The 72089-nt window shown below is 34.1% G+C and overlaps 1 protein-coding gene across 1 annotated transcript; it reads right to left on the minus strand.

The window, feature by feature from the left end:
* Nucleotides 1-9175: 9175 nt before the first annotated feature.
* C5H14orf39 (chromosome 5 C14orf39 homolog) lies at nt 9176-51632 on the minus strand. The gene is made up of 18 exons (XM_031453807.2): nt 51552-51632; nt 50694-50755; nt 50539-50595; nt 49385-49511; nt 45606-45695; nt 36281-36468; nt 36146-36188; nt 34358-34478; nt 33425-33516; nt 31854-31999; nt 31045-31121; nt 25980-26065; nt 25831-25889; nt 23166-23227; nt 21914-22086; nt 20167-20305; nt 16253-16310; nt 9176-9601 (listed from the first exon to the last, which is right to left on the minus strand). Exons 2-18 carry the CDS (start codon nt 50740-50742, stop codon nt 9402-9404), a joined length of 1767 nt encoding a protein of 588 aa, XP_031309667.2. The 5' UTR covers nt 50743-50755; nt 51552-51632; the 3' UTR covers nt 9176-9401.
* Between the last annotated feature and the right edge of the window lie 20457 nt (nt 51633-72089).

The raw sequence follows: 72089 nt of genomic DNA on the forward strand, positions 1-72089 counted from the left end.
TGAGACACAAATTACCACAACCTTTCATGAAGAAATAGATAACCTGAATATTCCTCTGTTAAAGAAATTCATTGTTTAAAATGATGTAACATAGAAAACTCCAGGCCAAACTCACTGGTAAGTTTTCTTAAACATTTAATTAAAAAATTCTACACAGTCTTCCAGAAAATAAGAGAACAGAACACTTCCCAACTCATTTTATGAGGCCATTATTACCCTAATACCAAAACCAGATAAAGATAATAGAAAAAAGCAAAACTACAGATGAAAATTTCTCATGAACATTCCAAGAATCCTCAATAGAATATTATCAACTTGAAATCAGTATATAAGAAGGAAAATACATCAGAATTTATCCCAGGAATGTATGGTTGGTTCAACATTTAAAAAGCAATCAGGGTAATCTATCATATTAATAAGCCAAAAGAAAAAACAATATGATCATATCAATTGATGCAGAAAAATAATTTGACAAAATTCAACAGCCATTCATATCAAAAATTAACAGCAAACTAGGAATAGAAGGGAACATTCTCAATCAGATAAAGGCATGTATATAGTAATAAATAGATCCAAAAATATATATGGGAAGGCAAAAAACTAGGAGAGCTAAAGTAAGTTTCAAAAAGAATAAAGTTGTACAGTAATCAAAACAGTATGGTACTGGCACAAAAACAGACACATCAATGTTACAAAATAGAGAGCGCAGAAACACAAAGGATCATTAAATCTTAGAGAATTCCAAGCAGGCTAAATACCCAACAAATAAACAAACAAGCAAAACTCCTAGGTATATCATATTCCAACTGCTGAAAATAAATATGAAAGAGAAAATCTTAGAGGCACCCAAAGAGAAAAAAAAGACATTATACACAGAGAACAAAGATAAACTCAAGAAAAGGCAGAGGAAATAAGAAACGAAGAACACATGGAACAAGTAAAAAAACAGCCAGTCTTTTCAGTAAGTGGTGCTGAGAAAACTGGACAGATACATGTAAAAGAATGAAATTACAATATTTTTAACACCGTATACTAAAATAAGTTCAAAATGGAGTAAAGACCTAAATGTAAGACCAGAAACCATAACGCTTCTAGAAGAAAACACAGGCAGAAAACTCTTTGACATAAATTGTAGCAATATTTTTTTAGATCTGTCTCCTAAGGCAAAGAAAACAAAAGCAAAAATAAACAAATGGGACCTAATTAAATTTAAAAGCTTTTGGACAGAAAAGGAAACCATCAACAAAATCAAAAGACAACCTACTGAATTGGAGAAAATATTTGCAAATGATATGACTGATAGGGGATTAATGTTCAACATATATAAACAGCCCAAACAACTCTATATCAGAAAAACAAACAACCCAGTCAAAAAAATGGGCAGAGGGAGAAGCAAGATGGTGGAGTAGGATGCTTGTAGCTCACCCTCTCCCATAAATACACCAAAACTCACATCTACGGACCCACTCAGCCTACCAGAGCACCTGCCGAACTCCGACAGAACATCACCCTCTTTGAAAGACGAAGACGCCAAAAATCTGGTAGGAAAAAAGAAAGAAGAAAAAGCAAAACAGTAAGGGACCGATCCCACAGGGAGGGAGCAGCAAAGGAGGACTGGCACTCGTTCACTGGGTCTCCCCTCTCCAACGAAGAGGCCAGTGGGATGGAGGGGGAATCTCTGAGGCTCAGATTTGCCCCGAGCACCTTGTGACCGACAGAACTGAGTTAAACGGGCACAAAGGGTCCCCATGACATCCAGCCTGAGATGCAGGCCGGCAGCTGGGGCTGGGGCAGGCGGCCTGAGCCGGGCAGAGAACTGGGGCGGCTGCACTAAGGCAGCCCTGGGAGACTGCAGGGTGCTGCACACCATGGCTGGGAGGGGATATGGAGCAGAACAACCTCGGTCCCCCATAAATTGCAAAAAAAGCAAAGCAACACGGCTGGTGTGCCCTGGGGGGAGGGGCGCCATAGCCCTTGTCTCCTCGGACCTGCATCACCATTACTGGCTCTTCCCCCGAGAAGAGAGGTGGGGCTCAGCCACAGCCGCCATATTCTCCTGTGCACAGCGCCCGGGCCGGGGTGGGGCCGAGCCCTGAATCCGCACCCGAGGGGCTCCGCAACCTCCTAGGCAGGACTGAGACTTGTTTACAGCTGGAGGCAGATAGGATCTTTCTGCCCTGGCACCTCAGAGAACTTGTGCCACCAAGACAAACAAGGAGCTGAGATTTGGCATGGAGCAGAGGCAGGGCCGTTCCACGGTCTTCCCTGAGCCCGCCTTCGGAACGTGGACCCGAGGCACAGCGGGCAGTTGCACAGAGCAGCGGAGCAACCAGCGCCAGGAGAGGGCGGGCGGCAACCCGCTTTCCTGGCAGGAATGCAGCACCTGACCACGGTGCTGGGAGGGGGCGCGATCCGCCCAGCTGCCTCCCCCGAGTGCAGCATCTGACTGCAGCACCGGGAGGGGGAGTGACCTGCCAGCCTACCAGATAAGAGCTCAGCACCTGACCCAGTGTTGGGAGGGGCGCGATCTGCTAGCTGACTGCCACTGGGAGCAGCACAGAAGAAGGTGCCAACAGAGGGCCTCTGGAAACAGCAAGCTGAATTCGTGAAACAGGGCAAAGACACAAATGCCTCTGCATAAAATCATTAAGAGCACAGCGTCTCCAGGAGAACTAGATAACTGATACTCCTTAAGCCACAGTGCCAGAGAGATATGAGCAATATGAAGAAGCAGAGGAACCACTCCCAATTAAAAGATCAAGAGAAATCCCCTGAAAGCACGATCAAGGAAATAGACATTGATGGCCTACTAGATCAAGATTTCAAAAAAGGAGTGATCAAAGTACTGTAGGAACTAAAAGAAATAGTGTTTAGAGATATAAAATATGTCAAAAATGAAATAGAAGCTATAAAAAAGAAGCAAGTAGAATTAGTAAACTCATTTGCTGAGATGAGATCTGACCTAAAGCCTGTACAAAGCAGGCTAGATAATACTGAGGAATGAATAAGTGACCTAGAAGACAGGACAACAGAAAGCACCCAATCAGAACAGCTGAAAGAAAAACAAATAAAAAACAATGAAAACAATATAAGGGACCTATGGGATAATATAAAGAGCGCCAATGTACGCATAATAGGGATTCCAGAAGGGGAAGAAAGAACAAAGGGGATTGAAAAGGTATTTGAAGAAATCATGACTGAAAACTTCCCAAACCTAAAGGAATCAGGTATCCAAGTACAGGAGGCTCAGAGGGTCCCAAACCAGAAGAACCCAAACAGACCCACACCAAGACATATTATAATCAAGATGGCCAGAGTCAAGGATAAAGAAATGATCTTAAAGGCAGCAAGAGAAAAACAAAGAGTGAGATTCAAGGGAACCCCCCCCCCCCCATTAAGGCTCTCAGCTGATTTCCCTACACAAACACTACAGGCCAAAAGGGAGTGGCAAGATATATTCAAAGTCCTGAATGAAAAAAAGATGAAGCCTAGGATACTCTATCCAGCAAGGATATCCTTTAGAATAGAAGGAGAGATAAAGAACTTCACAGACAAGCAAAACCTAAAAGAGTTTAGCAACACTAAACCCATGCTAAAAGAAATATTGACAGGTCTGCTCTAAGTAGAAAAGAAGCAGGATGCTACAAAAATGAGAAACTCAAAACTGGAAAGGAGATAACTGCCATGAATTACAAAAAGAATAAACACAAAATTGTAAAAGAAGACATCTAAATCATTAGGAGTGGGAGAGGGAAGCAAGGAAAGCCATTGTAGAAAACAGTATGGAGATTCCTCAAAAGACTAGGAATAGACTTACTATATGACCCAGGAATCTTGCTCCTGGGCATAAATCCACGAGGAACCCTACTTCAAAATGACACCTGCACCCCAATGTTCATAGCAGCACTATTTACAATAGCCAAGACATGGAAACAGCTTAAATATCCATCAACAGATGACTGAGTAAAGAAGAGGTGGTATATTTATACGATGGAATACTATTCAGCCATAAAAACTGACAACATAACGCCACTTGCAGCAACATGGATGTTCCTGGAGAATGTCATTCTAAGTGAAGTAAGCCAGAAAGGGAAAGAAAAATACCATATGAGATCACTCATGAGGAATCTAAAAACAAAACAAAACATAAATACAAAACAGAAACAGACTCATAGACATAGAATACAAACTTATGGTTGCCAAGGGGGTGGTGGGTGGGAAGGGACAGACTGGGATTTTAAAATGCAGAATACATAAACATGATTATACTGTATAGCACAGGGAAATATAAACAAGATCTTGTGGTAGCTCATAGCGAAAAAAAATGTGACAGTGAATATATGTATGTTCATATATAACTGAAAAATTATGCTCTACACTAGAATTTGATACAACATTGTAAAATGACTATTACTCAATAAAAAATTTAAAACAAAACAAAAACAAAAACAAAACAACAACAACAAAAAATGGGCAGAAGAATTGAATAGTTTTCCAAAGAAGAAATGCAGGTGGCTAACAGGCACATGAAAATATGCTCAATGTCACCAATCATCAGAGAAATGTAAATCAAACCCACAAAGAGATACCACATCACATCTGTCAGAATGTCTATCATCAAAAAGAACACAAATAACAAATGTTGGCGAGGATGTGGAGAAAAGGGAACCCTCATACACTGTTGGTGGGAATGTATATTGGTGCAGCCACTGTGGAAAACAGTATGGAGGTTTCTCAAAAAGCTAAAAAACAGAACTACCATATGATCCAGCAGTTCTACTCCTGAGTATATACCCAAAAAACCAAAAACACTAATTTGAAAAGATCATACACCCCAATGTTCATAACAGAATTATTTACAGTTGCCAAGATATGAAGCAACCTAAGTGTATACACACAGACACACACATACACACACACAAGGGAATACTACTCAGCCATAAAAAAGAATAAACTTTTGCCATTTGCAAAACAACACAGATGGACTTGGAGGGTACTACACTTAGTGAAATAAGTCAGACAGAGAAAGACAAATACTGTATGATGTAACTTATATGTGTAATATAAAAAATACAACAAACTAGTGAATATAACAAGAAGATACAGATCTACAGATAAAGAGAACACCAGTGGTTATCTGTAAGAAGAGGCAAGAAGGGAGGGACAAAATAGAGGTAGAGGATTAAGAGGTACACACTACTATATACAAAATAATCTACAAGGATATATTGTACAGCACAGGGAATATAGCTAATATTTTATAATAGCTATAAATGGAACATAGGCTTTAAAATTTTAAATCACTATCTTGTACACCTGAAACATATAATATTGTATGTATATCAACTATACCTCAATTTGAAAAATAAAGAAAAAAAGAGAATTTTAGAAAATAAAATAAATAAAAAGAGCAAAGTTTGAGTACTTGCATGACCGAATTTCAAGATTCATTATAAATCTTCAGTAATCAAAACAATACAGTATTGGTGAAAGGATAGACATATAAATCAATGGAAAAGAATAGAGAGCCTGAAAATAGACACATACAAACATGGTCAGTCGATTATTGCCAAAAGTACAAATGCAGTTCAATAAGAAAGGGTAGTCTTGTCAACAAATGATGCAAAGAAATGTACCTTGATACATACCTCACATCTTATATAAAAATTAACTTAAAATTGACCACAGACATAAATGTAAATGCAAAATTCTAAAACTTAAAACAAAAAAATAGGAGAAAAATTTATGACCTTGGGTTTGGCAAAGAGCTTTTAGATGTGACACCTAAAGTATGATCCAATTATAGACTGGAATTTATCAAAATTTTAAATGTTTTCTCTATGAAAGACACTGTTAAGAAAATGAAAAGATAAGGCACAGATGGGGAGAAAAATAGCTGTAAATCAGGTATCTAATAAAGAACTAGTGCCTAGAATACATAAAGCACTTGCATAATTCAACAATAAGAAAACAACCCAATTTTTAAATGAAAACAGACATTCAGATGGAAAATAAGCATATGAAAAGATTTTCAACATCATCAGACATTAGGGAAATACAAATTAAAACTACAATGATATACCACTTTATACTGATTAGAATGGCTAAAATCTTAAAAACTGATAATACCAAGTATTGACAAAAAGATGAAGCAACTGGAACCTTCAAGCATTGCTGGTAGAGATGAAAATGGTACAGTCACTTTGGAAAAAAGTTTGGCAGTTTCTTATAAAGTTAAACAAGTGAAATAAAATTTATATTCACATAAAATCCCATACATAAATGTTTATAGCAACTTTATTCATAATCACTAAAACTACCCAACTGCCTGTCAACAGGTAAACAAACAAATTGTACTATATCCATACAATATTAATAATTAGCAATAAAAAGGAACAAACTATTGATTCATGCAACGACATGGATGAAGCTTAAATAACTTTGCTAAGTGAAACCAAAGGCTATATATAGTATGTTTCCATTTATATGACATTTTGGTAAAGACAAAACTATAAGGGCAGAAAACGGATCCACTGTTTCCAGGCTTTGGAAGCAGAGGGAGAGGTTGACTACCAAATGTCAACACTAGGGAATTTTAGGTGTGGTGGAACTGTTCTGTACGTACTGCAGTGGTGATACATGACTATTTGTTAAAACAGATAGAGCTGCACATCACAAAGACAGAGTTTTACTATGTACTAAGGGATCAACCAGGAATTCAGATAAACTCAAGATGAAATGCAGATGGCCACAAATAAATCTAACTGTATTATGAATAAGTGACATGATCATAATCTAGGCGGTAGGGAAGAGAGGAGCTAGCCTAAGTAACTTTGGAAAACGGTGTTTTGACTGAATAATGCTAAAGACTAAAAGAAAGTATACAACACTATTGCCTATATAATAAGCTAGAAAAATCTCTCCCCAAAGATATCCATGTCCTACTCCCTGGAACCAGTGAATGTTACTTTGTATGACAAGAAAAAGAGGGGAGGGTCTTTGCAGATGTCATTAAGTTAATGATCTCAAAATGAGAAGATTATCTGAATTATCCAGGGGGGCCCCCAATGCAACCACATGTTCTTATAAAAGGAAGGCAGAGGGAGATTTCATGCACAGTTATTATCATCTGGAACTTACCACTGCATAACTGGACCAATGCAATTGCCTCCTCATTGTTTCAAATCTAATTTCTCCCAACTCTTAACTATATTGCCAGTTAGTCTTTCTTAGCCATTTCTTTTCTCATGCAACTCTGGCATTTATTGGCCTCAGAAATCAAGTCAAAACACTTGAAGATCCTCCACAAATCAGTCCTACCATATCTATTAAATTCAATTTCCTACTATTATCGTCCACTCCAATTCGGCCTACTCTTTAATTTCCTGCACACATATTATATTTGTGATTACATTTTTCTTTTGCTCATATGGTTTCCCTTGCCTAGAAGGTCCTCCCTACTTCCTTCACCAGTTCAGCTCAACTCTATTAATTCAACAAGCATTTAATGAAATCTCACTAAACACTAGCCACTAGAGTTAGGCAGTAAAAAATGCAAAGATAAAAAAAAAGGCATCAAATATTACACTCAAAAATTTTACAATCTACATACTTTTAAAGTTCCAATGCAAATCATACCTTTTCAATGAATCCTTCCCAGGCTTTCCAATCCATGATGACCTTTCTTTATCTAATTCTTAAAGTATTCAGTCTCTTCTCTAGCACAGACCAAATTATAAACTATAGAATAAAATTGTCAATTATTTTATTCTAATGTGTTTTTGTTGTTTCCTAAGTTTTGTATTCTCAACTAAATTATAAGTTTTTTGAGTATAAAACTGTATCTTTTAGCTCTTTTACATGCTCTCAAGATGTCAAACACATTGTAGATACTTTAGAAACACTTATTTTATTTTACCTCTTAAATTGATACATGATAAATCTAACCATACTGGTATGCTATACATTTTTCTATTTAAAGTAAAACTAAGCCATGAAATCAGTGGGCCTTTCAAAGCTGAAGCCAGTTTTGAACCTCTTAATTAGTAACAAATCAACTGCAACATTTTTATCCTTTCTCATATACAGTCCATGTCTTTATTACACCAAAACTATCAATTAATTAAATCACAAGGTCAGTAAAATTAAAAATTGATACAAAAAGAAAAATCCCAACTTTTTAACTAAAATTTTTATCTTTCAACCAGCTGTTAAAGATTTTTAAAAACATAGTCCAATGTTTCCTTAAATCCTTTCTATCATTAGTCATATCATGCTTTTGACTTCCAAAAAGTTTGAGAACGCTTAATTTAATACAATTGTAATATGTTGTAGACACCCTGAAGAAGCAAGATTGATTCCCACCCCAAATTTGGTTTGGATATTGAGATTGATGACATCACACACTCCAGTAGGATATGAAAAGGTTTACTACTCCATAATAACATTTTCTGGGGAGAGAAGACCAGGCCTCCCAAGCTGGTCTGAAAATGGCTTGACAGAGTAGAGAAAGGAGATTGGCTTTGGCTTTTTAAGGTCGTTAGGGGCCAGGGCAAAAGTTCCTATACATGGTTTGAACTAGTGCCAAAAGAGCAAATATCTGGGCTCTCTTTTTAGCTTGGCTAGATGTGGGGCAGAAGGGGAAGAAAACAGGGTGAGGCTTAACACCTGTCAGCAGTCACACACAAAAATACGGAGTCAGACTCCTTATAACTTGATAACTCAATACAACTAATGTTTAAAAGCACAAGATACAAAGCTATTGAGCAATACGTTCATATAATTTAACCAAATTTTAATTATCTTCATTTAAGTTATATAATTGATTGACAAGCAAGTACTGCATATAAAATATAAAGATGAATTTTTTTGTTGAAGACAGGAAACAGAATTTTAAATGTTTTTCAAAGAGTTAAGCAAAAATATATATTAACAGTATCACCATTAATGCAACCATCCAATTTTCAAAAATTACTCTAGACCTTCACATTTAATTTCCTCCTATTAAAGATATTAGAGTAACTGATACTATTTGAATTTTTATTATATTAGAAGAAAATAATACATTTTATTCACTATAAAAAACATAAATTCTCTGAGATTATTATTAAAGTACCACTCTATACTACAGTAGTGAAGCATAGGTTCTGTCTGAATATGGCTTGCAAAATCAAAACCAAAATAAATAATGATAGCTAATGTTGCAAATAAAAGTGAAAGTAGATGGCATAGGCTTAATTTCCTTCAATATTTAAATAAATACAATCAAGTAATGTAACTGTGGTAACCCATTATTGCTTTAATCAACAAAAGAAAGCTACTATCATATTTAAGTAATAATGTAAATTTGTGCCCTAGATGATTACAAAGCAGTAAAATAATTCAATAAATTAGTAGCTAGTTCAGAAAAAAGTAAATTGAGTTGTATTTTGTGAGGAGGATGAAAAACCTTTTACAGAAGAAGGTGTTGAGTTTTGATCCTGTTCAAATGAAAACGGAAAACTAAAATCATCTCTTCCAGCTCCAAATGTATGAGTTGAAGAGTCTGATGGAAAAGAAAAAGTAAAGGCATCTTCTCCTTCTGGTTTCCCAAATAAGTTTCCTAAAGAAGACAATTGTTACAATATCATGCTATTTAAGTTACATAATTTGCATAACATACCAAATTACAGTATACTGCATATAATAAATAGAGCAATATTGAGTCATGTATCTATTACCATGTACTTAACTATTTTCCTCTTATGTACAAAAAGCATTGTCCTTTGTACTCTGGAAGGTTAAACGGGTTCAAATTTAAACCTCACCTTGAAGTAATTTGAACCCAAGCATATAAAGAATTAGTATATAAGGTAGAAAGAGGGTAAAACACCTCAAATGGAGAGAATAGCTCAGAGGCACAGAAATAGGTGCGCAAAGGAAACATAAGGGCAACAGAAGTCAATTCAGGTTATCAGAAGCCCTGAGAAATAACAAAGAGTTATTAAGGAATTATTCAGGATGAGCTTGGAAATACTGATGAATTTCCAGCTATAGAATCTGGACTTTATTTTGTAGTAACACGAGGCCATTAAAATTTTTCAAGCAGAGGTAAGACAGAATTTGAACTGCTTTATAAGGATTAAACAAGAGAGAATGTGTAGAAAGGCTGGAACAGGAAAATGTTTAGAAATAGAGCTAACAGGAAAGAGATGGTGAAAGTTTAGCCTTATCCAAAATCATAGCAAAGGGAATAGAGAAAGAAATGCTGGATCTGAGAGATAGTGCATAAGTCAAATTTATTCAACTATTATTTATTGAGTAACTACTATATACTGCTCGTGGAATTGTTCAAGGAAATTGACAGAACAGTGAAAAAGTTTCTATAGTTTTAAAAGGAATTTTTGAAATCAACTTTACATATAGAATTATTTGGTTGATGATTCCAAAAACTGCCATTAAAAAAAGTATTCATTCATTATATTATTTAAGACTATAACTATAAAAATATGTTTCAATATCTTAATTGTAAGTTTAATTATTATTAAATAATTTTAAATGTACAGTAATCCAAACATTTACTTGAAATAAGTCCTTTAAAGTATCTATATTTTTTCCATAGAGAACCAATTCAATGAGTACATTAAGCAAAACAATTTACTTTGTGCCACTTTAAAATCTCATACATTTTTAAACATCTCAGTTATTTTGCTTGAAATAAAGCTAAGCAAATCAGCAGTAGGGTAGGTAAGTGAGTGGGTAGATGGATAGAGGGATGGACAGGACAGACAGATGGACAGATTGATCCTTGAGTTCTTTCGCTTTCCCTTTCTCACTTCATTTTTTGATTGACTTCAGTACATATTCATAATACTTAAACAAAGGAAAATAACTATAATACAACTGTAGATCTGGAAAGAACTAAAAATCTTTAATCTCCCTTTGACATTATTTTAATTTCAGAAGAAAAGAAATGCATATGAAGTCTTCATAAAACTCTTATGATTATTGTAAATAAAATAATATATTACTGTGAAATATTACTGTGTAGTCTAGGTGCTGTGGAGAATTCAAAGATAAAAAAAATCAGAGTCCCTGCTCCCAAAGAATCTGTGATTAGAAGAGATTATATATATATTCTTAAATAATGACACATGGCAGAATTTTTTTTAAAAGAGAGGGATTCTTTTTTCAAAACAGAAAATAAATTTTATTTCTATATAACAATGACTAAAAATTTCATAAAAAAAATCTTTAAAATTTATAATTTGTAATAGTATATGTAGAAGTCTCAACCTAGAAATAATCTAATTAAATATGGATACTCTACTTTTACTTTATTTAAAAATGACTAATGGAAAGTCCATTCCAATTGCTGGCAGTCTGGTGTTGATCTGGGAAGTTTTCATAGACTAAGTTTCATTTACTAGTCAAATAATATACTCTTTACTTTCTTTTAGGCAACCAGAGTCCCAAGTTTTATAGTTTTGAGAATGTCCTTCATACGGTCCCTTTCAAGGACAGACCTTTTTGGAACAGAATGTTCAAGGGGAAAATAAAAGGTTTTATCGAAGAAAACTTAGTCTTGAAAAGACAGAAAGAGATGGAAGTCAAGGATTTCAGGAAGAAAAAGTGGATAAGAAAGCGTGGGCAGGGGAGGTATTGCTCAAAGTGCTAGAGTGCATGCTTAGCATGGATGAGGTCCTGGGTTCAATCTCCAGTACCTCAAATAAACCTAGTTAATTCCCTCCCTATCTCAAAAAACAAAACAAAACAAAACAAAACAAAAAAAAAGTGTGGGCAAATTTGGGATGCAGAAAGTTCCTCAATCTGGTCAAAGCACACACAGCTTATTCTTACAAGAGAAAAGGCTTAGGAGCTAGGTTAGAAAACTAGGAGCATAATTTGCTACTCCATGGGGGTGTCAGTAAAGGGATTTAACTAGAGCAATGAAAAAGCCAACATTATGCATAAAGAAGATTAATTGGGCTATAATGTATTAGTAAGCTGAAAGGATGAAAAGACCAATTATGCTGTTACTGCAATAGCCCATGTGAATGGTAATAAGAGTTTGAAATATAATTATTTCAATATAATGAAAATAGAAAAGGAAATAAATATTTCAGAAAGAGAACTGATAAAACTTAATGACTAGCTGAATGAATAGGCACAGAAATAAGTTAAAATTATGTCTGATGTTCTGAGTCCTGGCAACTAGAATAATGGAAATACCATTAGGTACCTCAGAAGAAGAACAAGTTTGATTTTGATACAGAGTTTTTAATGTTGACAGACATCTAAATACAAAGAGATGTCAATTATACAATAAGAAATACAGTCCTACCAGATGGCTTCACTGGTGAATTTTACCAAACATTTAAAGAAGAATTAATGTTTATCTTTTTCAGCCTCCTCTAAAAAATTGAAAAGGAGGGACCATTCCCAAACTCATTTTATAAGCCCAGCATTACCTTCATACTAAAGCCATAAAAGGACACGACCAGAAAAGTATACTACAGACCAATATCTCTGATAAATATGGATGCAAAAATTCTCAATAAAATACTAGCAAACCAAATTAAGCAGCACATTAAAAGGATCATTCATCATGATCAAGCAGGATTTATACCTGGGATGCAAGGATGGTTCAATGCAATCAATAAATGTAATACATCACATTAATAGATTGAAAGAAAAAAAACATACTATCATCTCAACTGTTGCAGAAAAAACATGTGACAAATTTTAACCCATTCATAATAAAAAAAAAAAACCTCTTAAAAATTAGGTGTAGAAGAAACTAACCTCAACATACTAAACATAACAAAAGCCACACATGATAAGCCGTCAGCTAACATCATACACAACAGTAGAAGTTTGAAAGCTTTTCCTTTAAGATCAGGAACAAGACAAGAATGTCCACTCTTATACCACTCCCATTCAACATAGAATTGGGAGTCCTTGTCAGAGCATTCAGACAAGAATAAGAAATAAAAGGAACCATAATTGGAAAGGGAGAGGTAAAACTGTCTCTATTTGCAAATGACACAATTTTCTATACAGAAAATCCTAAAGACTCCACAGAAAAAAAAACTGTTACATCTAATCAACAAATTCAGTAAAGTTGCAAGATACATAATAAACATAAAAATCAATAGTGTTTTGATACACTAATAACAAATTATCTGAAAAAAAAAGAAAGAAAATGATCCCATTTACACCAAGTCAATTAAATATTTAGGAATAAACTGAACCAAGGATGTGAGAGACCTCTACTCTGAAAACTACAAGACATCAGTGAAAAAACTGAAGACAGAAATAAACAGAAAGGTATCCCATGGCCATGGATTAGAAGTATTAATATTGTTAAAATGTCAATACTACTAAAAGCCATCTATATATAGACTCTTTTCTTTTACAAAAGTAGAAAAAACAATCCAAAAATTTATATGGAACCAGAAGAGAAAAGCCAAAGCAATCCTGAGAAAGAACAAGGAGAGAGGAATTACACTTCCTGACTTCAAGCTATACTGTAGAGCTATAGTACGGTACTGCCATTAAAAACAAACAGATCAATGGAACAGAATTGAGAACCAAGAAATAAACCCAAGCATATTTAGTTAACTAATATTTGACAAAGGATCCAAGAATACTCATTGGAGAAAAGAGTCTCTTCAATAAACAATGCTAGGAAAATAGGATATTCATATATAAAAGAATGAAACTAGACCCCTATCTTACACCACTCACAAGAATTAAAATAATACAGGTGGGACATGTAAAGCTGCTAAAACAAAATAAAGACTTAAATGTAAGACCTGACACCATGAAACTCCTAGAAGAAATACAAGAAAAAGGCTCCCTGATATGGGTCTTGGCAACAACTTTTTGGATATGACACCTAAAGCACAAGGAACAAAATAAAAAATAAATGGGATTACGTCAAACTAAAAAGCTTTTGCACAACAGAAGAAACAATCAACAATGTGAAAAGATAACCTATAGAATGGAGAAAACATTTGGAAACCATATATCCAATAAGGGGTTAATATCTAAAATATATAAAGAACTCATACAACTCAACAGCATAATAATAATAATAATAATAATAATAATAATAATAATAATAATAATAATAATAATAATAATAATTCAATTTAAAAATAGGTAAACCACCTGAATGGACATTTTTCCAAAGAAATATACAAATGGCCAAAAGGTACATGAAAAGAAAAGATGCTCAATATCACTAGCCACTAGGGAAATGCAAATCAAAACCACAACGAGATATCATCTCATGTCTATTAGAATGGCCATCATCAGAAAGACAAGAGGTAAACAAATGCTGGCAAGGGATTATAATCTGATAAAGCCACTACAAAAAACAGTAGGGAGTTTCCTCAAAAAATTAAAAATAGAACTACCATATGATCCAACAATTCCACTTCTGGAAATACAGCCAAAGGAAACAAAAACACTAACTGGAAAAGATAACTGCACCTCCATGTTCATAGCAGCATTATTTATAATAGCCAAGACATGGAAGCAGCCTAAGTGTGCATTGATAAATGAATGGATAAAGAAGTTGTGAGATAAACACACACACACACACACACGAATATTTTTAGTGATAAAAAATCTCTTAACGCCTTTTGCAGCAACATGGATGTTCCTGGAGAATGTCATTCTAAGTGAAATAAGCCAGAAAGAGAAAAATCCTGTCATTTACAACATGGATGGACCTTAAGGGCATTTTACTAAGTGAAATAAGTCAGATACTGTATGGTCTCACCTACAAATGATACCTCTAAAAAAAAAAAATAAAAGAAGAAGAGAAAACCAAACTCACAGAAAAAGAGATCAGATTTGTGATTACCAGAGGCAGGAGTAGGGAGAAGGAAAACTGGGGGAAGGTGGTCAAAAGGTACAAACTTTCAGTTACAAGATAAGTAAGTACTAGGGATGTAACGTACACTACGATGACAATAGTTAACACTGTTGTGTCATATACATAAAAATTGTTAAGGGATTAAATCCTAAAAGTTCTCATTACAAAGAAAGATTTTTTTCTTTTCTTTCTTTTTCTTTTTATTGTATCTATGTGGGATGATGGATGCTAACTAAATTTAGTGTGGTAATCATTTCACAATATGTATAAATCAAACAATTTTGTTACACATCTTAAATTTATACAGTGATGTATGACAATTTTATCTCAATAAAACTGGAGCAGGGGGAAGGCAAAAAAAAAAAAATAAGGTCCTGGAGTTTAGGAGAAGTCAAGGAGGAAAGATATAAATTTGGTCATCACCTGTATCATAATATTTGAAAGTGCTGAAGTTAATGAGTGTCAAGTGAATGAGAATGTCAAAGGGGAGAATAGAAATAGATTTAATATTTTAGATGGTGGGCATTTAAAGAATGTCTACAATTGGTAGATTTGTTTTGGTCTCATTTAATACCATTTATGATAATTCCAAAATTTATATCTCTACCCCACTGAATTCTAGATCCAAATATAAAATTTTCTACTTACTGTCACTTAGTTATCTAACATCGGCTTTTCAATGGTAACACTTGTAAAATTAATCTGTCAATCTCAAATTACCTTCTATAGCCTTCCATATTTCAATAAATGTTAGTTCCATTCTTAATAGTTATTAATGTCAACATCTTGGCATCATCCTTGTTTCTTTCTCTTAATCCTTATATCCAGTCAGTCTATAAGCAAATCCTTACAGCTGTACCTTCAGAAAACTTAATAACCAAAATGTGACCTCTTCTCAACGCTTCCACTGAGAGCATCCTATTCTATCATCAGAGCCAAAAGCAATACTTGATATAAAATATACTATATATACACACAAATATATTTATATTTATATGCTGGATAAATGAATTAATCAAGGGATAAAAGAGGAAAGAAGATCCAATAAAAAGAAAGCACCAGATAAATAAGAAAAAAATCCAAAAACTCCAGAAAGAAGATAGGAGTAGTCAACTCTATCAAATGCTGAATAAATGCAAAATACTTATGATGTTTCATAACTGCTAAGTCATTAGTAATACTGAAAAAAGGAAAAAGCAAGTTTTCGTAGAACAATGAAAGAAGCAGATAAATTGCTAAAAAATAATAATAATAATTAGTGAGTGGTATAGAAGTGACAGTAATCTTTAAAAAATAAACTGAGTGCCTAACAAAATCAGCTAGAGACTAAATACAAAGGGCGAAAGTTAACATGATTTTATATATAACAAACTTCAAATCACTTACCAATTTCTTGTTGTGATGAGAGAGGATTTAAATTTCCCACAGAATAATGTTCATTAAACTGAAAAATAATTTCCATTAAATATTACTCATGAAATCAGTGGAACGGTATATATAGCATATGTATTTGACTCTAAAACCTAGTTCTTCTAATAAGCATAATTAGAGAAGACAAAAATGGCAACATTCTACACAGCACACTTAAAAAGGGATCTAGCTTCCAAACTATCATTGGCTTACTAAAATAAGGCTTACTGACTTGATTCTGGCAATAGATAAAATATTAATAGGCAACATATATTGTACTAAGAAGTTTGGAATATAAATGTAACCTAAAATTCTAATTAACTTGTTTTATTCTGAAGGCCTTTTATAAATCAGACTGTTGGTATTGCTTTCATGACTATAAAAATAATAGAAAGTATGACAGCTTTATATCAGTTCAGATCAAGTTTTGCTGCCAAAAGAGTCTATCTTCTCTGTAAAACAGGCTTTTTAAAAAATGGGACCATGACAACATAGTTTTCTGTCTTTTTTTCCCTCTTTACATTGTATTATGAGCATTTTTCCATGTCACTATTTTTCCAAAACCTGATTCTGTTTATGGCATTTTAATATTCCTCCATATGAACATACCATGTAGTTTCAATCCTTTTGTTTTAAACATTTAGGTTGTTTCTATTACCTTTTCTAATATAAATCACACTTGAATAAATACTTCTATGCAGATTCCTATTTCTTTGACAATTAGTAAGGAAAGCTGTTTTACCCAGAGATTTTGTAAGTCACTTGAATTTCTTTTTCAGTGAATAATCTACTCACCAAACAGACTCTGTCCATGCTTCTGCTGAGGTAGGAATTTTTCTTACTAGTACATGTAGGCTCTTTACATATTAAAAAATCTTATTTCTTTTTTAATTGAGGTGTACAATGTTGTGCTAATTGCTGGTATATAGCATGGTGATTCTATAGTGATATCTGAATCACTATATATATTTATACATATATATATATATATGTTCCTTTTCATTATAGGCTATTATAAGATATTGAATATAGTTCCCCATGTTATACAGTAGAACCTGGTTGTTTACCTATTTTATATATGGTAGTCAGTATCTGCAAATCCCAAACTCCCAATTTATCCCTCCACCCTTCCCTTCCCCCTGTGGTAACTTTAAGTTTGTTTTCTATGTCTGTGAGTCTCTCTGTTTTGTGAATAAATTCATTTGTGTCATTTTTTAGATTCCACATAGAAGTGATACCATATGGTATTTTCCTTTCTGTTTTTGGCTTACTTCACTTAGTATTACAATCTCCAGGTCAATCCATGTTGCTCCAAATGGCATTATTTTATTCCTTTTTATGGCTGAGTAATATTCCTATATATATATATATATATATATATACCACAACTTCTTCATCCAATCATCTGTCAATGGACATTTAGGTTACTTCCATGTCTTAGCTATCATAAATACTGCTGCTATGAACACTGGGGTGCATGTATCTTTTCAAATTAGAGTTCTATGCCCAGGAGTGGGATTGCTGGATCATAGGGTGTCTATTTTCAGTTTTTTAAGGAATCTTCATACTGTTTTCCATAATGGCTGCACCAAATTACATTCTCAAAAACAGTGTAGGAGGGTTCCCTTTTCTCCACACCCTCTCCAGCATTTATTGTTTGTGGACTTTTTAATGATGGCCATCACAATGAGGGATGCCTCACTGCAGTTCTGATTTGCATTTCTCTAATAATTAGCGATACTGAGCATTTTATCATGTGCCATTTGTATGTCTTCATTGGAGAAATGTTTGTTTAGGTCTTCTGTTCATTTTGGATTGGATTGTTTGCTTTTTTGTTATTGGGTTGTATGAGCTGTTTTTATATTCTGGAAATTAAGCCCTTGTCAGATGCATCATTTGCAAATATTTTCTCCCATTCTGTAAGTTGTCTTTTTGTTTTATTTATGGTTTCCTTTAGTGTGCAAAAGCTTGTAAGTTTAAGCTATCTGTTTATTTTTGCTTTTATTTCTATTGCCTTGGTAGACTGAACTAGGATAATATTGCTACCATTCATATCAGAGAATGTTTTGCCTATGTCCTCTTCTAGGAGGTTTATGGTGTCTTTGTCTTATGTTTAAATCTTTAAGCCATTTGGAGTTTATTTTTCTGTATGGTGTGAGGCAGTGTTCTAATTTCATTGATTTACATGTAGCTGTCCAGCTTTCCCAACACCACTTACTGAAGATACTGTCTTTTCTCCATCATATATTCTTACCTCCTTTGATGAATTAATTGACCATAAGTGTGTGGGTTTACTTCTGGGCCCTCTTTTCTGAAAAATCTTAATTCTTTATCATTTATTACAAATATTTTATATCACATTATTATTTCACCTTTAAAATTTTTTAACATATAAAACTTTTATATATAACCAAACCCAAACTCTTTTTATTGTCTTTGGCTCTTCTTCCACTGTTTCCATGCTTGGAGAATCCTTCCTCTTCTTATGATCTGCTAAATATTCATCTACATTTTCTCTGCAATATTTTATGGTTAATATTTTAAAATTTAATGCACCTATAATGTCTGTTGGTGCATGTTGTAAGAAAAGTGCCTAATTTGTGGTGCTACCTATATCATATTCTAAACTCTTTTGTTTCAAGATATGCTCTCCCATGCCATTGATCAATCTATCAATCCCTGTACTATTATCACACTATTTTGATTGATAGGTTTACAGAATGTTTTAGTATGTAGTAAGTGACGTTTCCCCTTACCAGCCTTCTATTTCATAATATTCCCTTATTATTAATGTCTGTAGGACCTGTAAGGATATCCTCTCTTTCACTCCTAATATAGTTGTCTTATGTTTTTCCTTGTCAAAGTAGTGAGTTTATAAATTTTGTCAATTTTTTCAAAGAACCAACTTTGGCTTTACTGTGTTCTTTTTTTAGCTTTTCAATGTGGAACTTGAAGTCACTGATCACAGACCTTTCTTTTTTTTTCTATTAATTTAATTGTTTAAATGGTTAATTAAATTATTTAAAGCTATCATTTTGCTCTGGTTTTGGCAGCAACCCACAATTTTTGATATGCTGAATTTTCATGATCATTCATTTCAAAATATTTTCTAATTTTTCTCATGACTACTTCTTTGATCCACAGCCTAAATATTTAGGATTCTCCTAATATCTTATTGATTTCTAATATAATTCCACTGTGATCAGAGCACATACTTGTATGATTCTATCCTTTTAAATTTATTAAGACTCATTGACTGCCCCAGAATATGGACTATCTTGGTGAATGTACCATCAGCACTTGAATATATATGCTGCAGTTGCTGGATGTGGTGTTCTCTAAACATCAGTTAGTCAAGGGGGTTGATGGTGTTGTTCAGATTTTATATAAGGTCTTTATTGATTGTGTTGTCTAATTCTATCAATTACTAAGAAAGGGGAGTTTAAAATCTCCAACTAAGTTTGTGTTTTTGTTTATTTCTCCTTTTTATTCTGTCAATTTTGCTTCTGTGTTTTGAAGCTGTTATTAGTCACATATACATGTAGATGAAAATACCAACTAACAAACTGGAAAAATTTTCACACTGAGTATATGTGAAGTTTGTTTAAAACTATAAAGCCAAATTAATTTTTAAACTGCCTTTAACTGCAATTTAAATCATTGCTATCCTAAGATTCTGTTTTTATAAACAGATGTCAACTGGGGGTACCTGCAGTTGAAAACAAAAAGATAATGGGGGAACTTTGTTATACTATCAATACTCAGATTCTTTTAAAAAATTGCCTCTGTCCTGTACTCCATTTCAAAACAGTTTGGTATTAAAGAACTAAAATTACTTGAGGTTCCAGTATATAATTTTTTAGAAATAAAACTTTGGCTTCTCATATTACCTGCTGTGATGAGATTTCAGAATCAAATATAGAAGAATCAAATAAATTCAATCCAGGCGATCTAGAAGTATAACTCATAAGGAAAGAAAATCCAGGGGACTCCTTTTGTGTTTGACCTTCAGTTGTTGTATTTCTATTTCTGTTACAGAGACATAAGAAATCATCAAAATGTTAAATATATATTATTAAATATTACAGACTGGTAAGCACCATAGGTGATGCCATAGGGGTGAGAACTAGCACAGCAGGAAAAGGGAAGAAGTAGTTATTGAAATGAAAAACCTGTGGAGAAAAAACCAAACCTATGATTTTGGGTGGGGAATAATATTAAATAAAGTAGAATAACAAATTATAGAATGACAATAATGAATTCCTACTGCAAACATACTGTAAGGCACTATTCTATATATTCCCAACAGCATTAATTTACTTATTCTTCACAACAATCCTATGAGACAAGTACTATTAGTATCACCTCCATTTTATGGAAGAAGATTTTGAAGTGTAGAAAGATTAAATGATTTGCTCAAAGAATGTTAAGTGCCAGAGTTGCGATCTGAATGTAACAAAACAGATTCAATGTCCAGTCTCTTAACCCTGATGTCATACTGTCCTCAAGATCTTGAAAGCAATTACAAAATTAATCTTGATGAGAAGCCAGTCATGACAGACAGTTTTATAAGGGAGTTAAATTATAAAATGATTAGGGAAAAATAATTAGATAAGAAAATATACAATACAATGGTTAAAAGCATGGATTCTGGAGGCAGAACTGCTGGGGTTTACATCTCAACTCTATCACTGACAAGTTGTATCACTTATGATTCTGTTCTCTCATCTAAAATAAGGATAATAATGTACTTACATCTCATAAAGTTGTAAATATTAAAGGAACAATATTTATAAATGCTTACACAGAGTTAATGCTATTGTTTGTTAAAACTAAAAGAAGTCAGAAGATACTTTCATAACTATCTCCATGACCATTAATGAGTTACTTTATAGTTTGGTTTTCTCATCCATAAAGGTTTTAGTATATGACTACCATATCCTGTAACAGTTTTCAGATTTGATGTTGAGTTCCACATTCATATATAAAATTTTTACTAGAAATTTAAAATACAGAGTAGAACACAGGTGAGAGATTCCTGATGAAATGAAATCTATTTGGCATATATTTTAGAAGAATATCAGGGTTCAGCATTAAGGAAAAAGATTGAACTAAACAAAAAGGTTAAATACAGCACTACTGTCATTGACTCTAAACTACAAATTTGTAGTTTTCAAAGTTAAATAACAGTGTTACTTAAAAGAATGGAAATTCTTGGCTTTAAAACATTAAGGAAAAATGTCTATTGGAACGTTATTCAGTGATGTCCACAATATACCAAATGTGACAATAACTCTTTAGCTTGACCTTTACATTTTTCCATACTTTTTTTATCCTTTGGAAAATCTTTATGTATTATTGAACTTGATAAATATTCAGGGTCTGTGAGAGCTTCAGCTAAATGTTTCAGGAAAAATGCAGAAGAGGATCTATGAAACAAGATGGTGGAATGTTAATAATTGTTCAAACTGGTAAGTATATAAGAGTTCATTATACTAGTCTCTTTCCTTTGTATGTTTAAAATATTCCATAACAAAAACTTTTTAAAGTTACAGGTACTAGGCATTTTTCTATTCCTATTACTTATATAACTTAATATGCAGGTTCCTTAATTATTATTATTAATTAAAGTCTTACATTTCAAATGAGGGGGTTTTAGGTAATTTCTCCACAGATTCAGGTGTTTTCACAGCTTCAGGAGTCCTTAAAAATAAAGGAATTTCAGGAGTTTGTGGAAAAATCTCAGGCCTTTCTTCTACTTCATCACTGTTACTTTCTATTGGGTTCCCAAAATGTTCTGCATATATAACCTGCAAATTCAAAGTAACAGAAAACTATAAAAACAAATTTTATTAATAAATAACATAAACTCATATATATATATATATATAAATATAAATAAACATATATATAAGCATGTGAGGTTAAAAACATCATATTAATCTATGATGGTATCTTTTCATAGACAAAGTAAGAAAATAAAAATAATTGGTAAAACTGAGACCAAAATATATCTGTCCAAAAAATAGAAAAATAATTCTTTTTAATTTTCTAATTTTTCTTTCCTTCCCAACTCTACCTCACCTACCACTACCTGAAAAAGTAACTGATAACCAGAACATACTCAGACTGATGAATAAAAAGCATTGGGAATGATTTTTCTTTTAAAATTTCCACATCATGCTCTGGGTCAAGTTTGTATATGATAACCCCTTGAAAAAGAAAAGCAATCTTGCTCTCACTGGTTATGTTCTTTGCATATTTTTGCCCTTATAAATTCATACTACTTTTTCTGCAAAGATTGAGAACTTGAATACTAATTTTCCTTTATATCATTTTGTAGGCTAGTAATATGATTTCTCAAATATGTTTGTTACCAAAGCCCATTATGGAAACAATTTGAGACCCTCCACCAAAAAAAAAATTATAATGTGCTTTTTACCTGTATTTCTTTACAGAAGAAAACTACTGTTGTTTCTCTTGTTTTAACTTTTAGTAGCTGTGGTACACCTATCACTAAAGCTTCCCACTATTAAAAAATATTTTGAAGGTATTTTTGCAGCAGCTGGGGTAAATCATTCAATCTCACCAAACAAAATTGTTTTCTTCAGTCATAAATTAGTTGTGGTGGTGTCATTATATATAGTCAATTGTTAGTGACAATTTTTTGAATATTTTCATGTAAACATTTTGTGGCTTCATTTTTTTAATCTATGACTCTTCTAAGGGATAGAATCTGTAACATCACAACAACTTGATTACCAAGCTAATAATATCTAGATCTCACATAAATAAACTTCATTATAATAAATCTGAAATTTAAATGGAAACAGAATATTTTAAATTAGAATATTTTCCTTAGAAATTAGAAACCAAACATTTGACTTACTTGTGAAGTATATTTTGATTCTCTCAATTGTTTTACTGTCCCTTTATCTCCGCACTCAGCGTCTGTTTGTTAAATGAGAACAAACTATTTTTTTCTTTTTGCAGTTTAATTGTAAATAAAACATATTAGTCAAACCATATGAAATTGCCAATATTTAACTGTTCTTGGTCTGCAAAAATGGAAATTTTATATAGTTCAACCCAATACATAAAGATAAGAAAAGAAAACCTACATGAATAGTTTAACAAACAAAATTATAAAGAGGACACCCATTTAACCACCACTGAGGTAAAGAAATAGAACATTCTCCAAAAGGCCCCATACTCTTTCCTACTTTAAAATGTTATGTGATGAAATAATAATATATGTGCTCTTTGTCATGCTTTTTTTGTTTAGCAAATGCTTATGAGGTTCATCTGTATTGTTGCGTGGAGACACAGCTTGCTTACTTTTACTTATGTAAAGCATTCCATTGTACAAACATAGCACAATATATCTATCTATCCATTCTACTGCAAATGGATATTTGGAGGTGTTTCTGGTTTGAGGCTATTATAATGATGTTAACATAATTTTTCATGTATATTTGTATATGTGTACTTGTATTTCTCTAGGTACATACCTAGGAGTGGAATTACGAAATATAGAGTATGTGAATCTTCCATTTTATCAATGTTAAACTATATTCCAAAGTTTAGTTTCAAAACTATTCACTAATTATTGTTGTGGCAAATAGCCATCCTGAGCTACCCTAGGAAATTACTCAGTTTCACCAGGAAAATTTATTAGTTCCAACTAAAATTTAGTCATGGTGTCAATATATAGTCATTTATAAATGACAGTCCCTACCAATAGTTATGAGAGTTCTTACTGTCCTACATTCTCATTAGCACTTAGTACTGTCAGACTTTCTGAATTTTGCTAATCTGGTGGATGTGTAATCATATCCCATTGTGGTTTTATTTTTCAGTTTCCTGATTTGCTGAGCATTTTCTCCCACGTTTATCTGCCACAAAAGCTTCTCTATCTGAAGTGCCTATTTGTTTATTTTGAATATATTTCTAATTGAGTTTGTCTGTCTTTTTCTCCTTGGTTTGTAGAAGTTTTCTATAAATTTTTGGAAACTAGCCTTTTGACAGTTTTATGTATTGAAAAATAAATCCTCTTGCCTCCCATTTTTTAATAGTGTCTTTTGATGAAGAGAAATTCTTTATTTTAATAGAGCCAAATTTACCAATCTTTATGATTGGGCTTTTAAATTCTTTTTAAAAAATTCTTTTTAAAAATTCTTTAAAAAAATTCTTTCCTAGCTTACATAGATGTTTTTCTATTTGGTCATCTGAAAGCTTTACAATTTTGCCTCTTGCATTTAAGTCACAGCTATGATTTTCACCACATATTAACTTCTTCAAAAAATAAGTTTGGAGATTATTGAAAGGGCCTTTTCTTCTTCCAAGATAATTATATGCCTTCTTGGGTATGAAGTCTGCCCATACATGCTCAATGTCAGCTAAGACTATGCCAGATATATGCATTTCCTCACATATGTGTATTAGGAATGTATTGTTCCTCCCTGTCTAATACTCTGTTAGATTAGCATATATGGAAGATTATAAACAGGTGGAAGAGATCAGCTGGGCAGGTAAGATATAAATCTTCCTTTCAGAAGTAAGAATAGCCATCTGCATGAAATAAGCATATTGTCTTGGCTGAGTCCTACACTGAGAGTGAGAGGAATAGACTCATGGTATATTACATGACCATTCTGGACATGCATAACACAAAATTTTTATACTGCCAGAGAGAACCATTTTTTAAATTTCAAAATAAGTCTGTAATCCACATGCTATAGATAAGAAGAGATAATAGCCTAATGAATGAAATAATTATTATTCATTACTGGGTTATCAAAATATGTATGTGTCCACATGATACATATTTTATATATACATATATGTACATGTATACATATACATGCATGCACACACATACATGTATACATAGAGAATGAGTTAGTAATTTCAAGGCTGCATCAAAGTTCCAATAGCTAGTTGATTCTAGGATAATAAACATATATATAGATGTATAGTGTGTGACCTTTTTACAATTTTATTCAAAGAAAATAATCCAAGACAGTAAAGTATTTATATAAAAGAACATAGTAGCATTAGTTATAAAAGCAAAAAAAAAAACCCTGAAAATAACAAAATATTCAATGTGAGAGAATGGCTAAATAACTTATAGCATATCTATGCATATTATACAGTCATTACAAATACAATCGATTTAATGGCATGGAAAAATATCCTCAATAGTGTATCAAGTGGAAAGAAGAGGCTACAAAATGATATACCTAGTATGCTTCAAATGTGGAAGACTAAACTAAAATAACAAGACATATACATACATAGAAAAAAAGACAATATACAACAGTTTGTGAAGTGTCAGTGGTGGTTTTTTGTTTATTTTATATTTTTCTCTGTTTTCCAAATTTTCTACAATAAAATGTATCTGTTTTATACTTAAGAAAAATGTATTTAAAAACCAGGTATGCATGGTCAGTTAATCAGAGATGCAAACAATCCAGATAATCTATTTGACTGGTATAAAAACCTGATATAACTTGTTTCTCTCACTTCTTAGGAAAAATATAAACAGTAAATACCTGCATCTCCTTTTTCAAACCATTGATTGCAATCTGATTGTTTCTTTGGGGTTAACAATCTAAAACACAATAAATAAAATGTTTATATTATTTACTGAGCTGATAAATTATTTCTGAAATTGAAGTATTTTCTTATTTTTAAAGGTTACCTGAACTGCATAACATTTTGTGAATTTTTAATAGCTGTAACATGTGAACATTTTGAATGGCTAGTCACGGCAGAGTCATTCAATACCTGAACAAAAGAAATTAAGCATTAGAGTTGACTACACAAAACAGTAAAATTTTTGCTTGCCATGGCTACTCAGGGCTCTCCAAAAACATTGTCATCATCATCACTGTTACTATCAATATCAACAACTACAAACATTAACTGAAACCGCTATATGCAAAACATTAAGTCAAACACAGGGAAACAAAAAAGTTTTAAGACTCTCAAGGAATTTGATGCCTTTGATAAGTATGATAACTATGCTTGTTAGTATTTCTACATTTAAGGTAAACTTGAAATTTTTTTCTTTCATATTCATGACTAATCAAGTGAATCTTACCATTTTTCTCAACTAATTATCTGATTTCTGTCTCTTTATCCCGTATAACCGCTCAAATTGAATGTAAGAAAGGAAAACAGCAAGTTCAAAGATTAAAGCCTGAAACTTCCTTTTAAAAATATATATGACAGAGCTAATATTTCATTTTTAACTCTAAATGTTGTTTAATATTAATATTTAAATCACTGCTTTAACTAATGTTTGTATTTTCTGTTTCAAGTCTTTTATTTTCCCTGAGTGACTCATTTTGAACAGCTGCTGATTTTTCTTATTTGACCTGAAATGAAAATACCTTTAATAGGAAAGTCTACCCCATTTACTTTTGTTATAACAGCCATTGGTCTTAATTGTGTCATCTTACTGTGCTTTTAGATCATAAGAAAAAGACCTTGCCCCTCAAAGAACACTTGTCCCTTAAAGAACAGGTGTTGCTACTGTTTTGATACACGTTTTAAACAATATACACATTTGTATATATCTCCTGGTACAAGTATTTGCACAAGTATTTCAAGTATTTATTTAGAATAGGTGACAAGAAGTGAAATTGTTGAGTACATACATTTTAATTTTTAACGAGTACTATGCACCAGTCCTCCAAAGCAGTTGTACCAGATTACATTCTCAGTATTATTCACTGCACTAGATATTATCAAATGTTTTAATGTCTGCAAATCTGATAGGTGAAACCAGGTACCTCATTGATTTAATTTGTATTTCCCTGTACTCCTGAGGTCAGGCATCTTGTTATGTTTAGTAACCCTTTGTCTTTCCTATTATGTGCTGAGCTATCTTTTGCTCATTTTTATTGTTTTTTAATTAATTTGTAAGAATTATTATTTATTTCTTTATATATTATATGTATACCAAGCCCCTAAATGACAATTCTGTCACTGTCTTTTAATTTTGTAGTGTCTTTTGCCATACAAAAGCTTTTTATTTTGATAAATCCATTGATCAATTTGTCTTTTCTTGCACCATGCTGTTATAATACTGCAATTTGCTAATGTTTAAAAATGTTTGGGGACAATGAAAATGTTCTGGAATTAGACAGTGGTGATGGTTACCCTATCTTGTGAATATACGAAAACCCACTGAATTGTACAGTTTAAAATGATTATTGTATGATGTGAATTATATTTTAGTAACAGAAGTGAAAAAAATTTTTGATATCTGTATGAGTCTCCCTAACATTCTTTTTACTATCTTTATTTAAAATCATATATTAATCTATTAATGGAGTGAAGCATATTGGTAGATTTTATAAATGCTAAAGTATCATTTGAGAAAACCAAGATTAGTCATAATATATATATATATATTTAATGTTATAGTGCAAAATTTTGTTTGCTAATAAGTTATTTAGGATTTTTACCTCTATGTTCAATCTTGAGACTAATGTAGTATAATTTTTCTTTTCTTTCACTATCCTTGTCCTTGCTGTATAATGGATTAGTCATATATAATTTGTTGGATAGGTTCTAACTTTTTTTATACTCTGGAACTGTTTGTATATAAATATTATATAATCTAATGGTTCTCAACAGGGGGCAGTTTTGCCTCTCAGGGCACATTTGACAACGTCTGGAGGTATTTTTGACTGTCATAATTTGGGGATGAGGTGCTATTGGCTTCTACAGGGTCACAAGATGATCCCAAAACAAAGAATTATCTGGTCCAAAATGTTAATAGTGTCACAATTGAAAAACTCTGATTTAATCCTTAACGTTTTGGTAGAATTCACCTGAAAAATTCAGTCTGGTATGTTCTGAAGGGCAGGTGTGGTGGAGTGAGAATGGAGGGAAATAAAGGAGAAAAGAGGGAAACAGATATTTATTTACATTTCCGTTTCTTCTAGGTTATTGATCTATTTGTGTTTTCCTTTTTCAGTCTATTTAGCAATTTGAATTGTCTTAAAAACTGTCCATGTCACCTAAATTTTCAAATTTATTGGCATAAAGTTTTACATAGTATCCTCTCAGGACTTTGAAAAGATTTCTTCTATAGGTGTAACAATAAGCACTTTTCCCCCTTTTATTCTTTTTTGGGGGAGAGAGGCTTTCTTTTTTCCTTTATACTTGCTGAAAGTTACGAGCTTTTGGCTATATTAATTAACCTAACTTTTAAATTTCATTAATTTCTGCTTTTCTCTTGATAAATTCCTACTTTCTTTGCAATTATTATTCTGTTATTTTTCTATTTTGATTTGAGCTTTTTGTACTCTGAGTTGAACTTTTCATACTGAAAGTTCAGCTAATTTTAATCTTTCTCATTTTCTAATATATTTGTTGATATATTTTCTAGTATTTCTTTTCAAATGTTTCCCTCTGAGGACCAATTTGGCTACATTTCACAAGTTTAGGTTTATAGTATTCTTTTAAATTGTTTTAAAATCCTATTTTGATTTCTTCTATAACCCAAAAGTAATTTGAAAGTGTGTGAATTTCTTTTTTTTTTTCAGTCAAATAGTTTTTTGAGAAGAGGGCTATCTTTTTGTTTAACTTGTATTTTTAATATTGTGGTTAGTAAAGATAGTAACTTTTTAAAGTTGGTTGCTATATCCTTTTGTTCAATTTTGGTGAATACTGCAAATAAAAATTTAACTGAACTCTGTGTATGTTGAACACAACGTTTGCTAATTGTGTTATTAAGATTCTCTACATCCTTACTTATTTTTTATCTACTTGAATCATTCCTGTGACAGAAACTGCCAGTCTTCTATGCTATCCAAGATTTACTTTCTTTGTGTGCTAATTAAAAAAATTGTATTTCTCAACCTCTCTACCAATGAAATACTATCATAAATTGTTTAAGGAGCTTCTAGGAAAGAGCCTTAAAAATGGGGCTGACTCAGCCAGCCTTTCCCCCTTTCTTTTTCCTGCCGAGAGATGGCAGATATGATGGCAAAATTGTAATGGTTAGCTTCTGACCATGAGATGACCTTGAGGTGAAAGCTTAGCATTAAGGATCACAGAAAAAGAAAACACAGATGGAGCTTGAGAAACAATGACATTGTGGAGATGGTGCTATCAGCTCTAGTGAACCTTAGTCACTTACTTTAGAATTTCATGGCAAGAAGAGAAAAATTAATGCTTATCTTGTTTAAGATGCTATTATTTAATGAGTTTGGTTTTGTAATCATTTCACATGCAGCTAAACTCAACCCCTAATCTCAAGATCAGTACTTTTTTTGAGAGCGTGATCCTGTTTTAACTGTGGGTTCAAATGTTTCTTCGGAATTCTAACAATTTATGTTTTATATATTTTGAAACTATATAATTTAGTGCATCATGGTTCTTATGATTTCTTGGTGATTAGTCTTTTAAAAATATGAAATATATTTATCTCTATTAATGCTTTTTACTTTGAACTCTGTTTTGTATGGCACTATTACATCTGCTTTGTTTTTGTTTGCATTTACCTGATATTTTTCATCCTTTTGTTTTCAGCTTTCATTTGTCAAGCTGTTTCAGCTGTTGTATTTTAATAGTATTTAGCTGTACTTTGTTTATATATCCCATAGAAGCACATCCATCACATTTTTATGATTACCAACTTGTTCAGAACTATTTCTGACATCTTATTTGTTTTCTATTTACAATGCTTTCTAGCTCTTTTATTCTCACCTCCACCTCCCATTCCTGCCTTTTCCTGGACTAGTTAAGTTTTCTTGATTTCAACCTTTTTTCTTCTACTGTTTTAAAACTTACACATTCCATTGCTCTTTTGTTGGCTACTGTTAAGTGTCTAACACACATGGATAAATCTACATTTTTTCCAACAATATACAGAGTTAATCAGTATTCATATCTTCTCCCTACCTCCATCCGAAGACAAAAAAATAACTTGAGTAAACTTTTGTTTCCCTCATTTATCTTCCCACTTTCATCCTATATTGATATCATCTGGAATTTTAGTACTGGATTTTGTAATTTTTGTAATTAAAACATATTTAGAATTAATAAGTCTCACTAATTATTTTGGTTACCATTCCCCCTGTATTTGTGTGTTTTAATATGTATTAATGAGAAGCAATTATATTTTTCATTGAGAATTCCCCTCTGAACTATTTTCAGGAAGAATGGGGGAAGACAGAGATGTGTACACCAGAAGCTAGCTTTCTGAGTGTTCTTCATAAGCCTCATGAATCACCCAGAGGACCATCTATCTCTCTAACCCAAGCTCCTATACTCACTGTTTCCACCTGGAGACAGTTATCCCATTGTTCATGCTTGGCAAAAGGCAGATTAGATATGCAATGATTAGGTGTTAACTAAACTAATGCTCACTAAAGCAACCCAACCAATTATCCTATTCATTGTCCTCAGGCCTATACCTTCTACAAGAGTACTCTCCTATCAAGTCCTGGGCTACAATTTCCATCTTCAATCCAATTTTGTTTTACTCCTTTAGCAATGTCTTAGTTTTTGGTCTACTGGGTACAAGGCTTGGTATTTTTAAATATCTTTTATTTTTAGAAGTGAGAAGGCTATTGTATATGCTCAAGCTGCCATATTGAAACTCTTAAGTTTTTTAGATCCTGAGATTATACTAATGGCTGGTTTAATATATTTATAACACACATACACCCACTTCCAAAATGTGGTAAATTCACTCTCATTTAACACAAGCATTTAATTTATACTATTAAAAAAGAAATACTTACCTGTGTATCATTTTCTTTTTGTCCGAAGTCAATATTGGCAAGCTTTGACTGTTTCACAGAACTTTTTTCTTTTTTATCTAGGTTATTAAATCGTAAAACTTCAAATTAGTTCAAGAGATAAAATCAAAAGTCATGGCCAACATTTATCCTAACCTTGTAATTAAAAAAAATCAAGTCACATGAATATTTTATTTAAGTTAAAATATAGAATTATGAAATTATTATCTTAATTCCTCACTATATAATAATTACTATAATAACTATGAATATAAAACGGAAAACACCAGACAAAACTTTATACATCTTTATAATGGGGAATCAAAGAACACAGAGTGGTGAAATTAACAATTGTGGAAAAAAAACAGTGTAGTTAATCTAACACAATGCAATTAATCTACAGATTCACTGAATGAAACACGATTGAAATATCTCAGTGACTAAGTCACAAATATCATTAACACAAGCCTGCTACCCATTTTAATCACACAGACCGATAATACTGAAAATACAACTTCTCAAATGAAAAATGTATAATTAATCATCCTCCTCTGACAGCTGTAAAGTCAGACAAGAACGCTTTTTAAAAATATCATGTGAGTGATTTCTCTCTCAAAGAGAAAACTGTTATGTACAGAAGGCTCATCTTGTTTGCTCTCAGAATCAAAGTGACACTTTCCTGAGTCGATAGGTCTCCAGCATTGTTTGTTCTTGCTTACACCAAATAACTAAAATTGTTCTTTTCTACTTCTTCTTCTATGAAAGAAATGCAAAGAAAACTAAGTTTTTGAATAATAAAAAAGATACTGTACCTGTAACTCTTGGTTCTGAAGAATGCATCTTTATTGGTCTGACTAATTTTTGAGATTCATATGGAAGAAATAATTGACTGTTTTGAGGAGTTTTATTCAATGTAAGTACATGCTGTTCATCTTTTTCAAAAATTCTAAAGGGAAAACTGAATTATATTAAACATTAACTAAGTAAAAAATTAATGTATTTTAAAGCTAGAAAACATATTTAGATATCATACACTTAAAACTCCTCATTTTGCAGATAATGAAACCTAGTTCCAGAAATTTAACAGATCTGCCCAATATTATTAAATTACTTACTAGTGTCATAGCTAATACACACTTTTCCTGATTAAGTCCTGTGTTCTCAATGTACCACACTCTCATTTTTAAAACATAATCATTTTAAAAGACTTTCTAAACACATCAAAAACATTTTAAACTAAAACGATATCCACAAATAGCATGCTTTAGATTTGGGAGTGCTACTTCAAACTTTTAAAAAGACTTATTCAGAAACAAATCAACTAGCATGAACACAGACATCATTAAAGCCATATTACATCCATAAATGGATCTAGTAAGTGTTTTACTGGAAGATAATTTCACTGAATTTTTCCTAAATTAAAGAAATAATTTTAATTATTGATAGTTAAATAATAATTTAAATGATATTCTTTGATAATAACTATCAAAATGTGACTTAAAATAACTAGCTATATAAGTTCTTCTCAATATTATTTTTATAATATTAAAATATTATCAGTAAAGTGAAATTCAGTACATTTACCTATTTTTGTAATCAATTTCATTAAAAAGTTAAAGACATATTACCATAGATGTGAGACGTGGGAGTGGGGAAATTAATAAAATAACAGATGCAAGGAAGGAGAATCTGAGAATTTAACTTGGGAGAAGAGTGTGTTGAAAAATCAAAATCAGAGCAATGGAGCCTGCTAAGAGAAATTTAAGAAGAATGTAAGAGTAAAGGAGAAAGAGAAAAAGTAGAAAGTTTATCAGAAACAGCAACAATAATACATCTATTTTTCTGTCACATAATAACAGGCAAAATCAATCTTTTCTTTTTAAATGCCTCCACCACTGACGTCTGTTTTATCACCATTAGGATGAAGGACAATGAAACATATGATGCCACAGATTCAGTAAAATTTTGGCTCATCTCTCTATGGCAAAGAATTGTCAAGCTGGTGACAGGGTGATAAAAAGGTAAATACATGGCTGCTCCCACCATTGTTCCCCTTGTTTCATTCCTACTAGTGACCCATAATGGAAAACTGGGTGAAATGGACAACTGACAGATTACAGAACAGTAAACGGGCTGCTGCTACCCTATTTCTCACTACACATTATCCTTGGCCTTACTAAATAACAAGCAAGTTTGAATATATGTCCCTAATATTTAAAGGTATAAATTAATATTTTTCATAAGAAATGAATAGAAAATAGCCTGTACGATACATGTTTATAGATATTATATAAATATTAGCGGCTTGGGAGAGGATATAGAATCAAATTTTAGATGCAGAATATCTGTTCACATAAAATCCCGTTTTAAAGTTTACCTATACCTTTCTTTCAATTCCTTTCTCTTTTCTGTATTTTTGCTTTTTTCTTCCATAGTTTCTGAAAGAGTCTTCATTTCATAAAGTCTTGCAATCTGCTAAAAATAAAAATAACAAAGCAAAATAAAATAATTACCTACAAAGGAACATATGCTTTATCTTAACTAATGAATACTATTTTTCCTACGTAATCACAAGATTTATATTTTTGGTAGTATTAGCTATCTTTTAATGAAAGTAAGCATTGACTCCCTACACAGAGACATAGTTACCAAATATTTTAAAGAAAGTGGCATCCATTTTTTTCTCATTACTAAAACGGTATTACTGTTATTTGTAACCTAATGCCTATAAATGATAAATATACCATTTTTAACATAATTTTTTTAATTTAGAAAATTAGCTATTCACTTTTTTCCTCAAAATTTGTAAGTAACTTTGATGGGTTCTCATACCTGTCAATAAAAGTTACATAACAATAGATGACACTAAAAGTATATTCAATATCATGCGATATCAATCTTAAAGGCTAAACTAGTTTTAGTCTAGCTTTATAAAGATTATAGTCATAAAATTTTCAAGATTAAGTTCCTTAAGCAATTTATCCCTTAAGCAAATTATTTTCTTGTTCTTCTTTTGACAACACTTTGTAAGCTATTAATGCCTTTAAATACCTATTATTAAGGTACATCTTATTCTTTCCTTGTCTTCCTTCCTCAGCACCCAAAGAAAGTTAAACTATTCCCCAAAACTCGGAGCTCAATATACTCCTACGTAAAACACATTTTGGCTCCAAAGGTAATCTGAGGCAAATAAATTATCATAAACCTTTCTCCATATTGAGGCTCTTTAAAAATAGCTCTGCTAAGACTGTCAACTAACATATCACTACACTTACACATTAACACATATATCAGAAACATATAACAAAATGTATACCTGGTTTAAATAATTAATTTCTGTTTCCACTTCATCTACTTCTTTCTTCAATTCAGATGAACTTTTGGAAAATTCGCCAGCATGTTTAAGAATATCTTGTGTTTTGAATCTCAAATTGACCCTTTTATGTTTAAGGAACTATATTATACAAGTAAATTTCACAATTGTAATATATGTACTATATCAGAAATAATTAGTATTATGTAATATTTACATATGTGTATCATATAAGTAATATTAACAACTGTATCTGAAAATAGTGGTAAGACTAATATAAGCATTTGGCAAATTGACAAAGACAATTTATTATTTGTCTGTTTTATATTTTGCTTAAAAATAACATTTCACCAAAAATATGTTGAGATTTTTTCTTTCAGTTAAATATTTTCATAGGGTTTTTTTTTTTACTTTTGTTTTTCACTCAAGTTCATCATGTCATTTGGTGTTTTCACTTCTTGCGTTTTCATTGTTTATTTGTTCCAAGGTCAACATTAAAAATCCACTCAGTTTCCCTTTTCTTACTCTGTATGGTTCATCAGTGCACATTGCAGAACTCAAAAGAGAGCTAGATTTTCCATCCAAACTTTCTGCTTGAACTGTATTTATACCCAACTTCAAGTAGAGAATTTCTCAGCTGTTAACAGACAGCCTGCTGCCTGTTATTAGCTACTACAATTTCCTAAATTATTCTACAATCTGTTTAGGAGAATTTAAAAATAAATAAAACAGTACTAGTGAACAGGAACACCAGAGAAAATCTGTCAGACCTTTCCTATTCTGCCTTAAACTTTATGATTTATATGCTAGAAAATAAAATTTCACATGAATATTATTTATAATGCCAATCTATTATCAAAAGCATCAGTTTAAAGTTTTAGATGTAGACCCTTAAATTCTAATTTCAATTCTCCCTACCTCCAACACCTCTTCGTGGTTTTTATGCAATCTTATGTCTCATCCATTTCTATATCCAACTCCCTAAACCCCTGCTGTGCCTTCTGCATCTACCAACCTCTGCCCCTTCCCACTGAGAAGTTATAACACAGATGGGCAGCAAATGAACAACTAAGTACAGAATAAGCTAAAACCCAAACATGGAGAGGGCAAGCAGCAAAGGAGTTAAAAGGATGATTTAGGATGAAGCAAGGTAGAATGCGGGGATAAAGAAGACTTAGTACAAACAGTGGAGTTATAATCTGATAGGAAAGCATATGAAGGATTGTGGAGGGTAGAAGAGGATTAAAGTTCCAAGTTCATCATCAGGGAAGCTCTCCTTGACAAACAGATGAGACTTAGACCAATTAAGAATTACTTAAGCATCTAATACAATATCACTGTATTAGAACTACTTGTTTACATCTCTACTTCCTCTACTCAACTGTGAGCTTCTTATAAGAATGTTCTGTATCTTCTTGGGTATTGCCTAGCAGAAAGTAGGTACCAATGAATTGTGACTCACTTCCTTACCACCTTCCATTCTAACAGGTAATAATCAATTTAATTGGAACTCATTCTTTGGTAAGATGGCCAGATGACTTTTTCATTAGTTTGGTTGCTAAGATATGCCACTTAAAGCCAGCTACATATACCATTTATTTGCAATAAAATTACTCACTTCTAATGATATGCACATATATGAAAACTAATCCCAGATGACTTTAAAGTAACCTCTAAATTTTTAAAATTCAACAAAAAACAAATCCATGTGATTCTCACCAGGGAAACACAACAATTAAAATGTAGAAATAATACTTATCCAATAAAAATTCTAAGTAGAAATGTGGATACATATGTAACGTCCAATTGGTAAGTGACGGAAAGGGAGCAGGCACTGAAAAACAAAGTCATATTTTAGACTGATTTATTTTATTCTTTTAATTATAAAAATAACATTATAAACAGTATGTAACAAAACACTAATACCTAAAAATTCCATAAAAATAGTTTCATTCATTTTTAGTTGTTCAGTACATGCCAACAGTCTGTTTTGAATTTCTTCATGTTCTTTTTTCTTCTCATAATATTCACGTGAAAGAAGTGTTTCTGAGTATTTTAGTTGGTATTGCTTCAAAACATCTTTATACTGACATATATAATCATGGTACATTTTTCTGTTAAAATTAAAAGAAATGATGTCAATATAACAAAAGTACACCTAAAAATTTTCTAAAATCACTTGTTAAAGTGTACTAAATTAAGCAAAAAAAAAGTCAAAAATCTACTTATTCTTGCTTCCCTCAATACTGTCTCCCCTTCAACTTTTTCCTAGCTCTGTCACACTTTTCAACTCTCTACTTTTTTTCTTCACTACCTGAGTTACTCACTCCTTAATCCTATTCAATTAAACTTCGACACCCACTATTCTAATTAACCAAACTTCCCAAGGTCACCAATGATCTAATCTGTCCAACTCAGTGATCTCTTTTCAGTTCTCATCCTAAATGACACTGCAGAAGCTGGTTCTTTTGATCACTTCTTAAATCTCTATCCTCCCTAGTTCAGCTCCCTCTATGACTGTGCATTTAAATCTCCCTCAGTTTTCTAAGCTAAAATTATCACATGAAGTTATGTTCTATGTGTAAGAACTTTGCATTCACAATCATTCTTGAATACTCCAGAAAATTTCAGCACCGTTTGGAAGCACTCCAGTACAACTCAGATAGAGGTGCATGGTCATCTATTTATGCACCAGTTTTCAGTGGGATGTTTAATTCTTGCAGAAGGATATTAACTCTTCCTTCCCATTTGAACTTTGCTTGATCTACAGTAGGAGTCAGTTACTATGACCTATGGGTCAAATCCAACCTGCCACCTGTTTTTGTACAACCTAAGAGCTAAGAGTCGTTTTCACATTTTGAATGATTGAAAAAACAGAACATTTCATGACACATTAAAATTATATGAAATTCAAACCATTATGCCTATAAATAAAGTTTTATTAGAACACAGTCAACCACTTACATATTGTCTAAAGTTGCTCTTGTACCACAACAGCAGACTGGAGTATGACAAAGACTATATATAGCCCACAAAGCCTAAAACATTTACTATTTGGCCTTTAAAAAAAAGTTCATCAGTCCTGGTCTACAACATTGAAAATGTTCAATCCATGTTCATTATGGAAAATATATTCTTGGTTCCTTTTTTTAACCTAATCCTTATCAAACGTATACTGAGTTTCAGAAATAATAGTCATAGAAAAGTTTCTAAAAATATATAGCCTTAATGTTCCTCAAAATTTAATTCTCTAAATCAAGCCATACTATATAGGAAAATTTCTTAAAAGATACAGCAATGATTATCTCACTTTAGCAGATGAGAAAAGAACAAGTATTCACACTGCTTATACAGTGAGAAGAAAAGTAAGATAACAGCCTGGTCAACAGGTCAACAGGTCCGAATCTTAAGAATGTTTTAATTTCTTAATATTACTAAATTCTGTCCCGTTATGCAAGATAAAGCAATTTAGTTCAAAAGAAGTTTGTTCCTATCCCTCTAAATGAATATTTGCTAATTAAGCCCTCATTTCTTGAGGGATGAAAGGTATTTCCCAGAAAGGAGGGAAATATCTATAAGAAAACTGAGTCCAGGTCACTAGTTTCAGATGAGATCAGCATTCCACCAATATGTCATTCAGACTGCATATTCATGCTGACTCTCCTAACATACTCCATACAAGAACTTTTTGTCAGCCCAAGCCATGATTCAAGAAGAAACTTTCATGGAAATAACCTAAATGACCATTGACAGATGACTGGATAAAGAAGTTGTGATATATTTATACAATGGAATACTACTCAGCCATAAAAAAGAATAAAATAATGCCATTTGCAGCAACATGGATAGACCTAGAGATCATCATTCTAAGTGAAGTAAGCCAGATAGAGAAAAAGAAATACCATATGATATCACTCATATGTGGACTCTAAAAACAAAAGAAAAAAAGGAGAAAAAAAGACACTATGAACTCATCTACAAAACAGAAGTAGACTCACAGACACAGGAAACAGTCCTATGGTTACTGGGGAAAGGGGGTGGGAAGGGATAAATTTGGGAGTTTGAGATTTGCAAATGTTAGCCTATATACAAAAATAAATTTTTAAAAAAGTTTTTTCTGTGTAGCACAGGGAACTATGTTCAATATCTTGTAATAACCTTTAATGAAAAATAATATGAAAACAAATATATGTGTCTATATGTATGACAGGGACACTGTGCTGTACACCAGAAATGGACACGTTGTAACTGACTGTACTTCAATTAAAAAAAAAAGAAGAAACCTTACTATGTCATCTGTTGCCAGTAATACTAGTCTTTGTGAATGCCTGGGACAGGAATAGGAGATTAGGATAAATAAGTAGCTGGTGCCTCTACTTCCTTCATTACCCATGATACCAACAGATGGGCTTTTTTCCTCTTAAAATGCCTAGTACTGAGTCATCAATTCAATCAACCTATGTGGCTGGTTTAAGAAAGAAAAAAACCAAACAGATGTTTTTACTTTAATACCTCTGGCTGGCTAAGAGGACTCATCTACAACAACTATAAGAGAGGTACAAATTTGGACTGGTTTGCTTCAGCCCCTCATAGAATCACTTTAAATAATGTTTTATAGTCATGGTTTGTATTGAGAGATGTTATAAGAAGCAGTAATACATATTGTGCTTATTTGGTAGAGGTCACTGAAGATACTAACTACCATATTGCACAATTTCCTCTTTATGAGAACCCAAAGAAGAAATTTCTCTCAATTCTTAGTACCAGGAAAAACCTCTGCTTATTCTAAGCAATTGAACTGTTTTTTAAATGAATACTCTGAATTCCAAACTGATCACATTTCCACAATGCTTTGACTACTACTAGGAACTTCAAAGTCTAATTTGTGCCTATATCTAAAAAATGTGCAAGACCATATAGTATGAATTTCTATCCTGATCAAAGACTTTACCTATATTATCCTTGCTTTCCTATAGCCTCAATTTTTATATCTAATTTTCTTTTAACACTATGGTATTCTTTATACAAATCATCTCAAATTTTTTTTGCATTGAAACACGGCCTGTAAATGACAAAGTAACAGTCTCCTTCACTAATTCTACCCTCTGCCTATTCCTTGGATGATCACATACTCTAGCTTTCTTTTCTTTTTACTCTATACATTTCCCTGGGCAATCTAATCTATTTCCATGATTTCGAATGCCAATGAAGTTCAAAGTGGTACCTTCAGTCCCTACTTTTTCTTAAGACTCATCTTTAAATATAAAATGTATCGATGCTAGATTATGTGTGTTTTTAATTAAAATACCAAAATAGGAGTGATGTCAGCAAGATGGCAGAATAAAATATCCCTTGTGCATATCATGCCCTCAACAATAAAAATCTGGCATTCATCTATGGACAAAAATGCCTTTTTGGAATCTTTGGAGTCCAGGTAGGAAACTATGAAACTCTGGTACAGTTCAAGACTGAAGAGTGTCATTTTGAGAAGACAGACTTGTACCTTGGTGGCTAACTCTCTGACTGTGGTCCTAGGTATGGACCTGGAAACATCCTCATACACCTGGAAACTCAGCTAAGTCGCATTTTGCTTTGGGTCTGTCACCAGTCCCATAAACTAAGGGACCCAGGAGAAGTCATGTGTGTCATGTAATAGGCATACAGACAATGGTCCCAGCTGTGGACCCTGAAGTGGCCTGTGAGACAGCTCCAGCCCTTTATGGCCATGGTTTGGGAGCCCCTGCATATAAGCCTCCCAAACTCAGTCAGACTGTAGAATCTGAAAGGGCTCTGTAACTGGGTTCCAGCCTATTTCATCCACAGTCACCAAGGAACCCTACTGGCACAAGGATCTAGCAGGAGACACTTCTGTTTGTGCCTCTGAAGATCTTATAAGGCTCCAGTAGTTGGTTCCAGCCCTCTCACAGCCACAGTTTGTCAGCAGTACTGAGGGCACAGGGTCGCAGCAAGAGACATTCCTGTATGCACCCCATAGATCCTGAAGGGCCCTATATTTGGTTCCAGATCCCAAGCAGTCTAGTACCAACAGAACTTCCAGCGAGGGACCCAGAAAGATATACTCCTATTTGCTACCCTGGAGATATTGAAAGGGCCCTATACTTGTCTCCAGCTTCTCCAGCCACAATCAAGGAAAATATCAGCCCACTCAGAGACTCAGTGAGGGACATGCCCATCTGCGGCTTGAGAACCAGGATTGTAGACCTCAATCTTGTTTGTGAAACCTGAAACAGCCCTAAGGCTCAGTTCTAGCTGCTCCCAGCCACACTCCAGAGACAGTCCTAACCACCCATGAATCCATCCAGTAACTAGGCAGGAGCTCTCCCAGGGACTTGGGAGCCACACTTGTCCACAGACTTGGTAATATGCCTGCTGACTGAGGACCCAGTGGTGGAACCTGAAGCAGACACTTGTCCCAGTACTATCCTACTGAACAAAGTACTGGGGCAGTCTCATCCACCCAGGTACCAGATAGGAGCCATACCTGCCTGAGCCCCTAGTAACAAACACACTAACCATCGATCCCACTGCAGACCCAAAGACAGTCTCAAAATCAGCTCCAACTCAGTACAACTACAATTCTACAGGGAATCCCATCAGTCCTGGAAACCAACAGGAGAAGGTCTTTACCTGCCAAAAACAGTCTGTAAAGACTGGAAGAAGTGTTTTTTCATTCAAGTGCACAGACACCAATGCAAGGTTGCACAAATCACAAAGAATTAGGCAAACATAACACCACCAAGGAAAAGTAATAAAGCTTCAATAACTGACCCCAAAGAAATGGAGATCTATAATTTACCTTGCAAAGAATTCAAAATAATTATCTTAAAGAAACTCAGTAAAATGCAAGAGAACACAGACAACTAAACAAAAGCCAGAAAACAATGCATGAACAAAATGAAGCTTAATGAAGAAATAGAAGCCATAAAAAAGAACCAAACAGAAACCCTGAAGCTGAAGAATACAATGGCAGAACTGAACAGAGAGCATTAACAACAGGCTTGATCATGCAAGAGAAAGAATCAGCAAACTCAGACTGTTCATTTGAAATTAGCCAGTTAGAGGAACAAAAAGAAAAAGAATGAAAAAGAGTGAAAAAAGTCTATATGAATTACAGAATACTGAAAAACAAAGAAATATTTGCATCATGGTAGTGCCAGAGGAAGAGAGAGAGGGAGAGGGAGAGGCAAATGCTTATTTAAAGAAGTAAGAGCTTAAAACTTCCCAAATCTTGGGAAAGAGATGGACATCCAGGCACAAGAAGCCCAAAGGACTCCATGCAAGATCAACCCAAAGAAGATGACTTCGAGACACATAATCAAACACTAAAACTCAAAAACAAAGAGAATTTTGAAAGCATCAAGAGAAAAATGACTCATCACAAAGGGACTCTCATAACTTTATCAGCAGATGTCTCTGCAAAGACCTTGCAGGCCAGGAGAGAATGGGATCACATACTCAAAGTACTGAAAGAAAAAACTGCCAAGAAGAATACTATTTGCAGCAAAACTGTCCTTCAGATATGAAGAAGGGATAAGGACACAATGAGCTAAAATTTAAAAGATTGATAATACCAAATGCTGACAAGAATGTGGAGCAAATAAAATGTCCTTACATTGCTAATGGGAATGTAAAAACAGACAACTATGTGTAAAATTGGCATCTAATAAAGTAAAACATACACCTTAAAAACAAGACTGAACCATGAAAAAATAAAAATCTGAACAGGTCAATTACTAGTAAGGAGACAGAAGCAGTAATCAAAAACCTCCCAACAAAGAAAACAAAGAAAAGTCCAGGACCAGATGGTTTCACTAGTGAATAATACCAAGCATTTACACAAGAATTAACATCAATCCTTCTTAAATTCTTCCCCAAAAAATGGAAGAAGAGATAACACTCTCCAATTCATTATATGAGGCCAGCATTACCCTGATACCAAAGCCAAATAAGGACAGTACAAGAAAACTACAAGCCAATATCCCTGATGAATATAGATACAAAAATTCTTAACAAATACTAAAAAAAAAAAAAAAAAAAAAAAATCAACAGCACATTAAAAAGATCATACACCAAGACCAAGTGGGATTTATCCTTCAGATGCAAGGATATTTCAATAAACACTAATCATTAAACATGAAATATCACATTAATATAATGAAAGATTAAAAAAATCATATGATCTTCTCAACAGAGGCAGAAAAAGTATTTGGCAGAATTTGAAACACTTTCATGATAAACACTTCCAACAAATTGGATATACTTCAACATAATAAAGGCCATATATGACAAGGCCACAACTAATACCACACTCAAGGTAAAAAGCTAAAAGATTTTACTCTAAAATCTGAAACAGGACAAAGTTGCCACTCTCCTATTCAACACAGTACTGGAAAAATTAGCTAGAGCATTTAGGCAAGAAAAAGAAAGAAAAGGCATCCAAACAGGAAAGAAAGAAGTAAAATGGTCTCTATTTGCAAATGGCATGTCCTTATAGAGAGAACATTCTAAGTCTCCACCAAAAAACTAATAGAACTAATCAACAAATGCAGTAAATTTTCAGGATACAAAATCAGCCTACAAAAATCAGTTGCATTTTTATACACTAACAATGAACTATCTGAAAAAGAAATAAAGAAAATCTCATTTAGAATAGCATCAAAAACACTAAAAGAAAAGCTAGGAATAAATTTAACCAAGAAGTTAAAAGATCTATACACTGCAAACTATAAGACACTATGAAAGAAACTGAAGAAGACACAAATATGGAAAGATATTCCATGCTCATGGATTATATGAATTAACACTGCTATACTATCCATACTACCCAAAGCCATCTATAAATTCAATACAATGAAAATTACAATAGCATTTTTCACAGAAATAGAAAAAAATTCCCAAATTTGCATGGAACCACAAAAGAACACAAATATCTAAAGCAATCTCAGAAAAGAACAAATGTGGGAGCATCACAATTCCTCATTTCAAACTATGTTACAAAGATACAGAAATCAGAATAGTATGGTACTGGCATAAAAACAGACAGATAGACCAACAGAATAGAATCAAAAGTCCAGAAATAAACCCATGAATATACTGTCAATCAGTATTTGGAAAAGAGTCAAGAATATTCAGTGGAGAAAGAATAGTCTCTTCCATAAATGGTGCTGGGAAAACTGTATATCCACATGCAAAAGAGTGAAAGTAGGCCCCTATTTTACAACACTCACAAAATCTAACTCAAAATGAATTAAAAACTTAAATTAAATATAAGACTTGAAAATATAAACCTCCTAGAAGAAAATACAGGGGAAAATATCCTAGATGTTGGTCTTGGCAATGATTTTTTTTGGCTATGATATCAAAAGCACAAGCAATAAAAGCAAAAATAAACAAGTGAGACTACATCAAACTAAAAAGCTTCTACACGGCAAAAGAAATTATCAATAAAGTGAAGAGGAATAGGAGAAAACATCTGCAAACCATATATCCAATAAGAGGCTGATATCCAAAATATATAAGGAACTCATACAACTCAACAGCAAAAAGACTAATAATCCAAGTTAAAAATGGGCAGAGGACCTGAATAGACATTTTTCCAAAGAAGACATGCAAATGACCAAAAGGTACATGAAAAGATGCTCAAAATCACTATTAGAAAAATGCAAATCAAAACCACAATGAGGTATTACCTCACACCAGTTAGAATGGTTAATACCAGAAAGACAAAAAACAAGCGTTGGCAAGAATGTGGAGAAAAGGGACCTCTTGTATACAAGCGGTGGGAATGTAAATTGACACAGCCACAATGAAAAACAGTATGGAGGTACCTCAAAAAATTAAAAATAAAACAACCATATGATCTAGAAATCCCACTCCTGGCTATATATTTTAAGGAAATAAAATCATTATTCCAAAAAGACATCTCCGTTATGTTCACGGAGGCATTATACACAATGGCCAAGACATGGAAACAACCTATGTGTCCATCAACAGATGAACAGATAAAGAAAATGTGAGATATACGTGTGTGTGTGTGTGTGTGTGTATATATATATATTTTACTATTCAGTCACAAAAAGAAGGAAATCCTGCATCTGTGACAACATGGATAGAGCATGAGAGTATTATGCTAAGTGAATAAGTCAGACAGAGAAAAATAAATACTGTTATGATCACACTCATACGTAAAACCTAACAAAAAAAAAAATGCTGAACTCATAGAAACAGAGAAGAATGGTGGTTTCCAGGATCTGGGGGGTGAAGGAAATGGAGAGATGTTCGTCAGAGGGTACAAACTTCCAGTTAAAAGATGAGTAAGTTCTAGGGATCTAATATAAAGCATGTTGAATATAACAATACTGTATTATATACTTGAAAGCTGCTAAGAGAGTAAATCTTAAATGTTCTCACTACAAAAAAAACTCATTAACTGAAGTGATAGATATGTTACTTAACCTTGTAGCAATCATTTCATGATACATACATGTATTAAATCATCATGGTGTACACTTCAGACTTTATGGGTGTTATATGTCAATTATATCCCAATAAAGCTGGGGGAAAGTAGTAAAATAAGTAGATAAAAATAAAAAACAAAATAGATACTGCCTTTGTCCAATTGTGTTAAAAATAAAAACATTTAAATTTTATAATTAAGTGAAATTATAATGCCATATAATGCATTCAAAGTCCCTTGCCTTGTTTCATTATATTCACTAATTACATTTAGTCCCCCAAACCAGATGATTTTACAAATAACCCCATATAAATATTAGTATTTCTCCATCAAAATATAACATCCCACTAAATTAGCACTCTGAAAAACAGAAGTTTGATACAAAATACCCTTCAAAAGTCAATACTCCAAACTTCTCATAAGCTACAAATTTCTCATACAGCTAACTATTCCCCCAAATGTTTGAACAAAACAACTGAGTCATAAAGAACATTAATTGAAGCACTGTGCATTATAATTGCTACCGGTTAACAGTTTCCAAGGACATATTTAAACATATCCAGGGTTAGATAGAGCTTGTAACAAATAGGTAGGCCAACAACGACATCCAAAGAGTCCAAAAACAAGCAAACAAACAAACAAAAAATTTATTATTTAAAACAAAAAATTTTGTGTTCAAAGTTTCTACATTCTTCAATTAACATTTTTACAAAGCATATCTTATTAATACTAACTTATAGAATTGATAATTTTAAATGAATGTATGTACTGTACTTGTCTTTTTCAATAGTTTCTTGATAAAAAGTAAATTGGTCCTGCATATAGTCTTCATGTTTATGAAAAACATCGCATGTTGGCTTCCAGCTATAGAAAAAAATATTGTAATTAGCATCTCAGAATGATAAACAAATTATGAGAGACAATAAAAAATGAAGGTAACCATTTACAGATAAACAAATCTTTCCCTTCTTGGAGAAAACAAGTTTACATCAGGGAAAATATTCCCATCGCCCATCACCACCACTACGACCATTCATGCAATCATACATATGCTCAAATATCAATATTCATTAATTTTTACATAAAACCTATTTTGGAATCATGAGAAGGGAATGAGTAAATATGACATGGCAGGACTGTGGATTGCTTTGACTTTCTAGAATATAGTCTGAAACACTCTAATATCAGGCTTTCTCTCTCATCATACTTCTAAGATCTTAACTAAGAATAAGAAATTCTTTTAGAATAAACATTTAAAAAGCTACAATAAGGGCTAAAGACAGGACTTTTTCTCGATTAAAATTTAGAAAGTCAGGTTTTACACTCTCCCGAACTTGAAAGAAAGAAACTAGACCAAAATGAATTATAAAATCAGACAGCAGGAATAAAATGAATATTCAAATTATACATTTGTTTCATTATGATTCAGAAAATATTACATATGTGAAAAATCTAAAACTAGCATACACCATGGCAGCTTCCATTCTAAGTATTGTTCAAATATTTCTTCTAGCTCTTTTTTCTAATCTTTTTTATTTTTTCAGATTCAAAAAGTATGCATACTCACTTTGGAAGCACAGAAAAGCATATATTAAAAAGTAAGTTTCATCCATGTTCTCAACATTGAGTAATAACCACTAATATTGTTTAAATAAATTGTTTCCAGATTTTACTTTAAGTATATATTTTAACATTTTTAGATCATATTCACATAAACAACATATCCTCATCTAGCACTTACTTTTAAATTATATACATTTCCTTTGTCACTAAGAATTCATCATTAAAGTTTAATAAATACAACATATTACGTAATTTATCTAACTATCCCAATATTGTTGGCCATTTTGGGTTAATTTAAGTTTTTAATAACTTGTACTTAAATACTTGTCTGAATTTCCAATCATTTCCTTAGAAAATAATCCTCAAAATGGAACTATAAGGTCAAAGGTTATATATACATATATTTTAAATATTTTTTAAATTCCGTAAGAAATACATTTTCACTGAAAAGATACTGTAAGCATTCTGATGTATATATTTCTAGACTTTTTCTAATTATATATAATTATATAATTACTAAATTGGGTTCATACTATGAATGTTGTTTTAATGTTTTGTTCAATTTGTAATATGCTGTTAACACGTTTGCATGTCAGTAAATATTCACTTACATCATAATTTAATGGGCCACCTACTGCTCATTCATATGGATATACCAAAATTCATTTAACAAATCACCTAATGTTGGACATTTGAATTGTTTCCAATGTTTCCCTATCATAAAAAAGGTTGAAATAAACACCTTGTTGTATATTACATCTTTGAGAAAATGCCTAATTATTTCCTTATGAAACATTCTCATAAATGGAACCATTTAATCAAAAGTCATATTTATTTTTAAAGTTTTAAAAGTATACCAATATGTCACCCAAAAGGTATACACCAGTATATATTCCTACAGTGTATAAGAGAGGTGATTTTCTTATTTTCTGGCTAACACTAGGTATTGTCCTTCTTTAAACTTCCACAAAACTTAAAAGCAAAAAAAAAAAAAAATTTACTACTGCTTTAATTTGGCTGTCTGATTATTCAAAAGATTGAGCATTTGTTCACATGTTTATTAGACATATATTTCTTCACTTTGGTATTTACCTGTTTACCTTCTTTGCCCACTTTTCTAATGGGGCTTTGGCTCTTATTAATTTCCACAAATATTTTATATTTTTTAAATTAACATTTTTTCAAATTTTCCTTTTATTTTCCATTTATCCTTTTGCCTTTTGTATCCACTATTTACTACCACAAAGGTTTCTACCTTTGATGACAAACTTAGGCCTTCTTCTCTCAAAGATTATAGTCACCTAATAATATTAAATGATAATAAAGAATAGAAGAATAAAATATTCTTCTAATACTTTGATGAATTCATTTTTCACATTTAAACTGCTTAACCAATATGCTGAAATCATGAACTAGAGGTATTCATGCATTAAAATCAACACATCCTACTAACTCTCCTCAGAACCCAGCAGAAAACAAGCCTATATAAAGTAAAATGTATCTTGGACACAGCAGGTTCTAAGAGGAAACTATCAGTACTTTTCTAGTACCCATTGCAGCTAGCTGAGGGAAACCACTGGTAAAACCTACTAAAATAAACCTAAGACAAACTAAAATAAAAAGTTCAACAGTAGTTTTTTTGGTTGCTCAGATCGCCAAAAAAATTAAACTAACTCCAGTGTTAGCAAGAGTGTAAGGAAATAGAAACTCTCATATATTGTTGATGGAAGTATAAATTAGTATGATCTTTTTTGGAGAGCAGTTTGGCATTATTCATCAAATGTATAAATGTACATAGTCTTTGATCTAGCAATTTCACTTCTAGGAGTTCATTCTATAGCAATAGGTCTACAAATATGGAAGAATACCTGTATATGTTGCTTATAACAGGAAACAACTGGAAATAACCTAAATGTCTATTAGTAGGAGAATGATTAAATAACTTAAGATACATCAATATTATAAAATACTATGGAGCTGTTAAATAAAAGAAAGAAATATATACATAAGCATTATATGTATACCACCATTTACAACACATTATTGTTAAATTAATAAAATAAACTTGAAGAATAAGTTTGGTATAACTCCATTTTTGAAAAAAAGGAAAGACAGATATACAGATAGGTATGTATATAAGCAAATGTAATAATGATGTTGAATATGTATTTTTAAAAGCCTAAAAGGGTACTCACTGTTATGAGTGATTACTTACAAGGAAGAGGACAGGGTGGGGCTGGGGAATGCAGGCAGGGAGAAACTTTACTCCATACTTTTGAACAATTTTTGAATTTTTATACTAGGTATGTGTTACTTTCATAAAATTTTAAAACCAGTAGTTAAAAAGTAGTGGGGAAAAGCCAAATAAGCTTATGAAAATTTTGAGTAACAAAATATTTTAAAACAAATATGATTCTTAAATATAGTACTTAATACAAAGACAATGGTCCACATAAAATTAAATACAGAAAACTAACACTTTATTTTTGTAAGTATCTATAACACACAATTAAGATCCATTAACAAGTTTTCATTTCAAAATGTTTGTCTAATAATAGATGTAACCACTAGAATCCAGAACTTGAACCCATACTGAAAGAATTCTGAACATGTTGAACACTTTTATTTTGAAAAACTATTAATTTTAGGCTAGATTTCCCTAAAAATAAGATATTGAAAATTCAAAGATGGAAATTATTTCAAATTTACTTATCTAGCAGGAATTTTATATACTGAGCCTCAATTATTCAAAATACTGTATTTAGACTAATTAGATCTGAATTAGAGAGACCTTAAAACACTTTATTTTTCTTTCGTATTTTGTGGTCTCTTTCACAGTGGCATGGAACAAGGCAATTTAAGACTTATTTATCACTTTGCTAATATAAAATATTACTTCAAAGCAACTCCTAAAGCAACTATAAACTCAAAAACTTTGAATGAAAGAATCTAATGACAATTATTGAAAGTTTATTTCTTAAAATACTCACTTAGTACAGTTGTCTTTGATCTCTTTACTATGCTTACAATAATGCCCAATTTCCTCATCTGTTGTATTTATAGTTTCATGTATCTTACAAATAGCTGCTTTATTTTCTTTAATATCTTCAAGGCATTCTGCAAAAAGGAAATACTTATTTTCTTAAGGAGGAATCATAAACTCAAAATAAACAAATATAGTAGGAAAAAAGGTATGGCAGCTAACATAAAAAAGGAGAACTAGAGAACAGAGAGCAAGTGAGGCTTGAGATGGGAAGGGCACTCTACTAAAAAGTACAGAACCAGAGTCAGGCTTGCTCCTAGACCGAGAAGCTAAGAATTTGTGTTTGGGACTGAAGAGAAATAGATGTCCCCTGTCCCTCAAATTAAATGTAAGAGGGCTAGGTTAATTGATATCTAAGGTCAATGGCATCTTATGATGTTATGAATTCATGTAAACATTTACTCATACGATACTAACATAAGAGTTTTGTTTTTGACAAATGTGAAATTTCCATTCATCTCTTCCATGTCAAATATTTAATGCATCTTCAACTCACTTATTTCTTGGTTACTAGTGAGTAAATACAAGATAAAAATAAAATATATTTTCTTTAAAATATTAAAATAAATTCTTAATATTCTGTATTCTTTTTTGTTGCAGAAAAGATAACCAAAATTCTACCTTTCAAAACTATTAAGAAATTAACAGTTGTACTTTCTTTTAATAGTTTTTATGTAGGATCTTAAAGTACTACGTTTATGTAATTTGCTTTATCATTCCACTCATAATTAGTATTCCTTAAAATGTAGCATCCATTAATCCCAGCTGCTGACTTGATGATTTCTAAGAACATTTTTAAATTTTCACTCAAATCTTTGAAATAATCTGTTATTTGAAAAAAAAATAACATTTTCAATTGCATTTAATTAAGGGTCACTTCTACTTAAAACAAAATTCTTAAACACAAAATAATTAAATTCTGAATACAGAAATCTATTACTGAAAAACTGTAATTAGGGTAAATAACTCTTTATTAGCCACTAGACAGAATCGGGGAAAAGTTATAATGCCAGCTATAAGTTACCCTAAACAAGGCGACTGCATCTTATATACCATAAAGATTAAAAAATGAAAAAATCTTTGTCATGCAAAACTACTTACTATTAATTCGTTGAATCATATCTTCCTTAGTACTTATATCTTGCTCATACTGGAAAACTGAAATAAACAATTCTTTTGTGATTTCACTTCATTATTAAAATGTCAAATGATAATACAAATAGTTACCTATTTCTCTATTTTCATTTTATACCTACCAAATTCTAGCAAAAGTCTGTCCAAACTGACAAACAGGCTGTCATTCATCTTGGATACTAAGCTAAAAAAAAAAAAAAAGTAATAATAAGGAAGGATTTTCTAAAACCAAACTTTGGACACAGCATTATTACAGAAAAATGTGGGCGGAGCAAGAACTGGGGTGGGGAGAAACCCCTTCATCCCAGTACTCGGCACTGCCCTGGCAGGTACTCAATAAATACTCGCTGAATACTCGCATGACTGAAACTTCGTTGATTGTTTATACGTCGTAATGCCGTAAGTCACTGGATATTCTGGAGCCCACAGAACCCAGATTTCTCAAAAGGATGTGCCCTTTAAAATAAATAATATCTCTGAGTATGTCCTTTCTCGACGTGTATACTACTACGCGTAGCAAAATTCTTAAAGTCCTTCACCAACAGCGAGGAAAACCTACAGGAACCCTGCGATTTTACAGTTGCGAATTCACCACAAGAATCCAGAAAGTGTAGGTATTCACAGGACTACCAAGCCGCGTTAAAAAATACGCCTGAGGCAGGGTTGGGCTCTCTCGTCACCCGCAGATTCTAGGAGCTACTCTGCCCGCGCGTTTCGAAGCGGGAACTTCGCTCGCGGACTCTCTTCACAGCCTCCTCGCGTCCCCTCAGCCGCGTCCGCTCCCGACACTCCAGCCTCGCGGTGGCCCCCACAGCCTCGGGCGGCAGCGTGGCCGAGGGCGAGGCCGCGCGCTGGGGAGCCCTCAGAGCGTGCCCTGGGTTCGTACTCCGAGGACAGGGCCGGCCAGCCCGCCTGCCCCCCATCCCCTCAGGGCCGCCTGCCGGGGGAATAACCGCCGCACACTGTTCCTTCCCACCCACCTCAGCCGCCCCTCTGAGACCCGAACGCCCACGCCCTTCCTTTCCCGGTCCCTCAGGACTCCACTCAGGGTCGCGAGCGCAGGGTCGCGAGCGCGGGGCCGCGATAGCGAGGCGGGCCCCGAATGGCCAGAGCCCCGCTGTGGCCCCGCCCGGCGCTGCGAAGCCCACGGAAGGAGCTGCAGATCGCGCGGAGGTGCGAGATCCGACTCCCCGCGAGACCGGCGCGGCGGCGCTCACTCCTCCCGCCCCGCGCGAAGCCTGAACCCAGCCCCTCGCCGCCCGGAAGGGCGTGCTGGAGTCAGAAGCCCCAGACCTAGGCTAGGGAAACTGTCGGGGCTATTATTTTAAGACTGTTCATTCCGCCTGTAAAATAAGAGTTTAAAAGATTATTTGCAGAACAGCAATAAAGTTGATATTAACTTTAACATGACGGCAAAAACCACTCGAATCAATCGTCAAAATTCATTTTCACATTCAGCATTTTTCAAAATTGTTGAAAACCAAGTATAGAAATTCAAAATCATTTTCATTCAAACTTTTTGTAGTTTCAAATAAAATGCGCATTAATATTTTCTGTCCAAAATGCTGTTTTTGGATAATTTATGCTCCTAGACTTTGTCTACATATACAAAATGAAATAAAGACTTCACTTTTTAAATAATTTTAAAATTATTTATAGTTTATAACTTGTTCACAGTAATTTAAACAAACCAGTCCCCCAAACTGCCTTCATTGTTTGTATATTTCTGGTGAAAATGTTTTTAATATTTTAATAGTTTTTATAATTCAAGTGAAAATGTAAATATTGATACATTTAATAAATGACGTAAATAATTGCCTCAATTCACTGCAACCTAAGTTGTTTCACAGATTGTTAAAATGAAAAAGTTACTTTCGGTTTGTTTTTTGTTTTGCTTAAGTACTTCAGGTCATACAGGCATTACCCATGTTATTATAATGTGATGTAATGGTGCTAGTTAGTATTAATGATAGTGAGCCATCAAGGCTAATTTAATGTGTGATGACATAAGAGATTTAGCAACTTTATTCTTATACTTGTTTATAATATATTTATTAGTTACCCCTTTTTAGGAAAGCATGAGAATAGATATGAAGGCTAAATTATCTTTTGGTTTTGATGCACTACATTGCTATGACTGTCAGGAAAAATCGATATGTGGAAAGAGTTGATCCACTTCAACTTAACAATAAGTTTTCTTATGAAATATTGTGGAAACCTAAAAACACCACTTTACTGAAACCTGAAAATCAATTTATTTACATTCACATATATGCAAATTCTAATTACTCTCAAAAAAAATACACCTGAGTTCTACCAACTTCACTACCACGTATCCCATTCCAAAAATCCCTTCTGGAAAAAGCAATAAAGATGAAGATGTTCCATCCATTGGAGGGTCTTAAATAATAAATTTGATTCTCCTCTATAAATCCCCTCAATGAAATATAGTGTTCTACTTGAAAAATTATAGAACATTGACTCAGGTAAACATTTATCCTAACAAATTATTTTCTGGGAAAGAATTCCCATTAAAATATCTCCCTACCTTTTCTTTGCACCTTCCCCTATTGCTCCATACATGCAAGTCAGAATCTGAAAAAATGCTTAGTTTAAACCTCCTGTCCATTCTAATTGCACTCTATTACTCTTCGCTTTAGGGCTAAATTTATCCAACAAAAAGCATGTTTCCTGCCTACAATTCCTTTCCATTCCTTTCCTCACTGACTTTTTCAACTCAAACGCTATCCCCCATTACATTTAACTGCTTTCTCAGATAATCTATAATATATTTTTATTCAAAAGTAATGGTCTTTACTTAGTCTTAAACTCCCATCTTTTTTTCTAACTCTCTTCCATACTTGGACCTATTAAAATTCTCTGCGACCCTAACCCTGACTTCCAAGTATAGTCAGTTACAATGTGTCAATTTCTGGTGTACAGCACAATGTCCCAGCAAGACACTACTTTCTTACAGTTCTCCCAGTTCTCTACCTGATCCTCTGATTTTAGCTTCTACTTCTTTCCCTCTCACCATCCTTACTCACTGTAGACTCTTATCTAAGCATTTTCTTTAACTCTACCCCTCTCTATGTTTTCTTTGAATTATTCATTCATAATGGCTTCAGTTATCACTTCTGTGCTTAAAACTCCCAAATCTATATTTCCAGTTGTATCTGAGAGTTACCCAAATATTTTCACTTACATGCTGTTCCATTAATCTGGGTTCATTCTGATCCAAATCCAAATCCAAAGTCATCTCTTCCTTTCACTCTAACATACTGTCTCAGAGGCACAGTAATTCCCCCAAAAATCAATACATGAAAAATTGGTATCTCATATGACTTACTACTCCCTCTTATAAGTATTCACAGTCTTGTTAATTTTTTCTTTGATATGTCTATTGTATACATCCAATCATTCTATAAGCAGTCTTTGTAGTCAGACATACGGATTCTATCTGACTTCTGGTTCTGCCATTTGTTAAGTCAAAACTATGGGCAAGTTTCTAACCTAAGCTTCAGTTTCCTCAAATGTAAAGCAAGAATTAATAATTCTACATCTTGGCTTCTGAGACACAGTATTTACCTGATTTTTCTTCTATCTCTAATAATTTATCTATCTCCTCTTTCAGACTCATCCTCTTCTACTCAGTCATCAAATATCATAAATTCCTTAGGTTCAACCCTAGCCCTTTTCTCTCATTCTGTTCTTATCTTTAAGTAATCTCATCCCTGTCTACAGCTTCCAATACAACCACTGAACGTGTGACTCACAAAAGTATATCTATAGCACAGACCTCTAGTATCAGTTCAAGTCCTTAGAGGCAAATAACAGAAGCTGATTCTGGCTGGTTTAAGTAAAAATCAAGTTTGTTAACAAGGATATTGTGTAACACAAATAAACAATTCCCCAGAAAAGCTAGAGGAACAGATTCAGAGACAGCATAGCAAGGAGTAATGCCCAAACTCATACTACAGAACTAGAGCTCAGGACACCACCATCACAACCGAGCAATAAAGGCTGCAGTTCACACTGCTACCACCAGCACAATTCCTGCTACCACCAGTATCACAGTTTCCCTGTAAACTTGATCTTATTTCAACTGGCACCACTACCAGAGGGGATTCTCCTTAGGGCATTCTTCTCTGTGTCACATATTACCAGTTGAAAATTTGGGATGGGAACATTTGATTGGAGAAGCCTAGGCCACATGCTGTGCTTCTTCTTCCTCTCAGATTTTTAAGGTAGGAAGTTCTCCAAACATAAAAAGTGGATTTAAATGCTGGGAAGTCAAAAATAATAGCAACTTTCCATGATACCTATCCTCTGAGTTCCAAACCCACATATCTAACTGCCTACATGATAAGCCAAAACACAATTCATGTTTTTCTCCAACTAATGCGGTGCCTCTTCCATTATCTCTTTTCATAAATGGGAACAGTATCCATTTGTGCATACCGGAAACCTAGGCATCACTCTTGACAGTCTTCCTCTCCTGTCGTCCCGTGCATCTAATCTATCAAAAATCCTACCAATTTTACCTCTTAACTGTCTTTCAAAATTCATCCATTTTTCTCCATTTCAGTTGCCACCATCTTAGTCCAAGTTGCCATCCTTCTCTCACTTCGATAATTGTAACAGCTTCCAAATTGGTTTTCCTGCACATCTACTCTGGCCCTCTTGTCCATTCACCATCCATCCCTCAACAGAGCAATTCTTAATTGCAAATTTAATATTATCTCTCTCTTTTTCTCTCTCTCTGTCTCACACACACACACTCCCTGAAACATGTCTATGGCTTCCTATTGTTCTAAGAATAAAGGACAAAATCCTTATCATGGCTTACAATGCCCTTTATGATTCTGTCCCTACCTATCTCTGCTTCTTCATATTATACCAACTCTATCTTCCTCCCTGCAATCCAGCCTTCAGACTTTCTTTCAGTTCTTAACATGCTCCTTTCCATCACAGGGACAGTGCACTTGCTGGCTCCTCAATGCCCTATCCTTCTTCATTTAATAATCTCCCACTCATTTCCTCAAATCTCAACTCAAGTATCACAGCCTCATCAATGACCATGTTTACCTCTCAAAGTTCATGTACTTATCTCCACAGCCTTTAATGTGGCTATAATTCTAAATTATTTGTGCAATTATTGTATAAATATCTATCTCATCCACTATATGGTAGGCTCCATGAAAACAGACCCCATCTGCCTGTTTTCCCCTCCCCCAACACACAAAAACACCTTGGTGGCCACAATGAATAGGTTACAGCAGTATTTTGTTATAATAGTTATAATCCCAATTCAATTCACAAGCAATTCCAAGGGAATAAATGCCACTTCAGCCTAAGAACAGTCTTTATAGGGAAAATAGTCATAGGAGAAGTGAAGCAAAATGAATTTCCTAGAACAATGGCAATCAAGTCAGTGGGAAAAACAACAGGCTTAAAGTGTGCCAGGATTTTCAAAAATGCATGATTAAAATTCGTATTTTAATATTAAAACAAAAACCTCTCCTTTGTTTTCTCATTTGATCCCTAGTGTCGGGATTAGCTGACTTCCTGGCCAAATTTGGTCTATACCTTCATGACCTCCTTGGATTACCAAGTCAATAAAATATAGTTGTTTGACAACTCTGCTGCCCTTTCTCGACAATAATCCTAATGCTGGTTGGTTTCCAAGTGTGTAGAAACCATACTAGGCAAATGCAAAAGAAAAGAAAGAAAGAAAAAACAGCCTTTTTTGTTCTTGTAGAGCTCATAGACACCATTTAATATCAGTCTGTCCCATTCATTGTTCTACTGTTCATGTACTTTAATTCTGTTTTTGGTGCAAGTCTGTTTCCTTCAAATATACCTACGTACTTCTAAAATCCTATTAAGTAAAATTTTAAATTTTAATTTACTCTTAATCTTTATCCTTTCCATCACATAATTCTTTAATTTTATTCCTTTCTTGCTTACCTTTGTATCCCCAGCACCTAGCTCTGCCTAGCACATGACAGAAACTCAACAGATATTATAATGAATGAATGATAAGTGCTCAAAAATGGTTACATCATTTCACATCCGGATTACTGTAACAGACTGGGTATAACACTTCCCCTTTGATCTATTCTATATTCTTCCTATTCCTTCCTATAAAAATATTTATTTTTCTTATGGCTATTTCATCATGGTACTCATAATTCAAAAGAAATTGATTATATTTTCCTCTGTTTCAAATTGGAATGCCTCTGCACTATTTTAAGATCTATAATTTGATCTCAACCTGATTTCTCAACAAAATCTATTTTAAGCAGTTCCCTCACTAATTCATGAAGACACTATGCTTATTTAAGCTTTCATGGCTTCGTGTTCAATATTCCTCCCAACTGGAAAGTTTCTTCTCTTTGAGCCAATCAAGATCTATCCGTTCTTCAGATTTCTAGTCCTAACCTCCCAGAAAGACCATCCTGATTATTATAGATATTCCTTTTCTCTGAAGTTTATGGCACTTTCTCTGAAGACTATGGCACTGTATGCTGAACATTAGTTTTATAAAGATGAAGAAGGTCCTTGCTCTCAAAAACCTCTCCATTTGACAATGGAGACATATTAATAGTTATAACTACCATAACAGAAATGCACGTATGTTATTTGGATGATAGTTTGGAGATATTAAATCAATGACTTCAGCAAGGTGGAGTGCTGTGAGGCCAGTCTCTCCTTAAACAGTATGTGTAGAACAATAGGAGAAAAATTTCTACCTTAGCTGGTAAACTTCAAAAACCTTGTAAGGCTGAAGCTGCTGATAAGTATTTTTCTTACCACATGAAAAAACCTGTCCTTCAATGACAACAGAGATCAAAGCAGAAGTAAGATGTGGAAGAGTCAGCTAGTCAGTTCTGTAAGTCAATAGATTCCCTTTTCAAGATAGCCCAAGTTGGATTTAAATCTCCTGCACCTACTGAGATCTTAAAAAAAAAAAAATGCAGAAAAGTAGAGGTGATGAAATTTTATGTCACTACACATGTCATCTGAAAATTTACTTGCATCAAATTTCCAAGCATCAAAATCAATTAAATTTTCTTTTAGTCTTTATCAGTTGAGTGTAATCATGCCATGTTTTAATTTGTTTCATATTTGAGCCATGATTTCCTGTACAGCTTTTATTTTCCCTAGAGTTTCAAAGTGTACTTTTTCACCCATGTAAACAGAAGAATCATATGTCTTCTTCACCGTATCACTAAATCCCTCAGGCTCCTTACTGATTTTTGAATGCACTAGCATAATTTCTGAGCCCTGAGTAAGAACAAATTCTCCACTTTGAAAGACCTATACCTTCTCAGGCTAATCACTCAATTTCATTAAAGACTATTTCTTGGGCTTCAGTCTGGGAGCATTCACAGGAGTAGAAGGTAGATAGGAAAAGCCAATTAGCATGGCCCTGCTCTAGACAATTCATTTTCTGCTCCTCTTCCCCTTCCAATTATCTGTATCTACCAAGTCAGGGGGATGCAACGGAAAAACTTCCTCATTCATTTTAAACAATAGTAAATGTTAATTATTGTACCATGCTATAATACAACGATGCTTGCAAAATCTTTGGAGTTGCGCAGGACTTAAGACCTTTACAATAATAGCGTCAAGCCACTGATGCTTTTTCAGTTCTCATGATTGCTTTTCTATATAAGGAAAGTATAAAATGTTATTGAAGGATATAAAACAACATTTGGATAAATGGGAATGGGAACAGTCAACACTGTAAAGATGCAACTTATCCCAAAATATGTAATGCAGTTTGTTGGAGGAGGTCATCCAGAGGACGTGACCTCCAGTTAACCTGCAGGCTGGACCCAGGCAATCAGAGGCTCCTCACCCTTTCCAATGTCCTTGGAATGTACTCTCTGCTTACCATTCACACAGTGGGATTCATTTTCAAGGGTGTAGCCTTAAGGGAGTAATGTGTCGCTGAGACCTTCTGGACTATATATGTGACTGAACCCAGTTAAGGCCTCTATTATAAATTTTTAAGATTTGGGGAGTGGGTTCAGAGGTAGACTCATCTTGAACTCACTCCAGACAAGTCTTGTAAGCCAGTTCCCTTGCTTGTTAAACCCGCCACTTACCAATCTGGAGTAGTCTGCCTCTTTCTTTGTTCTTTCTTGCCTTCTGTGTTCAGGATGGTGAGTTTGTAAACCAAAACCTGGTGAGCCAGCAAGGAGATGGAAGTAACGGGCCTTCAGAGTCATCTGCAGTGGAAATCCCAACCATTGACCTCTATGTGAGGAGGGGGCGACCCATATGTCAGATGCTTGTGGACCACTGCATGAGTATGAGGACACCCCAAAAACATGGCTTCTTTAACAAGCTTGTTTGAGAAACTGCATACAGAGAACTGTGGGAAAGAGAAAGGAATGCCTGCCACAGTGGGCTGGCCTCTCTGTGGGCAGTTCAGCCCAACTGGAGAATAACTTGAGTTAGAAATTTGGAAGAAAAGTTAAAGTTAGAGATGGGCATGCAGTTGTCCATGATTCTGCTAGCCTGGAGACTGGCAGACAAGGCAGAAGAGCAGAATAATATATCCCAAAACTCCTAGGAGAAAACTTGCATTCATTCTCTGTCCCTTGAAGTTGTAAATTGTATCTGACATGTAAACACCTCAGGAGATAACTAAAACACTGCCCATGATTGCCTGAAGAGAAAAAAGAGGGGTAAGAGACTAAAATACAGACGTTTATAGAAGCTCCCTTGCCCACAATCTAGTCCACAGCCTCCATAAGATGACTGGTGAAGGCCAAATGCAAACCTTAAAAGTCTTCTCCACAATACTAGTAAGAAGCTCGAGCCATGTGAGCGGGCAATCTTAACTTGTTCCACCTGCCAGAGACACATTTGGATTCAACTGGTTTAGAAATGTATGAGTTTTATATTGTTGTATCTGATTTCTGGCTAAGGTTTTGGAACAAAAGATATGGGGCCTCTATGTCTGTCTATATGCTGATGCATGCCTATGAATATTTGTTATGTATATGTGATGCTTTCCTATCTTTGGAGGGTATTGCCAAAATTAATTTGTAAAAGAGCTCTATTTAATTGGCTTAAAGAAAAATAATCTTTAATATCAGGAGTGCACTTATGTAAAAATGAAATGATTTTTTTTTATTCTGCTGAAAGGACAAAGTTAGTTTGGACTACTGGCCTGTTCCTAATGAGTTTATGAAAGGTTTTTCTTCAACTTTTAAGTAATCTGCCTAGAAAAGAGAGATTCTGGTTTTATCAAAGTAATTTCCTCTGCTTCATGTTGTCTTTATCAGATCTTTGATTACTTAAGAAAACTGAGTCACTGGCATTAAAAGAGCTACTTTTCAGGGGAGGGTATAGCTCAAGCAGTAGAGCACATGCTTAGCATGCATTAGGTCCTGGGTTCAATCCCCAGTACCTCCTCTAAAAATAAAACAAATAAACCTAATTACTTCCCCCTCCAAAAAAAAAAGAGCTACTTTTTTTTTTACAACCATGTAACTTTCTGTATTTGTCTTTGAAGTCTTTAATGATTACTTTGATTAACTGCATAACTAAGTATTGTTTTACAGTGGCCTATGATCCTATTCAATTGTTTCAAATCTTTTGATATTTTTAAAAAACGTACCTCAAATCAAAGTCTAAATGAAGTTCTGTTGACTCTGAATTAACTTTAGGATTTTCTAGAGGGCCCCTGGAACATCTCAAAGATATGTTCTCTTTTCTTATAAAAGGGAATTAAACTAATCAGGTTTATTTGACATGTTAAATTACATGGGAAGCATTGCCAAACATGAAATGATGCTAAATTTTCTTTAGGTTATTTTGTATAAATATACATTATTACTATAAATATATGTTCCTGCAAAAGTGCTTCCTCTTCAAGGAGTTTTATTTAAAAAAAAAAGACTCTGACAAGTACAGGTTTCTGATAACTAAGATCAAATTGCCTTCATGTGGGAAGGGCAATAATAGAAGGGCAATAAGGTTACCTGCACAGCCCCAAAATATATTTTTTAATCATTCTTTTTTAATTGAAGTATAGTCAGTTTAAAATGTTGTGTTAATTTCTGGTGTACAGCATAATGTTTCAGTCATACATATATATACATATATTTGTTTTCATATGCTTTTTCATTATAGGTTAGTATAAGATATTGAATATAGTTGCCTGTGCCATACAGTAGAAACTTTTGCTTACCTATTTTATATATAGTAGTTAGTATCTGCAAATTTTGAACTCCCAATTTATCCCTTCTCACCCCCTTTCTCCTCTGGTAACCCTAAGTTTTTTCTCCATGTGAGTCTGTTTCTGTTTTGTAAATAAGTTTATTTCTTGTTTTTTAGATTCCACATATAAACAATATCATATGGTATTTTTCTTTCTCTTTCTGGCTTACTTCACTTAGAATGATGATCTCGAGGTCCATCCTGCTGCTGCAAATGTCATTATTTTTTTTTATGGCTGAGTAGTATTCCATTGAATAAATATACCACAACTTCTTTATCCAGTCATCTGTTGATGGACATTGAGGTTGTTTCCATGTCATGGCTATTGTGAATAGTGCTGCTGTGAACATTGGGGTGCATGTGTCTTTTCAAATTATATTCTTCTCTGGGTATATACCCAGGAATGGGGTTGTTGGTCATATAGTAAGTTATTTTTAGTTTTTTTAAGGAATCACCATACTGTCCTCCATTGTGGCTGCACCAATTTACATTCCCACCAACAGTGTAAGGGGGTTCCATTTTCTCCACACCCTCTCCAGTATTTATTACCTGTAGACTTCTTAATGATGGCCATTTTGACTGGTGTGAGGAGATACCTCATTGTAGTTTTGATTTGCATTTCTCTAACAACTAGTGATGCTGAGCATCTTTTCATGTTGGCCATTTGTATGTCTTCTTTGGAGAAATATCTATTTAGGTCTTCTGCCCATTTGTGTGCCAGTACCAAACTATTTTGATTACTGTAGCTTTGTACTGTATTCTGAAGTCAGGGAACATGATTCTCCCAGCTCCATTCTTCTTTCTCAAGATTGTTTTGTCTATTCAGGGTCTTTTGTATTTCCATACAAGTTTCAACATTTTTGTTCCAGTTCTGTGAAAAATGTCATTCAGGGATTGCACTGAATCTGTTTATTGCCTTGGGTAATATGGCCATTTAAAAAATATTTCTTCCAATCCAAGAACATGGTATATCTTTCCATCAGTTTGTGACATTTTCAATTTCTTTCATCAGTCTTATTGCTTTTGGAGTACAGGACTTTGCCTCCTTAGGTAAGTTTATTCCTAGATATTTTATTCTTTTTGATGCAATGATAAATGTGATTGTTTCCTTAATTTCTTTTTCTGCTATTATGTGGTTAGTGTATAGAAATGCAACAGATTTCTGTATAATAATTTTGTATCCTGCATCTTTATTTCATTGATGAGCTCTAGTAGTTTTCTGGTAGTGTCTTTAGGATTTTCTATGTATAATATCATGTCATCTGCAGACAGTGGAAGTTTTGTTTTTTCTTTCCCAATTTGGATTCCTTTTATTTCTTTTTCTACTCTGATTGCTAAGACTATGAATTCCAAAACTATGTTGAATAAAAGTGGCAAGTGTGGGCATCATTCTCTTTTTCCTGATCTTAGAGGAAATGCTTTCAGCTTTTCCTTATTAAGTATGATGTTAGCTGTGGGTTTGTCATATATGGCCTTTATTATGTTGAGGTATGTTCCATCTATGCCCACTTTCTGGAGAGTTTTTAATCATAAATAGATGTTGAATTTTATCAAAAGCTTTTCCTGCATCTATTGAGATGATCATATGGCTTTTATTCCTGAATTTTTTAATGTGGTGTATCACATTGTTTCATTTGTGAGTATTGAAAAATCCTTGCATTCCTGGGATAAATCCCACTTGATCGTGGTGTATGATCCTTTAAATGCATTGTTGGAGTCAATTTGTAATATTGTGTTGAGGATTTTTGTATCTATATTCATAAGTGATATTGGCCTTTAATTTTCTTTTTTGTGATATCTTTGTCTAGTTTTGGTATCAGGGTGATAGTGGCCTCATAGAATGAGTTCAGAAGTGTTCCTTCCTCTGCAATTTTTTGGAATAGTTTGAGAAGGATAGGTGTTAACTCTTCTCTAAATGTTTGGTAAAATTCACCTGTGAAGCCTTCTGATCCTGGACTTTTGTTTGTTGGGAATTTTTTAATAACTAATTCAAATTCAGTACTGGTAATTGGGCTTCAGCCTTGGCAAATTGCACCTTTCTAGGAAATTGTCCATTTCTTCTAGGTTGTCCTTTTTACTGGCATATAGTTGCTCATAGTAGCCTCTTATGATCCCTTATATTTCCATGGCATTTCCATGGGTTGTTAACTTCTCCTTTTTCAGTTCTCATTTTATTAATTTGGGCCCTCTTTTTTTTTTTTTTTTTTTGATGAGTAAAGGTTTATCAATTTTGTTTATCTTTTCAAAGAACAGGTAGCTTTTAGTTTTTAGTTTTATCAATCTTTTAATTTTATTGATCTTTAAAAATTTTTTTAGTTTCTATTCATTTATTTCTGCTCTAATCTTTATGATTTCTTTTCTTCCAATAACTTTGGGTTTTGTTTGTTCTTCTTTCTCTGGTTGCTTTAGGGGTAAGGTTAGGTTGTTTATTTGAGATTCTTCTTTTCTGAGGTAAGCTTGTATAAACTTCCCTTTTAGAAATACTGTTGCTGTGTCCCAGAGGTTTTGGATCATCGTGTTTTCATTTCCATTTGTCTGTATATTTTTTATTTCCTCTTTGATTTCTTCAGTGATCCATTGGTTGTTTAGCTGCATATTGTTTAGTCTCCATGTGTTTGTAATTTTTGCAGTTTTTTCTTGTAGTTGATTTTTAATCTCATAGCGTTGTGATCAGAAAAGACACTTGATATGATTTCAATTTTCTTAAAGTTACCAAGGTTTGCTTTGTGGGTCAGCATGTGATCAATTCTGGAGGATGTTCCATGTGCACTTGAGAAGAACAATCTGCTGCTTTCAAATGGAATGCTGTATAAATATCAGTTAAGTTCATCTGGTCCAATGTGTCATTTAAGGCCTGTATTTAATTACTGATTTTCTGTCTGGATGATCTGTCCATTGAAGTAAGTGAGGTGTTAATATTCCCCCACTATTATTGTTATTGTCAATTTCTCCTTTTCTGTCTGTTAACATATATATTGAAGTGCTCCTGTGTTGGGTGTATATATACTCACAATTGCTACATCTTCTTCTTGGATTGATCCCTTGAGCATTACGTAGTGTTCTTCTTTATCTCTTATAACAGTCTTTATTTTAAAATCTATTTCATCTTATATAAGTATTGCTACTCCAGCTTTCTTTTGGTTTCTGTTTGCATGGAATAGCTTTTTCCATTCCTTCACTTTTGGCCTGTATATGTCTCTAGCTCTGAAATGGGTCCCTTGTAGACAGCATATATACGGATCGTTTTTGTATCCATTCAGCTGGTCTATGTCTTTTGGTTGGAACACTTAATCCATTTACATTTAAGGTAATTATTGATATGTATGTTCTTATTGCCATTTTGTTAATTGTTTTGTATTGGTTTGTAGGTTTTCTTTTTCTCTTTCATCATTTTGTTCTCTTATCTTGTGGTTTGATGACTATATACATTTGGATTCCTCTTTCTTTTTTGTGTGTATACCTATTAATAGATCTTTGGTTTGCAATTACTATGAGGTTTTGGCATAGAAATCTATATAAATACATGATTGTTTTAAGTTGCTCGTCTTTTAATTTCAAATGTATTTTAGATACCCTGCATTTCTACCCTCCTCCCCTCACAATTACTTTTCTTGTTCCTAGTTGTGGCCTTTTCTTTTTTACTTAGAGAAGTTCCATTAACATTGTTGTAAAGCTGGTTTGTTGGTGGTGAAATCTTTCAGCTTTTGCTTATCTGTGAAGCTTTTAATTTCTCCATCAAATCTGAATAAGAGGCTTGCTGGATAAAGTAATCTTGGTTGTAGGTTTTTCCTTTTCATCACTTTAAATATATCATGCCACTCTCTTCTGGCCTATAGAGTTTCTGCTGAAAAATCAACTGATAGCCTTATGGGAGTTCCCTTGTATATTATTTGTTGCTTTTCTCCTGCTGATTTTAGTATTTTTCCTTATCTTTAATTTCTGTCCATTTGATTACTATGTACCTTAGTGTGTACCTCTCTGGGTTAATCCTGTATGGGACTCTCTGCACTTCCTGGACTTGGGTTACTGTTTCCTTTCCCAAGTTAGGGAAGTTTTCAGCTATCATCTCTTCAAGTATTTTCTCAGGTCCTTTCTCTGTCTCTCTTCTCTTTTTGGGACCCTTAATATTATGCTGCACATTGTTTCAGAGGTCTGTTAAACTATCCTCATTTCTTTTGATTCTTCTTTTTTTTTTTTTTTTTATTCTGTGGTAGTGATTTCCACTACTCTGTCTTCTAGCTTACTGACCTGTTCTTCTCATTTGGTCTGTTCTTAGTTCCTTCTATTGTATTATTCATTTCTGTAATTGTATTCTTCAACTCTGTTTGGGTATTCTTTATATCTTCTAAATCTTTACTAAAAACTTTGCTATGTGCATCTATTCTCCTCCCAAGTTATCTGATCATCTTTACATCATTACTCTAAACTCTTTCTTGGGTAGACTGCCTATTTCATCATCACTTATTTCTTCTTCAGGGGTTTTATCTTGTGACTTTGCCTGGAACATATTCCTCTGTCATCTCATTTTGTCTAAATTTCTATTTGTATTTTTATGTAGGTTAGTTACATTTCTTGACCTTGGAGAAGTTGCCCTCTATAGGAGACATCCTTTGCATCCCAGCAGTGCACTCCCCTCCTGTCACCCAAGGGCCAGGGTCCAGCTGGTCCCAAGCTAGGGTGTGGCTTGAGTTTGTGGACTCCTTCCACAAGTTGTGGGATTATTGTTTTCTTACTTCTGATATCCCCAGGATACCTTCCAAAACCAGCAGGTAGGTCTGACCCAGATTCCTATGAAATCACTGCCTCTGCCCTTGGTTCCAGCACACATGAGATTCTGTGTGTGCTTCCCAAGAGAGTGAAGTCTTTGTTTCCCCTAGTCCTGTGGAGCTTCTGCAATTAAGCCCTGCTGGCCTTCAAAACCAGATATTCCAGGGTCTCCTCCTCTCAACACCAGAACCCCTGGGCTGGGGAGCCTGACATGGGGCTCAGAACTCTCACTCCTGTGGAAGGGCCTCTGCAATTTAATTATTCTCCAGTTTGTGGGTCACCCAGCTGAAGTGTACAGGGCCTGATTATATCACGAGCACATCTTTCCTACCCTCTTGATATGGTTCCCTCTTTATGTTTCCAGTTAAAGAAGATCTTTTTTGCTAAGTTCCAGGTTTTGTTTTGTTTTGTTTTGTTTTGTTTTGTTTGATGGTTGTTTGGCAGTCAGTTGTGGTTTTGTTCCCTACAGTATCTTCTGGGTGGTAGCCCAAGATCTATCCCTGTCCTTCCCCACCACAGTAAAATGGACCCATTACATTGATTATATAATGTTAACATGTGACAATTTGCCTCTGCTGCAGGACACTCTGCAGGCTTTGCTGCAACATTTGTGCGGGAGATAATGTGAGACTGGAGATCAGAGCAACAAGCTTCCTTTCAAAAGACAAAAATACCAGTGAGGCAGAATAAAGCTCTGGGCATTTTCCACACAGGGATACTATTTAAGTTAGATATATCCTTGACTCTGGAAGGCATGGGTTGGGTGTTGCAGCAGAGACAAGAGAAGGAGAAAGTACCTGTAGGATTTTGGTCTCAGTTCTGGAAAGGGTCAGAAAGTCAAAATATACCCACTCCCCCATCGAGCAACAGCTCCTGACACAGTGCTCCTCAAGTTAGATCCTCTTACAAAAGAATAGCATATCATGGTAAGAACATCCCTTCCTGTCAAGGGGTGGATAGAGAATATGATCCATCAGCTCATCTCTGCCATGGCTCAGACTCCCACTTTGACATGTGGCATGCCTACTTGCAGCAGAGGAGCACCCTGTCTGCCAGACCAGTGTCTCTAGAAACACAAGTGCTACTAAGTCCTGCAGAGTATGTAGATGATCCAAATGCCTCCACCTCTATTCCTGTGGCAGCCCCTGCAACCTGTAGAGAGGGAGTGGGGAAATTCCCACTGGTATCTGGTATACAGAAGCCTGGAAACAGGAACAAGCCACAGCAGCCAGTGGGCTGATCTCAGAGTAGTTTGGCTGGTGATAACTCATGAACCCTTGTCATTAAACTTTTGTACTGATAGTTGGGCTGTACTAAAGGGACTGACCCCATGACTTGGAAAATGGGAAGCTGAGGGGTGGATGATCATGAAAAATCCCTTGTAGGGTCAGCATATGTGAAAAGACTTTGGGTTTGCCTGGAAGAGCTTGAGGCAGTCCTTACTGTCTTCCGTATGCCTGACACACCCTGGCAATCAGGATGTTGATGCCCTAGCTCAGGTACAAGTCCTAGCAACTGACCTTTCAACAACAGATCGGTTGCATAGTGACCACCCACATAGCACATGGGTGAGATGACATATTGTCAAAGACACTGGATTGCCTTTGAAATACAATGGCATGGTTAATGTAGTAACAACATGTACTCTGTGTTCTAAACAACACCCAAGGCAATTGCCAAAGGAGTCTGGGGCCATATATTGGAGTTCCCAAGCAGTGAGGGAGTGGCAAGTTGATTATATTAGTCCTTTCCCTCCAAGTGAAGGTTCTAAATATGCCTTGGTTTGTGTGCATCTGACCTAATACATACTTTCCTCTGCCATTATACAAACCAGGCTGCCACTGTTAGGGATTAGAGAAGCTGAGTACCATGTACAGGTATCATCATCAAACAGATAGTGATTGGGGGTCACATTTCAAAGGTCATGATATGCAAGACTGGGCAAAAGAATATGACATTGAATGAAGGTCCCATCTCCCCTATAATCAACAAGCAGCAAGGTTGATAGAAAGGAAAAATAGATCATCAAAGCAGCAGATTAAATTACTAACAGGTAAAACCATCTTGGCCAGGAGGACTAAAGTATTGTCCTAAGATTTATTACATTTGAATGATCAACTAGTAGGACCTATTGCCCCATATGCCAGACTAGGGACCCCTGTCAAGATACGCAATACCATAAAGATACAGACGTTGCAGGAAACAGCTATTGCCTGACTCTCACCGTGGATCAATCTGCTACGCTGCTGAGAACACCGAAGCCCCCATTATGCCTGGAAAAGGTGTCATCTACTGTAATTTGCAATGGGACATCTCACCAGGATGGTCAGATAGCTGCCAAACAAGCCATCTACATGCTAGAGAAACCTCTTCTGACAGCTCAAGGCACATGGGGGAAGAGACAGCATGTAAGACTGTAAGAGCCAGTCACAGGGTGGAGCATTGGAGAAGGTCATCAAAAGATTGTGACCACTAGTTGACCCATGAGCTGGACCTAAGCAATCAGAGGCTCCTCACCTCCTTCCCTGTCCTTGCTCTACCTCCATTCCCACAAGAGAAGCCATTTTCAAGGACATAGCTTTGATAGAGAAAGGTATTGTTGAGACCATCTGGACTGAATACATAACCAAACCTAGTTTAAGGCCTCTATATAAGCTTTAAGATTTGGTGAGCAGATGCAGAGATCTACTCAACCTGCAATCACCCAAGACAAGTCTCATAAATAAGTTCCCTTGCTTATTACACCTGCCACCTACCAATCCTGAATGGTCTGCCTCTTTCTCCAGTCTCTCCTTGCCTCCAGTTATAGGGCCAGTTTGTGAAACAATGTAATTCCATGAAAACTGCCACTGGAATCTGGGGTTGTGAAAAAGACACTTGATAAAACTGACCTTAAAGCTCATCTGGAAGAAAAATTACTCACAGAACAGCCAAAGAATTTTCCTTTAAAAATGCTGAAGAATGACATGCCCTGTCAAATATTAAAATGTATCTGAAATACAGTAGTGGAACTGTAGGAATAAACAGACATATCAATGAACAAGAATAGAAAGTCTAGAGGAATATCTATGTATATATAGGAATTTAATGTGTGATAAAAGTGGCATTTCAAACCTGTGAGGAAAGAAATATCAACCAATAAATAATGGTCGGATTTCAGCAGTGGTAAAACTAAACTCTGGAAAATACATACTAGAGGCACTTTTTGGTCTGAGGAATCTCTTAGAACCCTGGTTCTCATCTCCAGAAAGTCTCCAGCCCATTTCATTATCTCCAACCTGAATCTCTGTACATCCCACCAAGTCCTTGAGGCCCTGGTCGAGAGCCTCCCTTTCCTGCATGGTAGCACACTTACTCCTGTCTTCTTCCAGCCCTGTGAGTCTTCTTGGCTCCTTAAGCAACCCCACCCAGCTTCTACCCTATTAATATTCTGAGAACAAGCACAATCTAGATACACTCATGTTAAGCAAGACTGCCAGAGAAAGAAGAGAACCCAGGCTGTCAGAAGACAAACCCAGGTCTGGAATGGAAGCAGGTTTCCAATACATTCTGAAGACTAGGATCTATTAGCTGAGAAGCAGGAGAAGGGGGAAGAAATGTCACAGAGAAAAATTTACACTCTTTCAGGAGAAAGGGGGCTAGAAAGGAAATGGGGCTAGGGATGAAAGGGATTGCATTTCTAGTTTCTATGTTTCAGGGAGAAAAAAAGAAGGAAAGAAGTAAGGAAGGAAGACTCATGCAGTATGGATAGAAGTATAAATTGGTAAAAATCCTTCTTATGACAATTTGGAAACATGTATCAGTTTTTAAGAAATGTAAACCCTTTAACCCATTCATCTCACTTGCAAGAATTTGAAGGAAAAAAATTGGACAACACATAAAGATGGTCATTGCTTCATTATTTTTAATGGTGAAAAACTGGACAATCAACTTAAGCAAACATCAGTAGGGACTGGTTAGGTAAGTTATGGCAGGCATCCTGTGGAATACAATGCAGCCATTCTAAATGATAACATGTATTTATTATCAGGAAAAATGTTCACAAAATGTTGTCATTAAAAAAAAAGGTTATAAAACAGTATGGATAATATGACAGCATTTCTCTCAAAAGAAAAAAATCTATCTGTGTGTGTGTGTGTAGAAAAAAAGTCTATAAGCGTATACACCTAGCACTAATAGTGATTATCTCTGGAATAGTGGTATTCCAAAATACTTTCCATTTTGACTCTGTACAAATATGGATATTTATTGCAATGAACAGATATTGCTTTTATAAAGAGGAAAACATAAAATGTAGTCCCAGCAGGGGGAAAACAGCACTCCAGGTGAGGAAAATACATGAGAAAAAATCTAAATATTAACGTGAACCACAGCAGTGGGAAAGAATGGAGAGGAATACGTGTGTCTGTCTGTCTCTCTGTGTGTGTACTAAGAACAGACCTTCTAAAACTGTGTGATGTAGCTGTTAAATAAATATTCTTAAAACAGAAGACACCTACAAGTAAAATGCTAGGTATTATATCATTTCAGAAAACTTTGGGATTGGAGTAACTGAGGAGGAGAAAAGTGGGGAAATGAAAATACTCTAAAAGGCTGATCCTATTTCAATGGGGAGAAGAATGGGGAAAGTAATGACATGGTAGGAAGAACAATGCATCTTGGTGGGGAAAATATTGTGTCTTGTTTATAAGCAATAATAGAGTCATATGTAACAATTCAGAGAGCAGGGAAAGAAAAGATAACCATTGATGGACTAGCAAATACAGCAGAATTCTAAATTATCATTTCAACTCACTGAAATAAAGAAAAATACAAGTAAACTGCAAATTTGTGAATTGTAATTCAATATATTACCATATTATGTTTTCACTCTATACCAAAAACATGCGAAGATGGATGGAATCTTCTCTTTTATCCCATAAAATAAATCTACTACTGGAGTTGTTCATTTCATTTAATGTCGCAAGGGAGCTTTAAAAGCAAAGCTCAATATGAAAATGAAGAAATCAATAAAAACTCTCCTTTGGGATCTTGGCAATCTCAACATTGAATAATGTTCAGGTAAAAGTCTATCATTTATAAAAATCAAAGCCAAAAGGACCATTTCTCTACTTGTAGATTGACCACTTATAATATTCTATTCTCTCAGTTTACTTCCAAGAAACACTTGAGACTATTACGTTTGTCATATAAGTGGATGTGGTGGGCTGAAAAAAAAAGGCCCTCAAACTCCTAGATTCTGTGAATATCACCTTTTTTGGTAAAGGATATAATTAAGGTAAGAATCTGGAGAGGAGGAGTTTATAATTCTTTATAATTCTGGATTATACAGGTAGGCCCTAAATGCAGTCACACGCATTTATAAAATATAAGCAGAGGCAATTTTCAGAGACAGAGCAAGTGCAAGAGGAAAGGGAAGGGAAGGGAAGGGAAGGGATGTGAAGAAAGAGGCAGAGATCAGAGAGATGCGGCCACAAACTGAGAAATGCTGGCAGCCACCAAAGCTGAAAGAAGCAAGAAACTGATTCTCCCCTAGAGTCTCTGGAAGGAGCACTGCACTTGATTTAGACGTGTGGCCTCCAGAACTGTGACAGAATACATTTCTGTTGTTTTGAGCCACCCAGTTTGTGGTAACTTGTTATAGCAGCCACAGGAAACTAACACAGTAAGCATTTGGGGAATTTCATGTAAGCTATCTATTGACTTCTTTAGACCAAATTAATGCAAAAACAATGGTTCACAGAACAGGAAGGTCTATTTCAAAAGAACCTATTGCTTGGAAAGTTTCAAGAGACCTAATCAGAACACTAAAGGATTACAAGACCAAAACCAAGACAGAAAATGAGACATAACTAATATAGAGGGTCAAACTAACAGATTAAGTTGGTGGTTTTCCACAAGAGGGGAAGTAATACATGCTGAGAATTTATTATGAGCCAGGCACTATATAAGGAACAGTCATTCATAATCTCATTTAATCCCTGCAACTACTATATGTGATGAGTGCTCTACTGTTTATCCAATATGGAAACTGGGGCCTAAAATCATGTGGCTAGTGCAATGTTTTAAACCTAAATTGTCTAGAGCCCTTGCTGCTTCCACTATTTTATCTATTTTCATAAAGTTTAGTTTGAGAAGTATCACTGTCCCAAAACATTATTATAGTGACAACATATCCTTCTTCTCTGAGAACCACTCCTGTCTCCCATCAGCTTCCTTGAGTGAGCATTTTGTCTTTGCCAACCTCACAATTTTAACAAGGCTTAGTTTAGTGAGGAGGTATTTGGCAATGGAAAATTGGCAAGCAGGAGGAAGGAGTCATGGAATCAGAACAAACAGAAAAGAGAGAAAATAAATGCAAATTATTACAATAAGAGAACGACAATCATTGGGAAATACGAAATTTCAGAGTCCACAAAAGGACTGACAAGGATAAAAAGACAGTCAAGAAGAAAGGAGATGAGAGGGATAGAAAGAAAATTTAACTAAAAGGTTAAAATTAAGTATTA

The sequence above is a fragment of the Camelus dromedarius genome, chromosome 5, assembly GCF_036321535.1.
Source record: "Camelus dromedarius isolate mCamDro1 chromosome 5, mCamDro1.pat, whole genome shotgun sequence".
Taxonomy (NCBI): domain Eukaryota; kingdom Metazoa; phylum Chordata; class Mammalia; order Artiodactyla; family Camelidae; genus Camelus; species Camelus dromedarius.

Coding starts and splice junctions, on each gene's coding strand:
- C5H14orf39 (XM_031453807.2), bottom strand. CDS start 50,742: ATGAATGACAGCCTGTTTGTCAGTTTGGACAGACTTTTGCTAGAATTT. Junction 49,512..50,538: donor TATGATTCAACGAATTAATA/GTAAGTAGTTTT, acceptor TCCTTTTTGCAG/AATGCCTTGAAGATATTAAA. Junction 32,000..33,424: donor AGAAAGGAATTGAAAGAAAG/GTATAGGTAAAC, acceptor AATATAATTCAG/TTTTCCCTTTAGAATTTTTG.